At 36.5% G+C, this 72,089-nt stretch overlaps 1 protein-coding gene across 2 annotated transcripts; it reads right to left on the bottom strand.

Annotated features, from left to right (window-relative positions):
• Positions 1–28,906: 28,906 nt before the first annotated feature.
• PCDH18 (protocadherin 18) lies at positions 28,907–42,434 on the bottom strand. Of its 2 annotated transcripts, none has more exons than XM_044268088.1 (4): positions 39,421–42,434; positions 38,498–38,586; positions 38,245–38,408; positions 28,907–30,861 (listed from the first exon to the last, which is right to left on the bottom strand). In XM_044268088.1, the coding sequence occupies exons 1-4, from the start codon at positions 41,905–41,907 to the stop codon at positions 30,194–30,196; spliced, it is 3,408 nt and encodes a 1,135-aa protein (XP_044124023.1). In that variant the 5' UTR covers positions 41,908–42,434; the 3' UTR covers positions 28,907–30,193. The 2 variants fall into 2 exon arrangements, with proteins under 2 accessions (XP_044124023.1, XP_044124024.1); XM_044268089.1 differs by having other exon boundaries at positions 38,498–38,583.
• Between the last annotated feature and the right edge of the window lie 29,655 nt (positions 42,435–72,089).

Genomic DNA, 72,089 nt, shown 5'->3' with positions numbered 1-72,089 from the left:
TTCAGGCACATTTATTGATTTTTTTTTTAAGATTAGCTTATTTTACTGAATTCTGCAACTATATCCTGTAATATCCATCTGCAGCCCAGGTTTTATAGCACTAAGGATGTATTCCTTTTCCTTAGGAAAGCATGAATTGACTGAAAGAGATGGTCATCACCCTATGTCCAAAAATAGAGTACCACGTCCTGCTTCGGTGTGAACACCATTCCCAAGCCTGCCTGTTTATAATGCAAATGAAAAAATGACAAATACCGTCTTTGGATGACTACAAAGGGAGTGAACTTGAAATAAACTATAGAAAGACTGTTTATTTTTTTTCTGGGCTCTTGGTGGTAAATGTGATGTTGAGAAATGCAACATAAATACCGGAGGCCTTTCGAATTACTCCAGTAATTTGCAGTCGCTTAATAACTTAAGATACCTGAATTAATATTGATTAAAAACTTTGGCTTCTCCCCTGTGCTAAGTGTTCTGGGCCTTCACAGAACTTTCCAACATATACAAAAAGACATTCGCAGCTGAAACTTTGAAACATAGAAAAGAAGACCTTCAAAGTCTGATGAATTATATGCCAACCCAAGGCCCTTGTAGCAGCAGACTAGCTCGCACTTAGAGGGATAAATCAAAGCATTAATCGGTCTTGTCACTAAAGCAGGTGTTTTGACTGCCTTTATGGTTCATTTTCATGCAAAAGGGTTGTGGGATACAGAAATCACAAGGGATTGCAAATAAATGGGACTGACAGGACTGATGCCATCAGGCGAGGGGGCCGAAATCGGTCTGTCTTTTCATATTATGAAATATACCTAATAGCAGTGACTCCTTAAACCCTAAGTCTACAATAGTCTGTTTGTGAGATCAGAAGTTTTCTCCTTTTTTTTAAAAAACCTTTTCTTTCTTATTTTTCTTCTTTTATTTACTTTTTTTGATCTGCCAAAGGCATTTCCTTTCTTTTCATGATAAACCATGTCAGCCACCATAGCAGGTTTCAAATGTTAAAGAACCATGGCGCACTTGACTTGACAGAAGAATTTTTGTTTTTGAAAGAGTTTAAAACAAGATAAACAAACTGTGTGATGTTGTTGCAGTATGAAAGGAAAGGAGGTAAAGGAGCACATCATACATTCCCCTCTGGGTTCAAAATTCAGTAATAACAAAAATATTATTAAAAAGATCCAGCAATGTAAACAATTGTGAAGATATTGGCTTAGTACAAACTTTGTATCTGGTAAGTGCTTCTAAGTTTGGAAAAATAATTTAAAACTTAAAAAATTTATGTTTAATCTGACATCTTATAGATAGTTCTAATTTCTTATTTTGGAATTTTGTTAGATTTGTTATGTGAACAGTCATAGATGTAGTAAAAATTAAGGTGAAAAGATAAACGAAATTATTGTTGAAAATCCTCTAGTAGATTACATGATTTTTTTTTCCTATACAGTGCTATACTTTTGGATAAATTCCAAAATTACATGCCAACTAGTTAATAAGCAATTATTGAGTACTTATTTTTGTTCTAGAAATTATTTTAAGCACTTTATATGTTCAGTGCTTATAACTGTATATGGCAAATAACATTATTATCCCCATAAGGAAACATAAGCTCAAAGAGGATAAGTAATTTATTCCAGGTAATATAGCTACTAGTCTGGAATTCAAACATAGACCGAACACCAGAGCCCTTGTGCCCATCCATAGCATTTTCCTGCCGCTAAATAGGAACTTAATATATTCCTTGTTCTCACTATTATAATAAATATTTTGTATTGTTCACTAAGTATATAGGTTTATTTGCAATACAGATTTTTTTTTAAAGGAAAGCAAGCTAAGTAAGAAGTGAATTTCTTAAGTCCAATTATGTTTCCCCCATGACTTTACATACATCCTATAGTTCATAATATATAATAAAATCTTGCTGGAGAGTTCATACTATCTTTCCTAATAACAATTTTAAAGAAAATCTAATAATTTTCTCTTTTCCCAAAACCTTCTAGAACCAGTGGTTCAGGAACAGTTGGTAGCCTTGGATGACAAAATTTAAAGGTGGTTTGTAGAAAACATTACTTCAACTTGCAATCTGATATAAATCTTGGTTAGTCTCTTCTCAAGATAAGACTTCTAGAACTATAAATTTTCAAGGAAATGAGATTGGTTACATCATTTAGCAAGTACATTAGTGCCAAGCAGACAATCTTCATGAAAAATCTGTTCAAAGTCAGGAATTTTCATGCTGAATACAGATCTCCAGAGCAGGAGTGAAGTTGTTTGCCCAGTAAAAGTAAAGCCGTTTGTACAATGTTTCGTGACATTAATTTAAGAATACCTCATACCTATATCACCATGAAAGGGAGGTGGGATTTTTGACTAAGAGCAAATTCTTTCAGTGCTAGTATTTCCCTGGGTGATTCACCTTTCATCACAATCTCAGGTGGGTCAACCCCTTTGTATTCGAGTTGTAAACTCAGCATATACCATCATATAGCAACCACATTTTACTGGTTATATTTTGCCTCTTTTGGAAGAATTCTTAACATAAACATTCATGGATAGGTCTCAAAGGCCCTGTTCATGTTGAAGTCATATATTAATTAAAATTGAATACTGAATTACAATATTAGTTAAGAGCTTATGAATTTGTGCATTTTTCTGAGAACATGATCCTAAACTGCATATTTCCAGAGAACATATGTTTCAACAAAGCAAGAAAATCCAAATGCAGTAATTTTGTAAAACTGTGCTCTTACCCATTCATTCTGGGTTGTAAATGCATTATAACACCCATGAGGGCAATCTAACAGTGGTCCATGCAGAAGAAACTGCAGCTATTGTTAATAGTGATTTTTCTTCTTGCTGATGAATAAAAGCAGAGAGGCAGAGAGCTATGCTTTCTTTTTTTTTTTAACTGTGATAACATATACATAATATTGTACTATTTTAATGTGGGTTTATTTATTTATTTATTTATTTGACAGAGATCACAAGTAGGCAGAGAGGCAGGCAGAGAGAGAGAGAGAGAGAGGATAAGCAGGCTCCCGCTTAGCAGAGAACCCGATGCAGGGTTCGATCCCAGGACCCTGAGATCATGACCTGAGCAGAAGGTAGAGGCTCTAACCCACTGAGCCAGCCAGGGGCCCCACTATTTTAATCATTTTAAGTGCACAGTACATTCACATTCTTCTACAACCATCACCACCATCCATCTTCAAAACTTTTTCATCATCCCAAGAGATTATGATGTTTAAATAACACTTTGATTGCATTCCCAATTTTACATATGGAAAAAAATGAATTTTATTATTTTGATTAAGCCTATGACTTCCTAACGGATTTTTGTGTACATTTTCCCTCCAGATAAAAATGTATTCTTATGTATGAATTCCTTCTGAATTTGTGTTATAAGATGATTCAATCTGAACATTTATATCATTTAATTTTTTTAAAATTTGAGCCTGGCTTAAAATGATTTAATGCAATAAATAGATTCTTGGGGATAATGTTCTTAAGTTGGAAATATGACTATGGTTTTCAGAGATTTTAATCCTTTGGTTAAATATAAAGGTAAGAGTATATTAATCGGAAAAGCCTTAGAATTAAAATGAATAGTCCATTAATATTATGAAAAAGTTGTTATCCTAAAACTTTGTAAAGTTTATATTTTTTAATATCCATTCTAATTATGAGACTGACACGCTACCTACTGCGCTAACGAGGCACCTAATATCCAGTCTAATTAAATTACAGAACAGATCCTTATTTAAAAGCAAAAAAAAAGTTATTTTTTTTAAAGATTTTACTTATTTATTTGACACAGAGAGAGAGAGATCACAAGTAAGCAGAGCATCAGACAGAGAGAGAAGAGGAAGCAGGCTCCCCACTGAGCAGAAAGCCTGATGCATGGCTCCATCCAAGGACCCTGAGATCATGGCCTGAGCCAAAGGCAGAGGCTTAACCCACGAACCACCCAGGTGCCCACCCAAAAAAGTTTTCTTCACTAATAAAAATAATTATAGATAACACACAAAATGAATAAAATTGGAAAGAAAAGAAAAATACAGCTCATCCATGTCATCTAAAATTGTACTCACTTTTAGATGATGTTGTTACAATTTAAAAAAATAGTATGTGCTTTATAGAAACTATATCTTAACTTTCCTGTTAATCTCATATTTTAAGCCAAAAATTAGAATTAGTATTCATACATTTATGTTGAATTATTTTGAAGCACACTCTCAATACATGAATTGCTTTTGATCACTTATTTAAGAAATATTTCTTGAAACACGTGATGTGCCCTTGTACTGTAATTATTGCAAAAAACATTTCCACTCTCTTTATTGCTTATATAGCACAGGAAATATGGATATAAAGAGAAAGGATCAAGCATTAGTTTACAATTCATCGTAATGAATTGAAAGCAACCCTGAGGACTTTATGGAAACATATGTATTTCTAAATATGATTTGGAATGCTTTCACAGGATTACACGTAGACACTTTGCCCAATAAAGTTGGTCAGTCAGAGACAAGATTTGGAAGTGTCTTGTCTACAGTGTGTTCCAGAAAGTAGCTTTTAAGATAGAAGGCAGGATAGGGGACTGCTCTAATGCTTCAGCACTCATTTTTACAGATGGGCTTTCTGCAGTTACATTGACTTTCTAACTTTATTTTTATGTAAAGGCAAATTGATCAAGGCTGTAGAAACTGAGTTCCTAATTCTACAAATAACCTTGGTAAATGATGCATCTAGGTAAATTCAACTACAACTTGCACAAGTGTAGAAGAGATATACATTGATTTTTCTTCTACATGTAAGTATTCAGAAAGTAACACACATCTAATAAGAATATTAGTATGAGTAATGGTGAGTTAAAAAAACTAATCCATAATATCCATTCAGTTGGGCTCCTGAAACACATTTTCCAGCAACATTAATAGCCAATTTCAAACTAAAGATATCATATATTCTTAGCAGAACAACTTCTTTTGGGAGAGAAAGAATGATCAAGGGCAGTTTAGAAATGTATTTACAAATATTTGGCTCTCTTATGGGAAAATAAAAATTTTTTAACAAAAGCAGCATGTTTCTCAGAGGTATTAAAATACCTTAAGTAGATCACATTCACAGACACCTGCATCCCTCACTAACATATGGCCACCTCACTGCTGGTTATGGCTAAAGTACTAAGCCAGGAACGATTTAGAGGCTGTGTTGTGGGCTGAACAGACATTCCAAGTTCTAGCTTTTAAATTGGGTCCAATGATATCCATACATCGCAGTTTAATCAAAAACATTTAACAGATACAGCTACTAGCCTGTGAACTTGAACTTGACTTGAGTATTAGCTCTTGTCTGCTATCAAGACAAGTATTATCAGGTATTATCAAGTACTATCCTGTGTACTAAAAAGAGGAACCTCCAGATCCACAACTGTGTAAGGTTTTTTTCAGGGTAACTAACAAATTCAGTGGCTTAAATCCACAAAAATTTATTCTTTTATGTCCAGAATCAAGGTGTTAGCAAGTGGCACTCCCACCAAATGCCCCAGAGGAAAATTCATCCCTGCATCTTTCAGCTTCTGGTGATTCCTGGTATTCACTAGCATCTAGCCACAGAGCTCCAATCTCTGCCTCCATGTTCCCATGGCTTTCTTCTCTTCTCTGTGTCTTCTTTAATTCAGTCTCTTAAAGTGACACTTGTCGTTGGATTTAGAGTATACCCAAACAATCTGAGATGATCTCATGTCAAAATCCTTAACTCAATTACATCTGCAAAGATCCTTTAATAAGGTAACATTCTCATGGCCATTTTTTGGGGGGAGCCACAATTCAACCCAACACAACTACTATCACTGGTTATGTTGCTATATTGTGCTATTTATGAGTTTAGTGGTCATGTTATATTTTCTTTTGGAACGACTCCCTGCCTATTTCTCTAATACAGTGAGTGGTATGCAACAAACTGAACTATTTAATGATAACAATAATGGCTATAACAGTTAATATATATTGAATACCATTATGGGCAACACACTGCTTTTGACCTATTTACTCCTCGGATCAACTCCATATGTCAGTTTTACAGATCAAAAAACAAAGACCCAGAAATACAAAGTGATTTCTCCAGCTTATACAAGTGAAGGAGCTGGGGTTTGACCCCCAAGCAAGTTGACCTCAGAACCCTTACTTATACTCTGTATCCTTTCATGTAATATAATTTGAAGATTGTCCAGAAAAAGATATCTTAGCCCTCTGTAAGAAAATTTCCATGCTCATATTTCCAAAAGCCACGAAAGTGTAAGATTATACCTTTATTTAACTTTACCTTGAGGATTAGCCAGTATATTTCAATTATTGATAATGAATATATTAGAATCCAGAATTCAAGGGGTCATTTTATCACAGATAAAGAAAATTTTATAAAAGTAGCACCCTAAGTTAATAAATTTTACAGAGCAAATTAGGAATATGAGAAAAGGAAGTCAGTCTCTTGCCAGACTCATGAGCCAGTGTTCTTTCTCCTTATATTTGCTAAAGAAAAAAAAGATATATATCTACTCTACATATATAGAATAGATATATATATAAAATTACTTTATATAGTTAGGGGGAATGTAATAGATCATTTTTTGCCCCCCAAATTGGTGCACCAATGTGTATCTCATTCCATACCCTTAACTGTATGATGTGTCATTAATATTTCCCATCAAGAAGTGAAGTCTGTGTTACCTTCCACAAACCTAAATGAACCTTGCAATTATCTCAACCAGTGTGGCATGAGTGACGCTATGTGATTTTTGAGACTAAGTCCTAAAAGCCAATGGAGCTTCCTTAGCAGTCTCTCTCTCTCTTTCATTTTTCTTTCTCTCATCTCTCCTGAGTTATCTGCCCTTAGGGTACGTACACACACTGTATTGGAGGAAACCCCAGCCACATGTAGAGACTATGTGTGGCCATTAGGTTCACAGCCCTGGCCACCTTCAGCGAACAGCCCACATCAACTGTCAGACAGGTGAATGTGTGCACTTTTAGATAGTATGAGCCCCCAATCTTTGCATTTTCTCACCAAAGCCCCAGACAGACAAGCAACTCCTGCTGTGGTCTAAGTTTCTGAACCATGGAACCATGAGAAGTAATAAAGATAACTGTTTTACACTATGAGGTTTTGGGGTAATTTGTTACACAGCATTAGGCAATATAGAGGAATATGTTCTCATGCCCTTTTTCTATATTGCTTATTAATTTGCCTTTTCATTTTTTTTTGACTAGTTGAGTTTTCATATGCATAGTCTTTAATGTATTCAAGAAAAGCTTATTTAGCATCTCCTGTACAATAGGTCTGTGGTGGCCTCTGATGATATGGTGATCACGGAGACAGTCAAAATCCCTGTTAAGACAGAGGTTTCATTCTAATTTGGTAAGAATACAGTTCCTCTGCTACCCACCTACATCCAGAGACATAGGTCAGGCAAACAAGGAATGATTTCACTCTCTAGACTCAGTGCAAGTAGAGCCAATGACTTCTTTCACACCTACCCACCTGAGTAAAGGAGTTTTATGCATTTATTTACTTATTTTAATGGGGAGAAGTTTCTAAATGTCAACACAAGTTTAAACTGAGAGGTAATAATTAAATATAGAATATTGAGGAGGGACATATAAACTATCTTCACTGATTTCAAACTGTTCCTGTAGTATGGTAAGAGAATTAGGTTTAGTGCTAATATTAAGTAATTCATTTTGATTTTATTTTATAGCAAAGGACTGAACCCATGTTCTTTAGTGCTTTGTTAGGTTTGAATGAATGATAAAATCTTCATGTTGCATCTTGTTGAATAACAAATATTCTTATTTCTCTATAGGTTTCCATCGAATAAATTAAAGAGGTAATATCAATAAAAATCAGTCATTTCCTAAAACAAAGCACATAGATAGAGCTAAGTATGACTAAAGAAATATAGCTGCATTAGTTATCCATCGCTGCATCACAAATTACCACAGTTACTGTGGGGTCAGGAATCTAGAGCGGGCTTGCCTGAGTCCTCTGCTTCAGCTTCTCTACAAAGCTGCAAAGTGCCCACCAGAGATGGGGCCTTATTTAAGGCTCAAGTGAGGAAGGGCTGGTTTTTAAGCTTAGGTGGTTTTTGGCAAGATTTTGTTGTGTTCTGACCAATTGGGCACCTCAGCTCCCTTCTTGCTGCCAGCTAGAGAGCCCCATCATTTTCTTGACATGTGGTCTTATCTATTTGGCAGTTTACCTCACAGCAAAAACCAATAGAAAGTGTCTTCTAGCAAGATGGCAGCCACGATCTTAAGGAACATAAACGTGAAATAACATCCCATGATCTTTATCATATTCTACTGGTTAGCAACAGATTACAGAGCCCACTCAAGGAGAGGGGATCATGCAAAGGCAAGAACAACAGAAAGGGGAACTATCTTAGAGTCTGTCCACTCCAACAGTTTATGTGGTGACATAATGCAAATCTGAATAATTTCATTTGTTCTAGGTAATGAAAATATGACACTAAGTCCTAACTACTGCAACATCTTAATAATAATAATAAATAATAATACTGTCTCATATGTTGACACAGTCTCATTTCATTCTTGAGGTATTCATAATAGGTATAATTTCTGAAGAAGTGAACAGCACCAGCATGTTGCCTTACTTATCCAAAAGGCTATTAAGCAAAGAAGGCAGATTGATTAGCAAATGAGTACAGAAGACCAGAAAAATAGGACTGGGGACAATAAAGAGACAAGAGCAGGAATTATATAGTTTCTCTGTTGCTGGTCACACTTGCACGAGGTAAAACAGTGGAACAAGAATTCAGACTCTGGAGAATAGATCTCTGGAGAAGAGATCTAGTCCTCCGGGCATCATATTAGAGGAAGCACAAGGACTTCTAGCAGCTTGCTCAGGAGTGGCTGGCGTCCAAGTGAGTCAGGAGTGAGCTTGCGTCTGTGTGAATGACTGAACCAGTGGCTTCCAGCCCTAATCCATCCTCTCAGCACTTCATTAGAAACGGACCGTCTTAGCACTTAAGACTGTAGCTGGCTTCAGCTATCTACTGCAGTAGTTTTTAGTGCCCAGGTATTCTACAAGAGACAAATTCCCCCTTGTACACACTACTTCTTAATAGTCAGTCAACACACCAGATTCCAAAGGATGGCCTCTGTGTCTCCTCCCCCATCTACAACCCTTACCACCTCAACCCATGCTACCACTCAGTGTTGTAGCATAGTCACTGAGGCAAATGTGTCTGAGTTCATTTTGAAAAGCAGGTTATTAGCTCATATGTATAAGGTTCTGTGTGATCTATATTCTTCTACATAATGTTCTGCAGAAGAATATTTTAATTTTAGAAGTTTTTATCATTCTTCTATACATTTTTTTTAAAGATTTTCTTTATTTGACACAGAGATCACAAGTAGGCAGAGAGACAGGCAGAGAGAGAGGGAGGAAGCAGGCTCCCCTCTGAGCAGGGAGCCCGATGCAGGGCTCGATCCCAGAACCCTAAGATCATAACTTGAGCCAAAGGCAGAGGCTTTAAACACTGAGCCACCCAGGCATCCCTCTTTTATAACATTTTCATCACCCAAATATTATACTTCCCCTTTACATTCTATTCCTTATATCAGACTCAACTTCTTCTAAAACAAATGTTCTAATTTAACTGGAAAAATATATATCTTTATTTTTTCAGTTCTTTTATTTCATAGCTCTAGATAACACTTTTTTAAATACATTCTATTGAATGGGTTTACCTTATAGGTAAGAGTGTTTTATTATGAAATTGTATTAGTTTCTGGTGAATAGTACTCTTTTTAGTTGGTCCAGGAGATAGACTTCTTATTCCAAGTTCTGTCTGCAGCCAGTAATACTGGAACAAAGTTACAATATATTTCTTTTTTGTCTTTTCTAAAGGTTAATGGTCTAGTTTCTGAAATAACCATTTAGGAAATGTTAACTTTATGTTAATTCAAATTATTCTCCAAAAATTTGCCCTGAAATAACCTCTTGCCATTTTTATTCTATACCTGGAAGAAAATTAAAAAGTTAAAATTCCCACAGTGTAACTTGCAAATGGAAAGAAAATGCATTAAACATACATCATGAAACCGGCTAAAGAAATGTTTATGAGGTTTTTTTTGTTTTGTTTTTTGGGCTTTTTTTTTTTTTTTTTGCTCAAGTTACTTTGGCATGTAACTAGACTATTTCTTTTAACTGGAGAAAGTTAAAAATAACCACCAGTTTGCAGAGTCAACATAGCTGCCTTGGTATTTGTGCCAGAAAAGAGAAAAAATAAAAAAATTAAAATAACCCACTTAGAAAACAAAGAAATGTCCGGGTTAGGTCATATGGAGGCTGCAGATTGAGTGATGAAGTATAGCAACTTAGAAGTGCAAAACTGAGAGAACTGATGACCCAGGGCTGGTTTGGAGTATAAATTTGAGGCTTGTGTCCTTTGAAAATTCACTGAAAAGAGATAAATGGATAGTGATCTTTTCACAAAGTTTCAGGGATCTAGAATATCAAGACAAAATACTGCCTGAGGGGAAAAGGTTAAATTTTCCAGATGCCTAAGCATTAAAATATGAGAGTGGGGAGGCAAAGGTTTTAACAATAATTGCTAACTACCCTTTTCTGGACTGTTAGACAATTTGTATTCTTCAGACATTTCCTGGCCCATTCTAAAGGGTAAATTCATTAAGGTATACTCATTTTCTTTAAGCAAAAAACAGGAATATGCATACTATTTTGTTATTAGTTCCTTCCAAATATTGCTGCTTAAATAATGTGTAGTATTCTCTAAAAGCAATTAGCTTTGGTAAGCAACATTCTTTAAGTCTGTACTTTTCAAACTGTTCTAGTCTATGTCTCCCTTTTGAAACATAGACAAAAGTAATTAGAAGTAAAAACGATTCATCTTTTATAATGTTGTGAAATTTCTAATTAGAATAAATACTATGACTACTAACAAATAAAAGGAAATAAATGGTGGGATGAGTCTTTTATACCTATATGTGCTATATGCTATATTTTCCCAACTCCCCTATCTATCCCTGGTGCCCAGGATGAGAGTTACTGTGACCATACTATTTGGCTGGGTTTCTCATTTTAGGTAGACACATCAAAGCCACAGTGATAATTTCTGTTTTCTTCTATTTATATATCTATATGTCAAAATACCAGGCTGGATTCTGTGGAATGGACAGATAGTTAATGAGAAGCTGGAGCAAATCTCTGAGGTACATCAACATTCTGTTAGTGTGTAGAAAAGAAGAACTGAGGAAAAGGTACATATGGAAAGGGAGCACAGAGAGATTTCATGAAAGTTTTCTTAGAACGTTATGATTAGAAGATTGCAGTGACTTTCAAGTAAGTCCCCAAATTCTTTGATACCCTTTCCTTCAAGAGGTAGAACCCGATTCCCCTCATTTTAAGTATGGCTAGACTTAGTGATTCACTTCCAATGGCTGGCATAAAACCAAGAGATGTGTTGTGATTTAGGAGACCTGTATCATAAAGGTACTATGGATTCCTAGTCACTCACTCATTCTTCAGTCACTCACTTGAGGGTAGCCACCTGCCATATTATAAGAAAATGTTCACAGGGTAAGGATTGTGGCCTCCATCAAATAACCACACAAGTAAGCCATCTTAGAAGCAAATCACCTAGCCCTAATTAAGCTTTCAGATGACAGTGGCCCCTGCCAACTTCCTCCTGCAACCTTATGAGAGATACTGAGCCAGAACGACCATTTGTGCTGCTCCCAAATTCCTAACCCATGGAAACTATGAGATAACAAATGTCTGTAGCTCTGAGTCACTAAGTTTTGAGGTAAGTTGTTGCACATTATATATACTTAATACAAAGAACCAAGGGAAAAACAAGATTTAAGGAGAGATGGGATAGTGGGCAGTGTCAAATGTAGTACAAAGTCATATAAAAGGAGGACCAGAAAGCATCCACTGGCTTGATCAGCCTGGAGGCTATTCATAGCCTTGGTCAGAGCCGTTTGATGAAAAATGGGAATGGAAGGTAGAAGACTATCAAGAACTAAGAGTTTGAAAATGTGACCAGTGAGTCTACAGAAGGTATTCAAGAAATTTGGTTACAGAACATAGCAGGGGAGAGAAAGTGTGGCAATTGGAGTAGTGCATGTGTTCCAGAGGATTTAAGATGAAATACACAAAAGAGTATATTGATAATGTAGGATTTGACACGTGGAGAACAAAAATGTAGAGTCTGGAAAAATCAGGGGAAAAATATGGCAATATTCCTGGGAAAGGAATGTTGTAGAAAAATGGTGGTAACCCATCTGTTTACAATTATTCATTCTTAATATAAAGGGAATACAACTTATGGTTGCAGCTGGAGTAGATTTGCATGCAAAAAGTTGAAGTGTATCTATGCAATTGATTGCATTACCTCTGTAAAGTTGAAGTACATGTTAAAAAAAAAGAAAGGAAGGGGAGCCTGGGTGGCTCAGTCGTTAAGGGTCTGCCTTCAGCTCAGGTCATGATCCCAGGGTCCTGGGATTGAGCCCTGCATTGGGGTCCTACCTCAGTGAGAAGGAAGCCTGTTCTCCCTCTCCAACAGCCCCTGCTTGTGTGTCCCCTCTCTCACTGTGTCTCTCTGTCAAAGAGTTAATTAAAATCCTTAAAAATAATAATAAAAATAAATAAACAATTTTAAAAAATTTTCAAAGGGAGACTAGGAATTTTTAAATAGTGGCTTAATGACAGAAGTCTCTCCATTGTTTGCATAGCACCTCAAAATCAACAAAAGTAATCAGAGAAGTCGTAGTGTCAACTAGAGGGTGAAGTAGGCGACCCTGGCCTCCACCCTCCGACGAAAAACAATTAGACAATAATCCGCAAATGAAAACAGCTCTGAGAGAGCTCGGGAGTCCACTTCCGAAGCTTCAGCAACATAGCAAGCAGAGGAAAAAACCAAGAAGAGCTGCAGCCAACGGGTGGGAAGAGTGGTCTCAATTCGCCCACAGCCCCATCCCCCGGGCCAGCTCTGCTCAGAAGCAAGGGGACACTCCTGGCACAAGACACTTTCCCTAATTGGAAAAAGGAGGACCTGGTGAGCAACCAGCTTTCCCAGTCTTTCAGGGCACTGCACTAAATCCCAGTTCACTTTTACCCCACCCCGAGATGAGCAAAGCTGTCTAGAGACAGCTAGAAACAGGAAGCAGGGCAAGGACTGTCTGTATCAGCCCAGTAGCAGAATTCACAGTGGTTCTCACAGGCTTGCTTGGCAGGAGACCTCAGCAGCTTACCCTGCTGAGGACCTGAACAGCCTTTGCCAATGTTGCAGACCTCCCCCTCCCCTACCTTTCATCACTGAGGACCTTGTCAGGGATCCTAGCAGGCTGTTCCACACAGGACGCCAGTAGCTGTCGTCACAGAGGAAACCAGTGGCTGCCACAGCCACCCCAGACCCCTGCAGATTTCACAACTGAGATTTTTGCCCCAAAAGTTTTCTTTTGTTTGCAGACACCACCTGCCCTTGTCCCTTCCTGCTCCCTCTACCACCATCACCCTGGGGCTCCGAATCAACACCCGGAGCCGGCCCCAGCCTTTGTGACTGTGCATACAAGACACCGGCTCAGGGCCCACAGATCCCCGTTGCCATGTGTGCGCCCATGGCTACCATTTACAGCTGTGTGATTGTGTATTTATGCCCAAGGTCTCCTGAGCTGCTGTGGGCTTTGTTCTGGCCCTGCCTCCTGTCACTGGCCTTTGCAGCCATGTGCACACCCATGAGTAGTACCCACTGCAATATAAGCACCTGCCAACCACCCAGGCTCACAGAGCTGCTTGATGCCTGGAGATGGTCCCAGTTCCTATCACTATCCTGCACCAGCACATATGCCAACAGCTAGCCCCTGGAGCTCCACACTTGCATGCTGCTTACCCTGACTCCCAACACTGGCCCCCACTCATATCTGCACCTCCAGCTAGCTGATGATGCAAGTTCGCACTGACACCAAGGGCTCCCATGGCAGCTCTCACATCCCCAGCTGGTCACATCCCTGTTGCTGACCCCATCCCTTGCCACTGCCCTCGTGTCTGCAGTTGACCTTGCCACCACCACATGGGCACCTTCAGCCAGTCCCCATGGCCCAGTGTGTGCATACCATCAGCTCCAGCCACCACCGCTGCTTCTTCTGGCCGCTAGCCCTGAGGCACCACTGAATACACCAGCAGCCCTTGCAGCCAAGTTCATGCAGCTCCTGTGTCCCCCAAATAAATTCAATGCAAAGAGATTTTCCTCAAGATATATTTTAATAAAACCGTAAAAAATCAAAGATAAAGTGAAGATCTTGAAAGCAGCAAGAGAAAAGAAGAAAGCCATCTATAAAGGGAGCCCCGATAAGGCTGTTAGTGGTTTTTTGTTTTTGTTTTTGTTTTTGTTTTCAGCAGAAATCTTGTTCATCAAGAGAGCCTGGGTTAATATATACAAAGTACTGAAAGAAAAAACTGCCAACTATGAATGCTGTCCCTGGCAAAGCTGTCCTTTAGAAATGAAGAGATAAAGGTTTCCCCAGAGAAAGAAAAATTGAGGGCTTTCATCACCACTAGACCTGCCTTACAAGAAATGCTGAAAATAGCTTTTCAAGCTGAAATGAAGGGAGGCTAATTAGTAACGTAAAAACAAATGCATGTAAACATGTGGTAAAGATTATAGTCAAGTTCAGAATATTCCAATATTGTGTGTTAATCACTTAACTCTGGGATACAAAGGATAAAGGACAAATGTATTAAATATAGCTATAGATACAATATTGTTAATGGATACACAATATAAAAGCATGCAAACTGTATATCAAAGCATAAAATGTGGAGGGAAGGGAATGAAAGTGTACATCTTTTATATGAAATAATTTTAAGTTGCTATCAGCTTTAAATAAATGGCATTTCCATGTTTTCTATCAGCCTCATGGTAGCCAAAAATCTACAGGAGATACACAAAAGAGAAAGAGAAAGAGATTAAAGGATATCACTGTGGAAAGTCATCAAGTCACAAAAAAAGATAGTAAGAGAGGAAAGAAAGGAGCAAAGGAACTAGAAAATGGCTGCTAAACAATAAAGAAGATGGCATTAGTAAACCCTTACCTATTGATAATTACTATAATTGGCTGTCTATTGTAGAGAATAGTGATTAAAGATAATCATACTCTAGTGCATACCTGAACGTTGCAGAGAGTGAATCTTAAGTGTTCTTGTCTCAGAAAAGAAATGGTAATTATATATGGAATGGAGGTTTAATTAATGTTATGGTGGTAATCATTTTGCTATACATACTTGCCTTGTACAATGCCTTGTACACCTAAAACTTGTGCATTGTTATATGTCAACTGAAGCTCAAAAAAACTTATAAAAAGTAATAAGAAAGAAAAAAAAGACTCATGTTTTGATAAAACGTAAAGATATTGATAACCTCAAACCATAAATTATGAAGAGAGAATGACCATTTTTGCCAACGTCAGAAAGCCAGATAGAAACATGCCAAGATCCTCTAGTTGATTGAATAGTGGACCTCAAAACAATATGCCCACTTAGAACCCAGGTATGTGACCTTATTTGGAAAAGTCTTGAAGATGTAACTAAATTAATGGTTTCAGGAAAAGATCTAAATCCAAGAATAGATGTCCTTTTAAAGAAAGGGAAAAAGACAAGAGGGTGAAGGTCATCAAGGTTAAGACTGGAGTTATGCCAGATGCTTGGACCCACCAGAGCTGGAAGGGGCAAAGAAAGGTTTTCTTCCAGAGCCATCAGAGGAATCATGGCCCTGCTGACATTTTGGTTTCAGACTTCTGGCACAAAGTACTCTGAGATAATAAATCTCAGTTGTTTTAAGTCAACCAGTTTGTGGTAATTTATTATGGCAGTCTTAGGAAACCAATACAGATTCCCTCAGTCTTAGAATTCAGAAAAAGAAACAACACACATTCTCCAAATAATGGCCTACTTTGTGAACAATTGATCAATCAAACAATAGTTTAGAAACTTGGTTCAACAGCTAACCCTTAGGGGAACTGCTCTGGAAATAAAACTTCAGGATTCATACAAGACAGGCCTGAAAGGAAAGTCACAAATACAAACCATATTTGCAAAGAAGCCTTCTCAAGGGACCACCTTAAGAAAAAACAAAAACACCAACTGAAGTTCAGAAAGCTCAGGGATTTACCGTGAGAATTCAGAAGAAAATAAAATATGAACAGGCAAAGCATAGGAAGAAAGCCTAGGAACAAATACAGATCCACACATACACAAAACCATTGAGGAAGTGAATCCTCATTGGATTTAGCAACTAATGAATCAGATGCTGCTGAAAATACAGTAGCTGACATGGAGGATAGGATTGGGACAACAACAACAAAAACATAGATGAACGATAAAATGCAATAGTTTTTGTTTGTTTGTTTTTAAATAGAGAATAATGAATGATAGGAAAGAAAGGCAAACGGTATTTTGTTTTGCAAAGTTAGTGTCCCAAAAGAATACAAAGTAATTACTAGACAAGAAAGCAATACAACTAAGATAAAATAAAGCAACACTTTCCTAAATAAAATAAAAATAATACAAACTTTCCAAAATTATAAGATGTGAATATATAGACTAAGAAAAGACCCTTAAAACAAGAGAAATGGACACAGAACAATCATTATATAAACACTGACATACAGTCTAGTAGATTTTATTGCATTTTGAATAAACAGGAAAAAAAACCTTTTGGAATCCAAGCAAAAAGTATCAAGTCATCTCTAAAGGGAACAAACTTATTCTGGCTCCTTATTTCTTGTTGCATCATCTACCACTGGAAGCAGGAGAGCAGTGTGTGCAAAGCCTTGGAAGTAGGAGTGGATAATCTAAATATTCTGTCAATTTATTTAAACATCAAGGATGCTAGCAAAAGAACTAACAATGGACATTAAATTAATTTCCCTGAACAGCCAGGATAAAAACAATTGTGAATATGATTATACATAAAATGAAAATATTACATGCCTTGAACATGTAGGGATGATGTGCTTCAATTATAGTAGAAGGAAAACAATGGGAACTGTGGTGGAGAGAATGAATGTTTCATCTTCCATAAATATAAGTTAAATGATACCATTTAATGGTAAAAATAAAGCTACATGTGTATTTTAATGCATAAAAATCAACAAGATAGGGAAGTACGGGGAACAAAAAGAGAGAAAAAACTAAATAGAAACACTGAATAATACCTTTGCCCATAGTAGGAAGTTAATAGACATTGTCTAAAGAGGAGATCAAATTAAAGCAAACAAACCAAAAAAAAAAAAAAAAAAAGAAAAATGAAACTAATTAATATCAAAATCACAAAAAGAAATAATGAATAGGATAATCTAAACATAGAATTTGAAGAGCCACAGTTAAAACAGATGTCAAACCAAACTGTAAATCAACTACACTTTGAAGAATATTGAAGAATAACATTTTGGGGCACCTGGTTGTCTCGTTAGGTTAAGCATTTGCCTTTGGCTCAGGTGATGATCCAGGACCCTGGGACAGAGCACCAGGTTGGGTTCCTGGCTCAGCATGGAGCCTGCTTCTCCCTCTGCCCCCTGCTCATGCTCTCTCATTATCTCTCACTCTCTCAAATGCATAAAATCTTTAAAAAAAATTTTTTTTCATATTAGACTCCAAAGCACAATATTCTGTAATAGACATTCTTAACACAAAGGTATTTATATTGACTAAAAATTAATAAATGTGTAGAGACATACCAGCCAATTATCTATGCAACAAAAAAATCAAACTAAATTTGGAAAAGATTTAGAAAATAATGTCAATTCAAATTTACATTTCTAAACCTATGAGAAACACAGCTAACACAGTGCAGAGGAAACATATAAGAACATCATGCGATCAATTTTGAATGTTTTAAAAAAGATAAAACAATTGTAAGGAAAGAACTGAGAAACAAAAAAAAAATTAAGTTTAAGTGGTTAAATGTTAGAACCATTAAATAAAGCCTGTTGCTCTTTTTTGTGAATACAATTGACAACATACATTAAAAGAACTGTTTTCTAACCTTGTAAATGACAATAAAGAAATAACAACAAATATTGTAGAAATTAGTAGAATTCTAAACAACTAATCTTTTCAGATTTTTTCAAATTAGTTCAACATGAGTGAAATGGATGCTTTTCTTGGAAAATATAACCTATCAAAACTAACCAGAGAAAGTGGCTTTAGACAAATGCATATATGATTCACCATTCAAGAAATAAAGTTGTCAAATAGCTATTACCCAGATGGTTTTACAAGGCAATTCTTCCAAAACTTCAAGTAGTAAATAACTGCAATTAAGCTTCAATTATTCAGACCACATGAAAAAAAAGAAAAGAAAATTTCCTATCTCTTTTAGAAAGAGTGTATCACATTGATACCAAAATCCCAATGAAGATACACAAAAGTAAACCACAGAACTTTCAAATGTGTTAAAATAAAAACCTTTTAAAAATAAGTAGCAAAATTCAGCTGTTTATTTAATAAATAGTAAAGCAAGTGCAATTTATTCTTGGAATGTTCATGTGGTTAAATATTTGAGTAGTTATAAATATAAATCAACATACTTAGTAAGTCAAAAAAGACAGTCATACAAATCTCATTAGAGGTAAAAAATTTTTAGTAAAATCCAAAATCTATGTTGATTTAAAAATCATAATATTGTAGGGTAGGTTCTATCTGATGATGTTTATATGTATATACAATTATGCATATATAATATGCTAACTGAGGAAACATTAGAAGCATTCTCTCTAAAATAAAGCAACAAAATTGGTTATCAATATTTTGGTTATAAATTTTTATACAGGTATTAGACAATTATATTGGAGAACACTTTGCACGGTGAATTTAGAAACAAAATTGGTAAGGAGATTTTAAAGATATTAATACTTGAGAATAATGTATTTTGTCCCTTGGAAAATCTAAGAGGATCAATTAGGAACCCCTGGGTGGCTCAGTGGGTTAAAGCCTCTGCCTTCTGCTCAGGTCATGATCTTGGGGTCCTGGGATCGAGCCCCGCATCGGGCCCTCTGCTCAGCGGAGAGCCTGCTTCCCCTCTCTCTCTTCCTGCTTCTCTACATACTTGTGATCTCTGTCTGTTAAATAAATAAATCTTTTTTTAAAAAGGATCAATTAGAAGATTATAATATGTAATGATTGTCATATTATTATAAACAGTAAGACAAAGCAGTTATGGGTCTGAGTATAAAATTCACACAGGAATAAATGAGTTTCTCATGGACAATAACTAGGTAGAAGAGTAAAACATCAAAAAATAAAATATGAAACTTAACAAGAAACAAAATCTTGTTTGAAGAAAACTACTCATACCACTGGAAAACATAACAAAGACCTTAGCAGAAGGAAAGACACATTCTTTTGTTTTTCAAGATCTTATTTATTTATTTGTCAGAGAGAGAGAGAGAGAGAGAATGAAGGGAGGGAGGGACAGAGGGAGAAGCAGGTTCCCCCTGAGCAAGGACCCTGGGATCATGACCTGAGCCAAAGGCAGAGGCTTAACCAACTGTCTATTCCAAGACACATTCTTGGAATAGAATATGTGACATCATAAGAACATCAGTTTTCCCTGAAACTAATCTATAAATTTAACGTTACCTTAGTAAAAATACCAACAGAATATTTTTGGAAACTAGATAAATTGATTCCAAAGTTAAAATAGGAATAAAATTGTCAGAAATGTCCTAAAAATAGAGAGACAGAAAGAGAGAGATTATGTTTCTCTAGCTCTATCATTTTAAACTTATAATAATTAAAACAGCATGATACTGAATAGAAAGGCAATTTCTGTACTGTTAAGCACTACAAGCATTGATATTTTTATGTTATTGCTATTAGCTTTTCAAAATCTGAAACTAATCAATCACTCACCATCATATGATTCATTTTTATGAGTTTTTAGTCAAAAGATTGTTTAAATGAAAAACACAGTTGAGAGCTTGATAGGAAAAAAAAATATGTTATACAAATTGAAGGTGAACATTTATCAGCCACAGCTTTTTGCCTGAACTAGAATCAAATAAAATGAGGAAAGTGTGAAGAGTCAAAGAGAGATGTGATTAAATCAAATTTTCTTTTTGTAGAAGGGGGTGAGACTCAGGATACATCCTGAACAGTGGTTCACTTTTTGAAGGCATGTTAGCAGGAAGAGAAAATCAAAAAGCACTCAGAATGAAAATTAATTTAAGAAAAGGTGTTCTCTCATGGACTAAACAGGATTTTTCTGAGTTATATTCAAAACCACCATCAAAAATATGTGCGACTAGTGAATTTTGATATTTTCATTGAAATTCATAGAGTTAAATGTCAGTGGAGACTTTTTATCCTAAATAAACAGGAAGCATAAAAGTAAAAGAAATTATGTAGTTAAGAGATTGTTTCCATTGAAGGCCAGATATTCTGAAATCCATTGCATTATATGTTCCTTCATCTAGGACATTAGTTCAATGTATGGCATGTTTTTGCTTTTATCAGACTACATACATTATAGTAAAAATGAAGAATATGGAAGAGATTATGCTTTTGTTTGGTATTGCCAGTTGTTTATTTGCTTCTTTGTTGTCATAAAAGAGCTAATGCTGTGAATCCCAAACCTTCAACAATGACCGACTCAATAGGAGAGGAAGCATTCTGCAAACACTTTCCGGTGGTGAGTGGCATCATCATTAATTTCATGTGTATCCCTTAATCCTCTGTGGGCTGGTTGGACATGTAATGCATGGTGTAAACTCTAAACTGACAGTCTGAGTCTACCTCTCATTCTGACAGCTTCTCTGGCTGTTCCATTGTTATAATTTTGGAGTAACAATCTTTCTGCTTGCTGCTCAAAATCTTCATGTGGTAGTTTTGGATAAATCTTAGGTTTCTCTTATATTATAGCTGACATGAAATGTTTCAAATGTACTTTCAGAAAACTTGGTAAGAATTCTGTTAAATACTTTATATACACATACACAATATACTTTGGCAGAGAATATACCTACTTTTTCTCAATATTTGCTACCCTGATGATGCACACAGACTTTTGTGTGACGTGGGTTTCTGTCAAAACGAAATAAAATCATGAGTTTTTTTTTTTCCTAAATGTAGGAGGGCTCCTTAAAAGAAGTTTGATCTTTATTGTTCATGATGATTTCTTCCTCACTGCTGTCCTTGTCACAGCTAACGGTATAGGGATTAAGATGATTAGATCTAATAGACCCTCTCTACCCTAAGAGGCCTGAAGTTATAATGAGTAGCTAGGTCACGAAACTGTCACTGTCAGTGCAACATTGCATAGAGTATCCTGCTGGGGATGTTCTACAACTGACTTGTTGAATTAGAGAAGATGGTGATTGGATTCAGGGAGAAGTTTTCATATTCTTCTTAATTTTTGCTTCTGAGCCATATCTTTTAATTATGATTTTTTTCATTTTTATTGAAGTATAATTTACAAACAATAAAATCCACAGATGTTAAATGTACATTTAGATGTGTTTTGACAAATGTAATCTACTACGCCCACTCAGAATAGAGAACGTTTTCTCGACCATAAAGATTTCCGTTACTTTGCTTTGCAGGCAGTCTTCACCAGCTCCACTCTCCACCCTGCATAAACCTAACCAGGGGAGTAATTTTTTGATATCTATCAGAATTTAGAAAGAGATCATATTCATTTTGAAGAAAGGTTAATTCTATTAATAGCTTATATTCACTATCTCTTCCCCATCACACTCCCTGTCCTCACCCCCCAGCCACTAAGATCACGATGTAAATAGGGGCACCTGGGTGCCTCCGTAAGTTAAATGTCGGACTCTTGGTTTGGGCTTATGTCATGATTTCACGGGTTTTGAGATAGAACTCCGGTCTGCTTCCCTGTTCAGCATGGAGTCTCCTTGAGGATTCTTTCTCCCTCTCATGAAGAATGAGAAGGAGAAGATCCTCTCTCATTCACACACGTGCACTCTCTCCCTCTAAAATAAGTAAATCTTAAAAAAAAAAATAAAAAAGGATTACTGTGTGACATTTAAATTCTATTTTATTACTTTATTTTACTTATTCATAGATTGATTATCTTTAAAGGCCAAAAACTATACTAGTCTCTTGGGACACCAAAAAATAAATAAAATATAAAAACTACACTCCCGGGACGCCTGGGTGGCTCAGTTGGTTAAGAGCTGCCTTCGGCTCAGGTCATGGTCCCAGGGTCCTGGGATCGAGTCCCACATCGGGCTCCTTGCTCAGCAGGGAGCCTGCTTTACCCTCTGCCTCTGCCTGCCATTCTGTCTGCCTGTGCTTGCTCTCTCTCCCTCTCTCTCTCTGATAAATAAATAAAATCTTTAAAAACACACACACACACACACACACACACACACAAAAAAAAAAAAAAAAAAAAACTACACTCCCTCTGTCAAGGTGTTGAGATTTTAGGGCAGGAATTAAAGGAATAACCTGGAAATAACTGTAAAAATTATACAAATGACAAGTATTGTCATTCTGAGAGTGTAGAATTCCTAAAGATTGTGTGGCAGGGACTATACTGCCCACCAAAATACAGCTGACAGCATTTAGTAGCCTCCCTATATAGCCATATAACTATTTCAGCCAATGAGCTAACAGTGGAAGTGACACATGACATCTTCAGGCTTGGTCCCTAAGAACCTCTTCAGTTACTACTCCATGGCTATTTCCTTTGTGTCTAGCTGGAAAGGAGACCCTTCCCAAGGTAACCCTGGAAATGGTGGGTTAATGACGCTAGAGTCTCCATGAGACTTGTCCTCAAATGAATTTCACTTAAGACTGTTTTATAAGAAGAAAAAAACTTCTGATATATTTGAAAAGTTACTCATTTTGAGTTTATTTTTGTTAACTGTTAGCCTTCCCCAACTAAAAGTAACAACATAAGTGATAGTTTCTCGTTTTCATGTAAAATTATTTTTCCTGACAATCCATTAGGTAAAATCACAGATGAAGAAGAAACTTATTTAATTCCTCATATCTGCACCTGAGCTGATGAGCTATCCTATAGAAAATGACAAAAGGAAATGAATTGTTCCTGTTTTAAATTCTTCTGTGTTTTCCTCATCTAATTTAAAGTTCATTGTTGGTTTCAATTGAGGTGAATAATGTTATTATCAACACTGTAGTACAAGCATGAAGATCCAATTGCTCATTTGTCATGTAACTTATTTCAAATTATTCTGCCAGAAAGAGGTAGTTCTGGAACATCAAGTTTGAGATTTTGACTGCACCACCTGACCTAGAAAAAAACACCCAAGGAAAAGGGCAAAATATCCCAAAATATCTAAGTGGTCCTGAGAAAAGTGAAAAATACACAGATATATGCAGTCATATCTAGTGTCAGTTTTTCTTGATTTCCAGTTCCTGGTGCTGGCATAAAACCCTGGATTTTATTTTCTTTTATACTGTCTAAGTTCTTTGAGGCTTAACACTTAAGCGTGTTTGCATAATAACTCAGATCTTTATGGTAATAATGCAACATTTTTTTCAGCCTTTCTCCCTGGGTAGTATTTGGTTTCAGAAAAAAATGTGTATCAACCATACATTCAACAATTTATTGAGCATCTATGATGGGCCAGGTGCTGTTTTAGGGACTGAGATGTACATGCAAACAAAGCAGGGTCTCTGGTCATTTTACTCTCCTTTTCTTGCTTATTATACTGGATGGGAAGTATTTGCCTACAGGCTTTGCTCTTTATTTCTCCTCCCCAGTCCCCACACCCTTTAAGACTTGATTATTTTAGAGCAATTTTAGATTGGCAGCAAAAATGAGAGGAAAGAACAAAGCTTTCCTGCATATCCCATTAACCCATACAAAAAAACCTCCCCCATTAGCAACATCCCCACCAGAGTGGTACAGTTGTTGCAGTTGGTGAACCCACATTGATTCATCATAATTAACCAAAGTCCATTGTTTAAGTTACTCTTCACTCTCTGTGCTTTACATTCTAGGGATTTGGACAAATGTGTAATGACATATGTTCATCATTAGGTATCATACAGAGTATTCTCATTGTACTAAAAATTCTCTGTGCTCTGCCTGTTCATCCTTCTCCCCACCCCAGCCTGATCCGTGAGATCCATCTATCTTTTTATTTTCTCCATTATTTTGCCTTTTCCAGAATGTCTTGTATTTAGAATCATATAGTGGATAGCCTTTCCAGATTGCCTTCTTTCGCGTAGTAATATCATCTTAGATTCCTCCATGTCTTCCCTTGGCTTGGTAGCTCATTTCCTTTTAGCACGAAACACTATTTCATTACCTAGATGGGACCCAGTTACATTTATTCTTTCGCTGACTGAAAGACATCTTAGTTGCTTCCAAGAATCTACCACTATGAATAAAGCTACTAAAAAGATCGTCATGAAGATTTTTGGGTGGACATGTTTTTAAAGCCTTCGGTAAATACCAAGAAGCATGATTCCTGGATCATATGGCACAATTACACTTGTTTTTGTTCTTTTTAAAGCAACCTCTAAGTTGCCTTCCAAAGTGGCTGTACCATTTTGTATTTTCACCAGTAGTGTATGAAATGTTCTTGTATCTCCACTACCTTGCTAGCAGTTGGTATTGAATTTTGGCCATTCTAATAGGTGTATAGCAGTTTTTGTGTCCTCTTCTGTCTTTTTTACTCATCAGTGTATTTCAAACACCTAGAACAGTGTCTGATGCATAGTATGTGCACAATGAATGCTTGCTGAATGATTAAAGGAATGATTTATATGCTGTACCTCTGTTCAGTTGCCAGCCAAGGAGAAAGGGAGGGGAAAGGAAAGGGAGGAAATGCAGTGAAGAGCTCAGTTGTGGTGGTTGCTCCTTTGTAGACTTTTCCTACAATGACACTTTGTTTGTCATCAGATGATCTTTCCGTGTATTTGCCACCCTACCCCCAGCAATTACCAGAATTCTACAGAGTAAGTTCATGCAACCCACATGCACAGCCTCTGGGCATGAGTTTGCAGAAGAGATCCAAATCACGAGTCAGGGACTGGCAAAAATTTTTCTGGTTAAAATTCATAAAATATTCTTAATTGCATATTTTTGGATGTTGCATCTCAGGTAACAAGATTCACTGCAGGTTGTGTAGATTTTTGGGGCCCTAAAACTCTGGCTAACACAAAGATCTACATCTAAAAATGTCTACATTTTTTTCTGTCTAGAATATTGTGTGGTTAGTTCTTTTAAGCTGCAGATTGTACCTTTTAATAAAACAAGAATGTACCTGGCCTTTTAGAAAGCTTTCCTTCATTTAGATAAAAGCACTTTGAAATGTATTACAGTTTATCCTATCCGCCCCTCCCCTATTTTGGTAAGGAAGGAAACTGGAATCTTCTGCAAGCCAGCCAAAGAGAGGAAGGAGGAAGGATGCAGGTTCAGAGGCACACACACTTTGGTACCAGTTTGTCCATACCTGCACTCCTGGGCAGGGAGAGCTGTGGAAAGGAGAAACATCTTCTCCCAAAGTAGTGCTTTGTTCTGAAGGTTCTTTTAAAGATCGTGGGAGATAAGAATATAGAAGATACTAACATCTGAGATTTTGCCTTTCTCAATTTATTTCTAGGACTCTATGCTGTCAACAATTGCCTGAGTTATCTTTCTTTTCTGTGGCTATGGATCTTTCTTACTTTCACATTTATTTCCTCACAATTAACTTTGGCTTATATTAAGATTCCAAGCTTACCTTTCCTAGGCCAATCCTTAATACATAAAGAGAAGGGTTTTATATTTAGGGAAAAAAAAATCCTCAATAAGATAAGTCTTCTACACTAATGTCCCCCTAGGCACTGAAAAACATTTAATTTAAAACAGAACAACAGAAATGGCCCCTTCATTCTTAACTGTATAAATTTATCCTTCCATTAAACTATGAATTGGAGGAGCAAGGTTTATTGAGAATGAAAAGGTATTAGTTTCATATCTCAAAAATATGATCCTTATTGTATTAATAACAAAGAAAAGATGTGGAAAAATTGATAAAATCTAAGTGGTTATATAAAGAGCTATGTACATGTGAGAATTTCGAGAAGATTGCTATAAAATGTGGACAGTAGGGTCAATTATCAAGGAAGAATACCATAAAATAAATAAATTGAAAAGATAAAATCTGAAAAAGCAAACAAGAATTAGGAGCAACTTGCAGAAGTCATAAAAGGAAATAGAAAACTATTATTTTAAAGTGCCAGAGTAGGATGTTATTGCAATTTTAAAAGTCAAGAAGTATGTAAATTTTGGTAGCAATTTTTGTTATGCCAGCTCTTCATAAAATTTTTCTAACAGTTCCACAAGTTGTATAAGTTAGTGTATAATAAAAATCTAAATTAAAGAGAAGCATATACTATTACTTTCAGATCTGTTATACAGTGTCTACCTGATCTATTTATATTGGTTTAGAGTGTATTAAAGGTCCCATTATTCCTGGCAAACAGATTGTATATATTGATATGACTCCAGTTACACAGATGAAAACTGAGCCACAAGTCGGGCAATACAGGTTTTTCAATTGCAATCTAGTACTTCAGATATCATTTATTTCTTTCAAAAAAGTGACTTATTGTTTGTTCTGGGAACTAAACTGAATGAGATGAATCTTCAATGGCTCAAAGAGCTTAATTTATCAAATTAAAACTTTATGTAACCACATAAAATTATTTCTGTCCTTCACAGTTGGAGACATCCTAATACATTAAAAATGATTACAATCAGTAAGGCAACTCCTACTTTCATAATATATAAGACAGTTTCTATATTTAAGATAGCTTTATTTTATGAATTTAACTTGCAATTAAGGAAGTCAATATGCTGGGTCTTTTAAAAATTGTCTTTATTCTTTTTAAAACTCAACATAAATCTTGAAGACTTTTGTGTGGTTTGAATTTAATTTTACATGGCAATGCTTATTGCCCTTCAGAGTTCAGTGCGTTCCCAATTTTTGATGCTGTGATGATACATTCATGGTATATATTCAGTTAAAATAAGAACATCAAAACCTTTTCAATAGTTTGGCAAATTACCTGAACTGTGTGGGTCCAGTTCTGTGATTTCTTGGAGGACTGAGAGTTGTTATGTCAGGCAATACCTTTTTCACCCACAGTGTTTGAATTTTAATGTGTTAATAATTCAAACTCAGTTTTGAATATTTTCTGACATTAGCTGGTATCAAAGCAATGAAACAAGGATTCTAAAATTCTTTCACAAATGACACTTCTTCAATAACTCCAGTAAGAGTACCTTAACCGTTTTTTGTCTGAATAGTTATCTATTGGTAAGTGGTAAATTTGATAGATGTATGACAGAAGGAGAAAAATTTAAATAATTAATAAGTCATAAGTCTCATCTGCTAAATACTAAGAAAGTAAGAAATGATAAATGAATAACAATGTTAATAACCTATGAGATTCGAATAAAGCCATTTCTAATCATCCTATAAATAAACATTTAAAAGAAGATTTATTAAGCAACAGATTCAGTATTGAATTACATTTTTGGGAGATGATCCTATTAATTAATAGAAGATTATTACTGGGGTGCCTGGGTGGCTCAATCAGTTAAGCCTTTGACTTTGGCTCAGGCCATGATCTTGGTTGGGGTCTTGGGATCAAGCCCCAAGTCAGGCGTCAGGCTCCCTGCTCACTGGGGCATCCGCTTATCCCTCTCCCTCTGCCCTTCCCTCTGCTCCTGCCTTTGTCTCTCTCTTGATCACTGAAGAACATTTAAAGGAACTGAATGGGAACAAAGGGATTAAGAAATCAAAAAGAACCTCCTTCATTTAAGTGCTTTTCAGTTGTTTCAGTCTGAAGAGGGGCATGGTATCAAAGAAGAGAAAATGTAAACTTGATGAAAGGTTAAATTGCTATGATAGCACCAGAGAGTTGAGCTTTCACTGAGATTATAGTATCTGTGAAAGGAACAGGAGCGAAAAGTGAAAATCTTGCACCAATATTCCCTTTACCCTTGCATCTGGAAAGCCAGAGTAAGTGGAGAAGGCTGGAGTGGCAAGGAGTCCGAAACAGGGAAAATTTACTATACAGACAATACACAAAGGTTTTGTGTTTAATATAGTATTACATTTTATTTCCTTTGCATTATTTAAATGTTGATTTCCAGCTCTGCTTCCTAATTTCTAGTTGTGCTTTAAATTAAGAACAGCGAAACCATGAAAAATTTTTAATGATAATATGTAGTGAAAGGAAGTGAATTTGAAAAAAAAAATGTTTTTAAATGTGGTTAGCATTTGTGTATGTAATATACTGAAAAATAAATGAAAATTTCCCTTGTTAACTGAAATCCCTCCTATAAAGGAAAATGTGCCTTTCAGAAGACATAAAACATCTATTTGATGTGGTGCTCATTTGAGATTTAAAATATCTGAGTTCAGCCTTTTTTAGGCTATTTAACTTTCTTCATATTTCAATTCCCTGCTAGTAAACCAAGGAGAATGGTATTTTCACCTCTTAGAAACATTGTAAGTAATCTTTTTTTTTTGACCTAACTACCTAACTTAATACAAAATGTTCTGAGATTTTTTTTTTAAATTTGAAAAATGTTCAAGTGGTTACTATTTGATTATTCTTTTTTTTTCTTTACACTTCAAATGCATTTAAATTCTTCAGTCTACTGGGAATACCATAGACTTCTTTCATTCCCATTACAGGTCTCAAATTCATTCCTTTTCCATTGTGTTTTTCTTGTTTGCCAAGCCAGCTGAAAGCTGCCTCTGTATCACTCAAAATTCAACATTGAATTATTCTCTCTTGAAAGATATGCTTCATGCAAAGCTTTTGAACTTATATGTAGACCAGGACTCTGACTTATGCACAGTTCTTTAGCTTTACTTTAATTTTTCTTTTATTTTCATTGACAGCAAAATTTTTTGGAGAGTACAATCAAGATAGTGTATTCATAGAAATAACATTAATAGAAGCTTGGTCATAAATGAGAACAGTCATAATAATGATCTCCTTTACCAAAGCATTCCACACAGAGAGATAACAGCACAATAATTAAAGAATTTGTTGTTTGTCACACAACAAATACAACAGAACTGCAGTAACAAAAATCATAATTTTAAAAAACATTCTTATACTAAAAATAAAAGCAAAAATATGAGATCATGCACTGGAGACAAAAGCTAAAAGTGAATAGTTATAACAAAAACATCGCAAAAGATAAAAATGTTCAAGTTTTGTGAAGGAGAGAAGATTCAAATAGAACAGTTTCAGAATAAATCAGTTACATTTACTACCCTAGGAGGGACACTGACATAACAGTCTTCGTCCACTAATACCTTTCGCTGTTAGAATACATACTGTTAACCCATTTATAGGACAGATTCCATTTCCTTGGATCATGTCTACTGTTACAAGGACAGAATAAAATTCATCGTTTACCTTGATTACAAATAGACAATAATACTTAAGGAGAAATATTCTCAAGAAAAGGCCAGTGTGATGCTCCAGAATAGTAGGGCCCTGGGGGTTGGGAAGCATTGGCTCTAGCCCTATTTTCATCATTGTCTGTGAAAGACACTTCCCAGTCCTAAAATGAAATTTCACCTCATGTTTCAATTCTGCCATAATTGAACTATCAAAACTAGAAGAGAGCAGCGAAAATAATGATAATAATAAAATGGTTTAACATTTTTATTGATGCATAATTTTATTTTTTAAGTACTGTAAAAAGAAACTGGATCACTTAATGAAACTAAGAATCATATAATACTTTAGTGGGGTGGTTCCTACAGCACAGCAATTTCTTCCCCAACATAACTAATCTACACAGTGCCTTTATACTTTGTGGTTGACTATATATCCTATTTGAACAGTGGCTAGTTTCTACATGATTAGGAAAGACATGTTTGTCATGGGAGTAAAAAAATAAAATTTGTCTGTTAAATTACACATAAATATAAGGTACAAATGTATTTTTAAAATACAGATTAAAATAATCACACTTGCATTGTGTACATACGAAAATACAGTATTTAATATTCAATATACACAGACACATTTATGATAAATGCAACTATTCGGCAATGCCAGTTCTTTTCAGGGTCTTCTCTGTCCCCCATTTCCACACATATGGAAAGCAAAAACGCTTCGCTAAAACCTCCTAGCTCTGGCGGACATCTTGAAGCAGTTTGTTAATCTCAGCCACTAGCTCACTGGCATCCATGAGTTCGTGTTTCCCGTCGTTGAGGTGGTTGAGCACATTGTCAAAATCATCTTCTTCATAGTTTTCGGGGATCTCCTCCATGGCCGGCAGCCATTTGGAGGAAGGCTGCACACTGGAGTGAGTTCCAAGAGGGGGACCCGAGCTGTTGGTGGGGTTTTGAAAATGCGTACTGGCGGCCCAGGCGGCCACGCCTTGCGGGTAACCCGCAGTCTTGGCGGGCAGCGCCCCCTTGCGGCGCTCCAGAGAGTTGGACCGATCCACGTCACCGCACTCCGCGTAGGTGTCCAGGGAAGGGGGCAAGAGGCGCTGGAAGACGCTGCTCATTTCCGAGAGCAGAGAGGATGTGCTGGTATCCCCGGAGTCCTCGTCGTTCGGGGAGTCCTTCCCAAAGGTGGAGAAACTCTTCTTTTTCTCCCCAGAATCCGCGGGCTGAGTGTCGTCCTCAAGACTCTGATGCGGATGCTGCTGCTGCGGTTGTGCTGGGAACTCCTCCCCCGGAATGAACATGTTACTCCGATAGTCGGAGGACGGCGAGGGCAGCGGTGGCATCCAGCACTGGTCGGAGTGCCCCAGGACCCTGCACTCCTCCGTGCAAAGCCGCATAGCTACACCGAGGAAAACAACAGGGATTCATGATCATACTTAGCGTAACTCCAAATGATACAGAAGAAGGTAATTTCATTTTTTTAAAAAGTGAGACGAGACAGTTTTAAACAGCGAACACGATACTCACCGGTTATTTTATACACTAAATGGACTACACTTACGGATTTGAGTATCATTTTTATGGGCTTTTTTTTTTTTTTTCCTGTTTATCAAATAAGGAAAAGAGGGTTATGACTCACACACTTCTCAGGAATATTATTTAGGCTACTCATGTAATGAGAAAATGGATTTATAACTTCTACATGAGGATGACTGAAAAGGAGCAAAGGTATGGGTGATGGGATGTTTGCTGAACATAAATTCTTGAAAACCCAGGGCTGTAAAGTGAAATCCATAATTTTAGAATGCCACCAGATAATTTTTGAGTACTACCTATGAGTAGCTTTCTAGACATTGAGGTCTATCTGACCAACTTTACTTTTAATGGAGGTATTGGGAATATAATAAACCATCAGGTCATTAACCTTATTAATCTCTCTCCAACGTATTCTGGATTATTTGTTACTTAAAATAGCAATGCAAATTATCCTCAACTACCAGGCATCCCTAGTTAGTCTGTTACGAAAACTTTTTTTAGAGGTTTGAAATTCAAGTAGATGGAAAAGTCATTAAAAGCTGAACAGTACAAAAAAATCCATTGGTTATCTCTTTCAGTTGTTATAAGGCCCTATTGGAATGTGAGTGGCCACACTCACAGAAAATAATAGGTGATATTAGAGAAGCAGAAAATAAAGAGGAGAAAAATTTCTAAATTTGCCAAATATAACTAAACTACACAACAATGAAGAAATGCAAAAATGTAAAATATACTCCACAAACCATCTATCTCTTTCTCTGAAAATTAGGTCTCCTCAGTATCATGATTTTATTTTAGAGCCAGAGACAGAATGCAGAAAATACAAAGTAGTTATCTTACATTTGAATGACAACTGGATTGGTAACAACCATACCTATCTATTCAAGCCAATTCTCTAGATCTGACCACTTCGGAAAGATTTCTCTTCTTCCCAAATTATTATGAAAAAGGATGACTCTTGAACAATGTCAAATCCTTTATCAAGGGAAGCAAGTAGTCTATATAGTCCCCATTACCAGGTGAAGTGTCTGCATAGAATAAGCAATCACTGTATATTTTCTGATTATCAGGGAAATGCACATCAAAACCACAATGAGATATCACTTCAAATTGTCAGGATGGCTGTTATAAAAAATAATAAATGTTGGAAAGTATATGGAGAAATTAGAATACTTGTACACTGTTGCTAAGAATACAAATGGTGCAGCCACTATGGAAAACAATATGGAAGTTCCTCAAAAAACTAAAGATGTAACTACCATAGGATCCAGCAATCCCACTTCTGGGTATTTACCCAAAAGAAGTGAAATCAAGATCTCAACGAGATAATTAGCCCTTTCCTGTTCATGGCAGCAGCACTATTCACAATAGCCAGATGGGAAAACAACGTGAATGACCACCAACAAATGAATGGATAGAATAAATGTAGTATATGCATACAATGGAATATTATTTAGCCTTAAAGTAGGAGGAAAAGTCTACATTATGTGACAACATGGATGAATCTTGAGGACATTCTACTTGGTGAAGTAAGTCAAGACAAATACTGCATGATTCTATGTATATAAGATATCTAAAATGGACAAACTCATAGAATCCAAGAGTGGAATGGTGGTTACTAGTAGGTATGTGTGTGCACTAAGGGGTTGAGGAAATGGGGGACTGCTAATCAATGGGTATCAAGTTTTGGTTAAGCACGAAGAGTAAGTTGTGGAGATCTGCTACATAACATTGTACCTGTAGTTAATAATACTGTACTGTATAATTAAAATTTTATTAAGAGGGTAGATCACATGTTAAGAATTCTTATGCAGTAAAATAAATTTTTTTTAAAGATTTTATTTGTTTATTTAACAGATACAGATCACAAGCAGGCAGAGAGGCAGGCAGAAGGAGAGAGAGAGAGGAGGAAGCAGGCTCCCTGCTGAGAAGAGAGCCCAATGTGGGGCTCGATTCCAGAACTCTGGAATCATGGCCCGAGTAGAAGACAGAGGCTTAACCCACTGAGCCACACAGGTGCCCCTGGACCTCAGTTCTTAATAGAGAAGCGGCTTACCTGCAAAAATGACAGCAAGTATACTGGGTGAGAACAAAAGTCTGATTGGCAGGAAAGCTAAAAATAGAGAGTAGGGAAAATGCAGAGATAGAGTGAGTGCTAACTGGGGGGTAAGACAAAGGGCAAATACTGAGAATCCTTGTGTACTTTTGCTGTGAAGAAAGGCTAAGTTTAAATAAGGATGGATGATTTAAGAATAAAAGCATGTTGGGGCACCTGGGTGGCTCAGTGGGTTAAAGCCTCTGCCTTCAGCTCAGGTCCTGGTCTCAGGGTCCTGGAATCTAGCCCAGAGTCCAGCTCTCTGCTGAGCGGGGAGCCTGCTTCCTCCTCTCTCTCTGCCTGCCTCTTTGTCTACTTGTGATCTCTGTCTAGCAAATAAATAAATAAATAAATAATCTTTAAAAAAAAAAAAAATAAAAGCATGTTTAGATGTACTGACTTCATGCATTATTACTGCTTGGAAAAACTCACCAATTATCGCTCATCATTTAATGTGGACAAAAACCAAAAAGAGTTGAAAGTAATTAGAATGCCTTAATAGCCATGAGGTTTTCTCAGCAGTAAAATAATTCTCAAAGTGGTAAAGAAATTTTTTTCCCTGATTCCCCGGGTCTCTGAAAATGGAAAGGAGATCTGTCTATCTTGTCTTAGATACATCCTGTTAGAAGGGAAATAGATCTGATGACACCTTTCATTTGTTTTCCAGCCTTTAACTCTGTGGGAAGGACTTAATTGTTTGATTGATTGTCTGATTGATTTTGTTTTCTTTTAATATTTAATGACGGGGGGTAGAAAAATTACATAGGCTTCTAGGAATCCTGCATATGATCAACTTTCTAAAGACCTGAATATAATGAGCATATAACCAAAAATACAACCTGGATGATTAAAATGGTAGTCCCTGTCCAAAAGTAATTTAATTACAGGAATTTTTAAAACAGGGAATGCTATTTAACAACTTTGCAGCAAATAAGTGAAACTTTTATTATAAAATAATAAATTAACATACCATTTTTCAAATTCATAAAGTAGGTAAAATTGATGAATCAAAGCTAATGGAGAGAAGGTTGGGGAAAATTAATAGAGATAGGAGCAGTGGTACAGAATAGGGTATTTCTGTTTCATTGATATGTTCAACCTTTTCCCTGGAGACTCAACTATTTAAAACATGCTCAGTATACACATAATTCAGTGCCACAGAGGTTTCATACCACATCCAGTAAGTTAGAACTTATTGGCAAGGGGTGCATGTGGCTAATCTTTCTGTCTCTTCAGGTGGCTAAATTTCCTCTGGGGAGGGGAGGGAGGTAAGGAAGCAGAGAACTCCATAGGACTATCAATTCTGTGACTGTACTATATCTTATACATCAAACCTAACGTAAGAAGAAGAGATAAAAACCCTGGGTCTAACTCCTATCAAGCCATTAGTGATTTGAGTAGCCAATCGGTTACATCTTCAGAGCCTGCCATAGGCAAAGTCATTATGATAGCTCCCTGTCCTCAAATGGTTTCCGATCCAGTTCTGAGTCAAGTGTAACAAGTGATGCCCCAAATGCCCAGTTAGAGTGCCAGGCTGTATGATGCTGAGGGCATGGCAAGAAAGGGAAAAAAGGGGGAAAGTGGAGGTTGCAGTAGTTAAAGGAAGACAAACTTGAAACAAATTTTGAGAGCTGACGAGGTCTCCGACATGGTGAAGAGAAACTAATTTTTTTAGGAAGAAAGGCAACATGAGCAAAGGACTGGTGTGTTATGTGAAGAGATGGTTGTGCCCATTGCAAAAGATTAAAAAAAAAGAAGAAGAAGAAGAAGAAAGGAAGGAAGAAAGAAAGAAAGAAGCAAAATGGAGAGTTAATAAGCTAGGAGTGGGTTTTATTGGCCTTGCAATGCCAAGGGAAGTAGTTTTATTAGGTGTTGCTGGGCAACAAAAGTCAATTATTGACTTTGAACCAAAAAGAATGTAAATTAAAACATTCTGAAAAAGTTGTTCAAGCTGCATAAAAGAAATATTTAATGAACTCAGGAGGTGCTAGAGAGTGAATGTCGGCTTCTGTGCTGGTACAGTAAACCAGCCATGGAAGAAAGGCCAGATCAGGGATACCAGCCATGACAATGGACAGAACATGGATTTAAAGAGAGATGTTTGAGTTAAGTAATCATAGATGGCAGATGAATAAAAAGTGGAATGAGCCTAATAAAGGAGTATCACAAGAAACAAAATCAAAAGCCTTTATAAATCATTCTGGTGCAGCTGATAGATTGGGAAAATGGAAATTTTGCAGGAATATTTGTAGCACTGTAGTTCAAAGTTGAATGAGTAAGGAAGAAAGTATGTTGACAAACATGAGCTAACAGACAAAAATGCTTGCTGATTTTACTGCTCAGAATGCAGGATATTTCTGTGGGAATTAATAGAATGGATGACCAGAAATGACCTTGTTGGCAGGCAATGCAACATAACATAATCTATATTTGATCACAGTTCAGTGCAGAAAAATAGTTGGAATAAGACACTTAAGTCCTAAAAATATACATGCTTTTGAAAACTGCACTGATTCTGTTAATGGCATTCAGATGTGGACTTGCATTTTTTTTTTTTTTTCCTACTTGGGCTATTTCCTGGGAATATAAGTTTACACAGCACAAGTTTTAAACCCTAACATGCTGGCGGAAGCTGCCAGAATGAGTAATAAACCAGAAAATGTTGAAGTACAATGATGGTCATAATTAAAGGACGGTTATCTCTGTATAAATACTCAATATGCTTATTTCTTTCCATACTAGCCAGACATGAATAAAGTTTAAAATACTTTATAAATCACTGGTAATATCCCAGTGCTCTATGCCACCAGAATGCTTTCTCCACATGGATGCAAGTGGCCAGTAAGAAAGAAATGTATTATAAAACAACACCATGTACCAGCAATATAGCTCTCCTGCTAGACACCTAGATTAAGTATAACTATGTAAATGTGGAATTTTTAAAGGGCTATTTATATATTAAGTTGGGTTGTTACTGATAATATAAAAGTGAACCTCCAACTTTGAAAAGAAATGATAACTTATAAGGAGTTTAAAGCTATTCACTAAATAAAGCTTACTATTACCTAGACTTTATATCTACCCATTATTTCCTCAATGGCTTTATTTACATTTTTTTTATCTTATTTTTTTAATACAAGCATTAGGTGACTCTCCTGCCACGAACATATCTGTTGTTGGTAGCTTTGAAAGAGTGAAAGAGAAATCTTGTCTTTGTTTAAAACCGGTTAGCTGTTTACAACTACACAATTTCAGAATTAAAAAGGATTTTAGGCACCATTTAGGCCCCCAGATGGAAAGGTTGTCTAAATAGGGAAAGTTGTTTTCCTTTTAACTATGCCAATAAATTAAAATTTCAATGAATAGCCTTCATACAATTTAAAAAATAACTTACAATATAACACTAATGTTATGGCCATTATATTACTTTTCTGTTCTATGAAATAATGTCATTTAGAAAATGACATTATTCAAAATTAGGGATCAATATTCAACATTAGAGTTCCATCAATATCACTAGCCAGATGGTTCTTTCATTTCATTGCAAGTTTTCTGAGGCTGTGTATATCCCACTAGATTTTCAGAGATTTATTTCCTTCCTTTAAACAGGGAATCTAGGGATAAAACAAAGAAGCAAAGACACTACTGTGCAAATATTGGTTCTTGTGTACACTGTAGCCCTCAATGCTAGTAGAAGTCCTTGCCATACATTCACCCTGCCAGAGACACACTGTCTCGTGTTGTCCTATCATAATGAAATAGGCAGCATTCAATCATTTCACAGATGGTAGTTGAGAAGTAAGAATATGAGAACAAATACATTACTGAACTTATTTTTTAAAACGACTGTTGCTTCATATTGCTCTTCCTAAGCTAGTGTTTATGTGTGCGGGGACTTGTTCAATCCCCACCTCCACCATGTACGAACAGCCGATTTAGGACACGTTGTTTTAACCTTTTTAAGCTTCAGTTCTCAAACCTAAACAAAACAAACAAACAAATAAAACAAGAACACTACTCTTACTTCCACCCCACTACGAATTCCTGTGTCTGTCGAAGTGTTCGGAGATAGAATGCAGGTACCAATGTCCTCCTGGGGCCTGCGTAAGTGCTGGGACATTGCTGGTTACTACTGGTGGCAACTACCACCACCACCACTAGAACTTTCCATGCGGTGAAAACCTGCATTTCTGTGGCTCTCTGAAGCGGTCTCATGACTATTTCCTAAACTCTCCTACTTATCTATATTTAGAAAACGGATGTTTGATGGAACTCAGATGGGGCATAGTTCTGCCTGCCTTTCATTTATCAAATGGCGGTCGTTTGATCAACATTCCCTGGAATGTAGAAACATAAGTAGCCAAAGCAACATTTATGTGTTCCTAAGAGTTGCTTCAATATTACAGTCTCTAGAACCAGGGTTGCTACAATGAGGTAGTCAGGATTTACCCAGTTGGTTCAGGGTTTCTACTACGCAACTTAGAGAGGAGGGACTCTAAGGAAAATGTGGCTCATAACTTGCTAGGATCTCCTCCATGTAGCTCTGGACTTACAAATTCCCCTCTTAAACTCCTGTTCCTTTTCCACTATAGTGCAGATAGAAAATGAAGGTGTGGCAAAAATATTCTGTTTACCACCTACAAAGATGCATTCTTTGTCCTATTTTTAGTGATAGAAGTGGACCATTTTCTAGTGTATTTTAATCTCTGATTCTGCGAGTAGGTTTCCATCACAGGAAATTTGTGTCCTCCAAATTATAGTCCGGTTCACCACGAGGCACCAAAACAGGCTGTTTGAATAACAACAACCACCCAGTAATTTCATAAAGAGTTGCTCAAGAGTGTCCTGCGGTAGTCCTGGATGGGACAGGAAGAGGAACGAAGTGGTGTGGTTTTCTGCCCTCCTCTCCCCACTCTTTCCTTCTTGTCCTGCTGGGCTCTCCTGCTTACTCCATCTCTACCAACTGCTTCATATGAATTTTAAGAAAATGATTCTGAAGGGTGCCAGGTCGTGTTCATTGCTAATAGTGTACAAGTGACAGACACTTCAGTGCAAAGGACAAAGAAAATTAGAAGCATGGGAGAAACTTTTCACTTCATTTGTGTAGCAGATCTGAAAATAAGGATTTATCATCTGTCCCTACCCTCTTACCTGCTGGAATTCTTCCATCTGTAAGAAACAGGTCGCTGAATCCTTCACCCAGCAGCCTATCTATTGGTGAATCTCGCCCCAAATCGTAATCACTGTCTCCTGCTTCACTGTCACCACGGCCACTGTCTTTCAAGCTAAATTTGTCCATGTCTTGGAGGGCATATCTAGAAAGATGAATCAGAGAAAGTGTGGTTTTTACTCTTCAGCATTCATGTTAGTGGGACTCAACAGGGAGCAGGAGGATAAGTCATACCTATAGCTCCTGGAATATTTGTTTCCTCGAAAACTTGGCCTTGGCTGATACTGCCCCTGGTGAAGCATTGAAAGAAGCTGGGAGACCTGCTGGAAACCAAAGAGACAGAACTGATTTCTGGAAACAAAGCCCCAAAGACTCGCAAGCTTTAAGCAAGGAAAAACAGTTGCTCACTATCTCATCCTAATTAATTGAACATGTTACCTCTGTTTTAAAGATTTACACATGCTGGAATGTGGCCGACTACGTAGGCAGCCACCACACATAACTGACTCCATCCCAGAGAGACTTGAATGATCTCATACACTGACTTTTTCCTTTGGAAAGAGAACTCCTTGATAAATAACAGATTGATTTCCTTTATTTTATTTTATTTTTTTAGTTCAGATTCAAGTGAGCAGTTATAAAAATACGTGGAAAATGTTGTAAAATACAACATTCGAACACATGCAGCTAAAATAGTCTAAAAAATTCTAAAAGTTGAGCAAATGTGATATGCATTCAGATGGCATTGTGGAGGCCTCAGTTTTGGGTTTTTTGTGGGTTTTTAAAAATTCTTTTGCTTTTTGGGGGAGTGTTAGTAGGACTCACAATTATGAGAATAAAACAGGCCCTTTTATTTTTGGCTTCCAGTATCTCAATCTGGGAAGCAAGGGTATTCTAATTAGATAGTCATTTGAGAGCTCCACGTTTATTTTTCAATATTATACATATACATAATACATGCAAGCAAATTCTTTAAGAAAAACAAAACAGCCCACTAAGGTATGTATACTTGCTACATACACATAATGCAACTTGTACCCTCTTTAATTCAAATATCGTTTAATTCTTCAGAGAAACATTTAAGAACTAACAGATACACAACTTCTGAACACTAACAGCTGACTTGACCAGTGAACTGGTGTAGGGTATGATCTTACCTCAACAGCAGGAGTGGCATGGGTGAGTTCTAATGAGAAATTCTCTGGCACGTGGTTGGATGAAATTGTCACCAAACTGTTGAGGGACTGGTGACTGTGGTGACTCTGCCGGCTGCCCATCTGCCCTCTTTCCAAAGTCGGAGACGAAGATGGAGACGACCTGTGATGAGATCTGATGGGCAGAGTGCCATTCATGGTTGGCACCAAGGTAATGTCCCCTTTGTGAATCTGCCTGGAAGGCCGTTTAGGGTGGTGCTGGTAAGTGGATTCTGCTACCCTGCAGTTGTAGGATCTAGTGTCCTTCTTTTCTCGGTTACACCTCGTGGCAAACAGCACCATAATAACCAACAACACTGCACAAATTGCTCCTAAGGAAATAATTATAATCATGGAGACATCCAAAGATGCCTGGCTTACTGAGGTCATGGCTGTACTTGTCACTGACTCTGCATATTCAAAAATCACACACTTCAGGAGGACTTTGGTATGCAGCTGAGGATTGCCTTTGTCCTGGATGATAACCGAGAGCTCCCATTCTGTGTAGGAAACAGATTCCATGCTCACATTGGTATGGATGTCACATGATCGTGGATCCATTAAAAAGATATTCTCCTCATTCCCTGCTAGGATGGAGCAACTGAGTTCAGCATTCACACCAGAGTCTCTGTCAATTGCCCTTATTCTTGTGACATGAAAGCCGCTTTCAGCCCCTTTGGGTATGGAGATTTCTGCAGTATTATTGCGCAGCGCAGGCCCTATAACCACAGGGACATTGTCATTTTCATCAATGATGGTGAGCACAACTGTGGTATTGCTTGCGAGTTGCTTTGGACTTCCTCCATCTCTTGCTTCCACCACAAAAGTGATCTGACTCACTTCCTCATGATCAAAGATTCTGAGGGCATAGATGGCTCCATTCGATGGGTCAATGGTTACATATGTAGTTATGGAACTTCCCAGGATAAAACTCTCCAAAATTGTGTACGTAACTTGCCCGTTTTCTCCAAGGTCAGGATCTGTGGCTGTAACAGTGGTGATATAGGCCCCTGGCGAGTTATTCTCTGAGATTGCAAATTCATAGCGACTTCTCTGGAAGTGGGGTGGATTGTCATTTATATCATTGATCTGAACAGTAAAATGTTTTACTGTAGAAAGACTGGGTGTCCCCTTGTCCTCGGCGATTATGGTCAAACTGTATTCAGATCTCTTTTCTCTATCCAGTGTGGCATTCGTCAAGATTAAATAATTGTTTTCGTAAGTCTTCTGAAGTTTAAAGTGACCATGTCCATGAAGCTTACAAACTATTTCTCCATTCAGCCCAGAATCCTTGTCCTGAACCCCGACCAAAGCCACAAACGTGTCAATAGGATCCCCTTCAAAGATATAAGATATTTCTTCTTTTCCGGGGGACATGAGGTTTATGTTAATTTCAGGCTTATTGTCATTAACATCCACAACCTTAATTATAATTTTGCAATGAGCTGGGATTGAATTTGGACCCAAATCTTGAGCCTGAACATCAATCTCATAGGATTTGGTGATTTCATAGTCCACTTGCTTGAAAAGAGTCAAATGTCCTCTTTCTGAATCGATTTTAAAAGTCTCTATAATTTTGGGAGACACATGACTGCTGAAGGAATATACAATCTTCCCATTAGCGCCCTCGTCTGGATCAGTGGCATTCAGATCAAGGAGCAAAGTGCCAACGGGGGAGTTTTCTAAGAGTTGTATTATATAAGACTGCTGCTCAAAAGCAGGGCTGTTGTCATTGGAGTCCGAAATGCTTATTTTTAGTATGGATGAGCCGGACCTCTGAGGCACCCCCATGTCTGAGGCAGTGAGCTGAAGCTCATAGCTTGACTTCAGCTCCCGATCCAGCTCTCTCACCACTATGAGTTCTGCATACTTGGCGCCATCAGTCCTGGTCCGGACCTCAATATTAAAGAAATCATTGGCAGAGAGAGAGTATGTGTGGAGGGAATTTTCCCCCACATCTGGATCAAATGCACTGTCCAAGGGGATCCGAGTCCCGACTGCTGCACTCTCAGATATTTCAATAGGTATGACAGATCTTGAAAACTGGGGAGAATTGTCATTAATATCCAGCACTTCGACTTCAATATGGAAAAGCTGCAGATGCTCCGTGGGTAGAGTGATCACATCAAACTCTATGGAACAGTTCAAGTTTTTCTGGCATAGTTGTTCACGGTCGATTTTAGCCCCTATGCTGATTTCTCCATTATCCTCATTGACCACAAGGAGAGGAGAATTTCCCCTTTGCATGGCTCGAAAACGAACAGTGGAAGGATTCGGTAGCTTAACTAAAACATCAGCCACATCCTCTGATAGTCTTGCAATTACTGATCCAACCCTCTGCTCCTCATAAATCCTGTATTTCAGATTCTTGCCCAGTACATCGTAGCTGAAAGATAGCATCAGGAGTGCAAAACCAAATCTAAAGTGCATTTTAGCATTCATTTGGCACATCGGTCAGTTTAAGGAGATTCCTCACACCGACCAAGTTAAAACGGCAAAGCAATTCCCCCAACTTCCTTTGGCAACTTAAAGCTACGCTACATTTGGTACTTGAAAGTTGAAAGCGTCTCTTAATAATACAGCACAGCAATTAACGGCTCGCAAACTTTTGTTTCATACACACCGTGTCACGACTTCCAGCTACTAGCGGGCGTGGAGTGCGATCCTTGCGTTTGTTTGGCCGGCTGTCCTCTCTGCAGGCAGACGAGTGTCACCTCCGCGTTTCCCCCCTCGTGTAGTCGGAATCCATCTAGTGCAAGGTGCCGGCAGTCTGCAGTGAATCCTTCTCGAGCGATTCTTGCTCCCTTCCTCTGCGCGGCTGCAGACTAAACACCCGTGATTGCTGACTCCAGTCTAAAATCTGTACAACTTCACTTCAACTCAGACAAAGCTCTCTTGCCCGGCGTGTGTTGAATCGCTTCCAGCCAATCAGCGTCCTTCCAAATCAAAAGCTCATGGAGTCCCCAAAGCGAGGGCGGTCGAGAGTGGCGGGCGGAGAGGGAGAGAGACCAGCGAGGAGGAAGGCGGGGGCTGGGGGCGCGGCGGGAAGAGCGGGGAGGAGGGCCGGTGGGGGCTGGGGGCGGAGGATGGGAGCCGCTCCTTCCACGGCTCCTCCCTTGCTCCTCCGGCCTCCCCCCTCCTCCTTTCAATCCACTGCATTCACTTTCTCTGAGCGTGCCACGACAAAGGGAGACAAATTACAGAAGAAAAACTTTAAATCAACTTCTGGTCGCCTTTATTTATATGGCATTTTAAATCGTTCTGGTTTTCTTAATTGCCCTTTCTTCTTCCACAAACATGTAATCATCCTGCCTTTCATAGTCTTTTTAAGTGCTGGTTTAACTTAAAATACCTCTAAGTGCGTTTTGTTGGTGAAGGAATTTAATAAAATTTGAAAACTTGCTTCTAATTATGCTTCTCAGGCCGCCTCCTTCCCCTCCCCCTCTGTAAATACTTGGGTCTTTCTTCCTGTGAGCACAAGCAGATTTTCTTGGGGCTCTGTTTGAAAGAACAGAACAAGTAAGGAGGTTTCATTTTCTGTTTTTCTTTCATCTTTATTCTTTGAAGATAAGAAAGGGGCTGTTTTCCACTCTTGATTTCTCTTAATTAGCAAGATTGAAAGGAGCACCTTAGGATTCTAAACTAATTACCAATAGAGTTTTACCATATAGCATTTCTTTCTTGGAGTTCCGGCGAAATTGGCTATGATATTTCTTTGTCTTGTACTTCAAAAAATCCTATTTACCTTGAGCAAAAGATATTTCATGCTTTAGCGTGCCAGTTTCTACCAAAAGGCATTATCCATACATAGTGAGTCTTCACAATGAATACTGGGGGGACGTGGACTCAATAGTTTACAAGTCAAATTTTTATAATATATGTATTATTTATGAAAGCACTTTTCAGATATGTATTTTAAGAACCCAAAGCTTGTTTACATTGAAGAATAAAATGCCTGAGCTGAAAATTGCATTTTGTGTGCATCAAAATGCTAGGAAATATCGTGGGAGGCTTGTGCTCTATCCAGGTCACAGAAACTGATATGGTATTCTTATTTGAAAATATGATTATTTATGATGTTCTTTCTGCTCTGCAATTCCTTTTAAGTTTATCATCATGGCTCTGTTGCTTTTTTTTTTTCTTGTACCTCTTGCATTATTCCTCAGCTGTCTTCATCCACTTGCAGATTTGCTGTTTCACATAATCTCACTGTCACTTTTTTCCATTTATTTTCTCCCACACTCGATTTTGCCCCCCAGAAACATATAAAAAAGGTAATTTTCTGATTTTTCCACTTTGCTTACTCTCAGCAGAGCTCAGCTAAAGTCACGAAGAAGGTTCCTTCCAAGAAAGAAAGCAGAAGAGTCTCAGCGTGAACTCTCCTTCTTTTTAGGCATTCAAAAGCATTTTATAAGCCATTGTCTTTTTTCCCCCTCCAGAAACCAGGGCTGTGTGGCAAATTGTGCAGAATAGAAATGCCTATAATGAATGTATTTAGCACTGGGTCACGCTGATGAACATTCTGCCCCCATGAATAATACTGTTTTACAAGGTTGTAGCCCTTTCAAATTGCTGATCCCCAAACCCTATAGGCAAACCAGGGAAACTACCACAAGCAACTGGGACTTTAGAAATCCATAGCCATCTGGCCTAGATCTCGAACAATCTGAGCCAATAATTATATCAATTCAGGCTTTAGCAAACCCCTTTGCAAACACCAAAAGAGCAAAGAAAGGAATTAGTAACTATACCAAGTTGGGGTGAGAATTCAGAGGTAATCTAATTCCAGGAGTTCTAGGAGAGTCTCCCTTGAGAGAGAGATTTGATAAGTCTACCCTCAAAATCTGTAAGAGCAATGGACTTGATTACCTTAACATAGAGGGCATTTTCCCCTCCCCCTTAAAAAGTGAAAATAAATTTTAAAATCTTTCTTTTATTCCTGACAAAGACTTAATCATTGTCAAAATAGCTTCAGACTACCTTACTGAAATATTTAGAATAGGCTGTAAATATATCCTCATAAAGAGTGTGTTTCTATGAATAAGTGTTTAAATAATTTGGAATTTTTCATGGAGAATAGCTTGTTTTCACTTGTGGTATCATCCTTATCAAATACCTTTTCATGTTCAGCTTGTCAATTCCTCCCTGAGAAATTATATGTACCTACCTGATACTGCACTGGGCTTTTGATTTCTCCTTGTGTGCACTACTCTGTTTTTCAAACTTGTTTGCTCAAAAAGTACAAAGAAGAAAATAAATTTTCCTTTGCATGTTTGATTAGCTTCAGCAGTTCAAAATGTCCTTATTTGGTAGTGCTGCAAAGAAAATTCCTGCCCCTACCCCAACCACACACACACAAAACTCTCTCTTATATAATTTGCTATGTGTGAAATGGTTTATGTCTGTTAATTGTCATCTAATGGTGATTTCATCGAACTTTCTTGGTCTTCGAGAATTTTACAAAGTCATGAATCAGTAGTCATGAAAAAGTTTAGACATTCTAAAATTACTTTCAGGTATCCAGTGAAGGAGTACTGAATGCTCCTTAAAGTCCATCTACCTTTGGTACCGCAGCCTTTGTTGACAAAAAAAAGAGATGGCTGCGCCTCTTGAGGCATTCTGAGTGATGTTAAGTAGGAGAGCAATGTGCTCCTGACCTCCTAAATGAAAATCTTGTTTTTTTCCATCCTGTAGTGTATATTTTATCTACAAAGCTCCTCTTACCACTTGAGCCTAAGCTGGCTGAAAATTGCTAAACTAGAGAAAAGATACTCATTGACATTTGCAATACATCCTGTCACCTCTAATAACAGTTTTATTATGCCATTTATTTTGATTACTTTTGTTTTAAAGAAAATCAAGCCTTATAATTCTAAATCTTCAATGTTTTCCTTACTGCTGAAGAGGGACGGGAATGAAAGTCTCAACTACAAAGCTGAAATGTCTTGTCACTACGTGAGTAGTGTCCTATTTGATACTGAAATAGAAAATTAAAATCATTAAAATATCTTATAAGCAGATGCAGTGTTCTTAAAAAAATTCTTAGTTATTTGTATGTTATTAGAGCATATGAAATGCAAAAAAACTAGGGAGATGGATAAAAATTCACTTCTGTCTGACCATATCATATCTTTCCCATCATCAAAAGAATAATAAGAATCTCACAATCTCCTTGTAGATTGAGATAACATTACAGTCTTTACTCATAGCATTTGCTTGGAAATGCTTTGTAGTAGGAATTCCTGGTCCTGTCTGATACCACATGTCTTGAACAAACCTAAAAATTTACTCTACTACGTATCTTGGGAAATTAGATAAGATCAAAGGTTTTATCAGACATAAGCTGGTAGAATTAAGGAATCCCAGTACTTTGGAACTGTTTAGGATAAAGAATTTTACTTTTATATGAGCCCAATATATGTGTGAATGCAGGTACCACCATTTGGTAGCTGTATAATCTTGAACAAATTATTTAGCTTTCTTGAGTCTGTCGAAACCTCTGGGAATAATAATAACATGCCATAAAGAATTCTTGTAAGAATTAAATGATTGGAGCTTCCCACAGAGGCTGGCCAAGAGTAAATATACAACCAAGATTAGTTTCTTTTTCATAGACTATGTGGGTCTGTTTTCTTCCTAACATGCACTGAAGAGAAAAAGAAAAGTGGATTATATTCACAGTCCTTGTTGCTTTTTAAACTTTTGGTTTAGATGCTTATATAATTTTATGCTGGAAAGATGAAGCTCTCTCCATTTTTGATTTATGAATGTCACCTTTGAAACATAATCAACAAAACTAATAGTACTGATCTATGATGTTTTTGAAAACTTGCTGGCTCACTGAAGAAAATTTTGAAAGATCCAGCAAATACACTAAAGTGTTTCTCCAGATTCTTACTATAGAAACATATCCAATAATGCAGTTGAAAGAAGTCTATCGGGTGTTTAATTATCTCTCTTATTTGGTAGCTGCATCTAGTATTTGCCTATTCTCAAATAGTTTGAAATGAACGGGTTTTTGTTTGTCTGTTTGTTTTAAATCACATCATACTGTACTGGGAAGGCAAAAGAATATAATTTGATATGGTATCTTGGCAATGACAAGGAAAGATAAAACTTATCAAACAAGATTTTCATTTAGAAAGCACCATTAGATCTTCTATCAATCATATTACACCTCGTTATGTTGGTTTCCTTGTATTCCATCTTAATCTATTCACTAGTATACTAATAAAAAATCACTGAACAATATAACCTCTTTATTGGAACAAAGTTATCAACATAAGATCAAGGGTTAGGAAATGAGAATGGGCCCTATACTTACATTAGACTTGTAGAATTGAAAGGGACTCTGTGGAATTCTGATCAAAACTGAATGGATTAAATGCCTATAGGAGGGTCACACATCTGGAGGCATAGCTCTGCAAGCGCCAAGAGCAAGCCATCGGCAGAGGGCCGGGAAGAGTGGGAGTCCATGAAATGCAGTGACAGGTGCTAGGTCAATTTTGTCTGGTATGCAATCAGTACTTGGGCTGTCCTGCCAAAGGTAGGACACTAAGTTCCAGCAAGTGACTTAGGGTCTGGCAACAGGTCATCAACTAAGTCTGGATGTGAGCCATGTAGGTGAGCTACTGCTTTTTCTCGGACGTTAAGCCTTCTCAGGCAGACAGGTTGTAGAATTAGAGACTAAAATGAGAGAATAAGACAGGCACCCAAGATCCAGTGTTCTGAAACGGGCACATACTGGGAGCCTAGTCAAAATATGGGACCAGATCAGAAAGTTAAAGGAGATGGCAGCAGGTTGATTTTAAAATTAATCGTGTGAGCTGTTACAGTCTCTTAAATTCCTTTTCCACAGGGCAGAATCCTGAGGCAGAAAACTAAGCTTATAAATTGTGTTCCAAAAATTCTGCTGCTGATGTGAGGGACTTTGCAGGGGTGGGTTAAGCCCTTAAGTGAGCTGATTCTCAGTTCTTAGTTTAAAGCATTGCCAACAGGGTAGTATAGAGCAGCAGCATGGGTACTATCCCGAAGTTTGTTAAAAATGCGGAATCTCAGACAGCACCCCAGACCTACTCAAATAGATTCTGCATATTAATAAGATCCTCTGCTGATTCCTATGCACATTAAAGTTTGAGACACATTGTTACAAGAGCAATTTATTGTCCGAAGTGGTAGAAATCCTGAAACACAAGACAGTACTCCCATCTTATGTGCTGTAAGATTTTGCTGCTCTAGGGAGTTTAAGCAATTGGCATATGGTGAAGATTACCACAGAAAAGGCCAGGTTTAAATACCATTTATTTAAAAATATAAGTGGAAATGATATAAGAAAACTTATTTATCTGGCTAAATTCATAAAGAAGGAAAATTAAGCTTTCCTCTACATCCATTGTTCTATATCACTTAATACCCTGTCCTCAACCATTTAGGCAAGATAATTTGTGTTAGAGAGGGAAATATACTCAGAAGAAGAGAATTGTTCTTATTTCTTTTTGAAGAGTTATTCCTGAAGGTAAAAGTATTTCCAGTGTCATTACATACATGTACATTTGTATATGTATGTGCCTCGGTATCTCTGGTTGTGTGTTTTTGCATCAAGCAAGTATATATGAATGACAAGTTTACCTTATGTTATCTTCATGCCAGTATTCCTTCACCCTTCAGTGGCGTGGGAAAGCAAGTCTTGGTACACCGTTTATTTATCCTTAAATAGTTCTAGCTCAGGATTAAGAAAAGAGGGGCACCTGGGTGGCTCAGTGGGTTAAAGTCTCTGCCTTCGACTCAGGTCATGATCCCAGGGTCCTGGGATTGAGCCCCACATGGGCACTCTGCTCAGCAGGGAGCCTGCTTCCTCCTCTCTCTCTGCTTGCCTCTCTGCCTACTCGTGATCTCTGTCTGTCAAATAAATAAATAAAATCTTTAAAAAAAAAAAGAAAAAAAATGAAATTGCAGGGGACAAAAAGTTTCTTTCCAATGCTTCCATTTCATGTACAATACTTCTGGACACCTCCCATAAATATCTAATATACCCAACTTGTTTTTCAACTAGGAGCATCCCATTATCCATAGTCTGGTGTCTACTCTTAAGATAAAATTTCTGAAAGTAAAAAGGAGAACTAATATGACTTAGAACTCTAAGCATCCGTTTAAGTGATGCAAATCAAATGAATGTCATTTTGGATATATAGATTAGATTCAAACTTTTTGAAAGGAGGCTTTAATATTGTATATTAAGCTTAAATAAATGTCTATTGAATACTAGCTTCCATTATGTGCAAAAAGGTACTATAAGTAAATTCAACTTGGTTAAGTGTGACTTCGGTGTCTAATTATTTATTTACTTAGCAGTTGTGGGAAAGTATTTAGTTTCCTGTTACCATCCACAAGCTGAGCCACTTTCAGTGAGAAGCAATCTAGGATTTATAGTGCATGAGGAGCAATGTTAATCACATTGTGGGAGACTTAATCTTACAAGGAAAAGAGAAGTTTCCAGGTATTCTCTCAAACAGCAACTTCTATCAAGAATATTTAAAATTTTACAAAATGAAAGAAACACTTGATTTATAGATTGAGAACATAGATATCTGCCTAGCTGTACAGCTGCTCTCTGAAATGTGTGTACTTCCTACTCTTTTACAAAACTAGGACGAAAACGAACAGTTTGCACAAACTTTCTAAATAATAAACATCTGAATGTATATTAATTATACTACAGAAAAGTGTTTCAGTTGTAATAAAACTGAGGAGTGCTGTAAGGCCTTCTTTGAAAATACTGCCTATTTTCCATAAGGCACATAGTGGGCTACCTTTTGTGACAACATGGTGCCTCTTTATTATCATCTAATATTTATTTTTAATTTAGATCATTTAATTTAGCTATAATAAACTAATCAATTATGACCAATATTCTCTATTTACAGGAATTTAATTTCCAAAGAATATTCTCCTCTTAAACAATAAAGCATCTTAAAAGATATCAACTCCAAAATGTAATTAAGAGGACAAATTTTGAGAGTTTATATTGAGGTTGAATTTCTCATAGTAAATACCATCTGAAATAGTAACATTTCACATAGCGGTTAAATGTCAAGGTCTTGGAACACAATAAAAGTAAAGGCAGTAGTTATTTAACACCATTATGTGTCAACTGCTTTCTTTATATTTCCTTATATATATAATTTTCACTATGATCTCAATAATGAAATGTTTATAATTGCTAGAAACATGTGATACAAGTTACTAGAACCTTAAGTGTCAACAAGGAGTTTATCATCTCAAGACACAAAGATAAGAGATTTCTGACACAGAATAAGTAAGCCACTCAGCAATACCATCATGAATCAGGTTCTTCCCATCCTTCTGCCCCTTTCTCTTCAGTGTGCTGCCTTATCCTCCTTTCATGGGTTCCTTCACCTTCCCAAGATGGTTGTTACTATTCCAGGAAATATCTCCCCAATCAGCTGAATAGAGTTACAAAAGGGCAACATTTCCTTCACAGATCTTCTTTCATTAAGAAAAAGAGCATAGACCTAGATGGTATTATGTTAGTTGAAGTATGTCAGACTGAGAAAGACAAATACCATAGGATTCCACTCTAAAGCAGAATCTTAAAAAAAAGAAGAAGAAGAAGAAACAAACAAAAAGCAGAATCAGACCTATAAATACAGAAAACCAGTGGATGGTTGGGCAATATGTGGGAAGGGGAGGGGGAATGAATAAGTCACTGGGATGAAAGGCTCAGCATACGGACTATACTCAATGATACTGAAACAGTGATGGAGTGGAACGGATGGTAGCTCTGCTTGTGGTGAACACAGCATAGACTTACCAAATCATCAAGTTGTACACCTGAAACTAATGTACCATTGTGTGTCAAGGATACTCAAATTAATAATAATAATAATAATGAGAAGGAAAAAAAAATATGTTCTAGGAGCCTTCTACTAATACCCTTTTAATGCTTATTGTCAGATTTGTGTCACATGACCACTCCTTAACCTCCAGCAAGGAAGAGCAGAATTGCTGTGATTGGCCTAGATTAATAAAGTTTTACGATTGGGTTATAAGAATAGCTCCTTCATGTCACACAAAATGCTAAAATATTGTGGCTCAGTTAACAAAGTACTGTGGAGAGCAAAGGAAGTGTTTCCTGCCACAGTAATCCTAGGACAATTTTGTGATAAAGAAACCAAGACTCACAAGTTTAAGTAAATTTTCACACAGCTTATATATAGCTGATGTTGAATTATATATCTATATCTGCCTCCAAAATCTTCCTGTACACTAATAAATACCCTTTTGGTTTTTTTGTTTTATTTTTGTCTTTTGTTTCTTTTTTTTTTTGGTATTAAATGAGAAAACCTGTCCCATTTTAGAATTCTTTCTTTTTTCAAAACTATGGAGCTATGGGAAAACACATCAGTACACATCAAGGTGAATTACCTCATGGAAAAATACTGTCATCCATGCAACAACAAAAAAATGATCACTGTCCTTTGGATATTATCCTTGAAAATTATTAATGCTACAAGGTTAATTAAACTGATTCTTAGGTGGGGGTGGGGGAAAACAGAGAAAGCAAAGGTAGAGGTGATATTTTTCTGACTCTGAAAATCTCAGATCCCTTAGGACATTTTCACCTACCAGGTGATATTTCTTGAAGACCAAGCTCGGCTAGAAGGAAACACAGTTGAATTAGCTGTAGATTAAAAGGTGCAAATAGAAAGTCTGGGAAACTGAGAAAAGGAGAGTAGAGATTCAGATTCACATGTATGCTATAATCAGAAACATTCCAGTGTTTGAGCAAAAGCTAACCAGGGGACTGACACAAGGGAGTAGCATAATGCAGTACAAGAGATACTGACCTGAAATCAAAGAAATCCACTTCCCCCTCAACAGCTCTTTCATGTTACATCATTGTCATACCGTCACCAGTCTTCCCAGGATACGTCTCCACGTTTTTGTTTTGTTTGCTTTTTTTTTTTTTTTTTTTTTTTGGGTAAAGTAATGAATCCTATATTTGGGAGGAAGACATAAAAAGTGCACCTGGATATCCTGCTTACATTGAGTACTCAAGAGAATATTATTTATTTTGACAAACTTTTCTAGAAACTCTGCTTTCCGTTGTGAGGCTAAATGAAAGACACTAACATTCCTGGCAAAGAAAGTACCATAATTTAAGGCAAGCAAATGTGCTTTATGTTTCTCTGCCCAAAGTATTGAATTTAGCAATCCAAATAAACAACAATAAAAAAATATTTCTTTCAATTTTAAGAAGCATATATGGTGTGCACATCAATTCTGTACATCCAGTTTCTGAATTTCTAACATTAACTTAATGAAATAATAAAATAATAATTTCTTTCTTCACAAGCCCCAATATGAACTTTCTTAGACAAAAATGGCTGTACATTTCTTTTTAATGGATTCTTCTAGTAACAGGAATATAGAAAAACAAATCTCATCTCCCCCCATATTTATCCAGTGTGGTTTACCAAAGCACAATTAAATGGTTTGAAAGTGATTTTCCTGTATAGAGTTAAACTTATAGATATTCCTGATGTGCAAAAAAAGTAAACATATTTGAGCTTTTCCACAAATAATCAGCGACTACAACATTTGCTGTGGTTCTTTCTGTTTTGCTGTTAACTCTCCGATGTTTTAAATTCAAGAGGTTTCTGCTGGAATTGGATTATGATTATTATGCAGGAGCATATCCCAGTATAAACAGCTTGCTTGGCATTTACATATTGCTCCCACATGCTTCCATATCTGACTTCTCAGTAAGTCAGAAGCACATATTTTATTGTTATGGAAAGAGCACAGTTTTTTTTTTTTTATTTACTATAGAATCTTGGGTTTTTACAAGCAGAATAATCTAGCACCATAGAGTTTATAGAGCTGAAACCTGAACTGATAATAACAATATAAACGTACAGAGCATGCAAATATTTCAGTCTAAAAATCTGTATTGTTAATGCAAGATCAACAAAGGTTATCCACAATGAATGCAGACATTCCAGTCTCACTAACTGCTTTTATAGTAATGAGGGTCAACCGACAGTGAGAATCTAAGCAGCTTTTGTTGAACCTCCATAGAGACTTTGAGCCCCTCTCTTCCGGCAATATAAACATGACACATCTCCCGGACCTGCGGTCACTGTCAAAACAAACCCTATGTCCCTACTACTAGAAATAAGTCCACTTTTTTCCTACAAAGAATAGAATACCACCATTTCTGCTAAGCAGGTATATACATCTTCAAATGTGAAAGTCACTAATGCATAATAGAGTTTCTTACTATTTCATGCTGTTCTGCTCTCCTCATGGAGAATTTTCCATATGGAAAATACTGCCATACAAGCCTTCAGATGCCCAGTAAGTGAGAGTCCCTTCTAATTTTGCCTGCCTCCATTCTGATCATTTATTTTTCTAAGTCAGGGCATGCTGCCTTCCTTCCTAGTCTTAGATATCTAACCACCACCACAACAAAAAATTACTAAATGATCAGTGAGCGACAACAGTTCTAACTCAATAAAAACAGAGCATTTGGGCTAAGGCTATTCAAAAGGTCACGCGTTTTTATTTTTGCTAAGAAATGAATATTTATAACAATTCTACATCCTAACCTTTTCCTCTTTTGATTTTTCTGTAGGGACAAAAATGGCTCCTTTTCTTAATGTCATCAAAAACCACGTGGTCTCATAACTCTGTTGCAGAATAAACAGCCTAGGGGGAGGGGCAAGAGGAAAAGGCAGGCATGGCTTATCCGAAGAATATGCATCATGTACTGACCATCAGTCAGTCTTTCCATGTAAGTCATTAACTGTTTTGGGTGCAAATGTTTCTCTGTAAAGAATCAGATGTTCCTTTTCCTTCCCTTCCTCCAGCATGGTAAAACCAGGGCCATAAAGTCATTGCAAAAGACAGCAAACAACTTTGTTATTGTAATGGGGCTTTTTTTTTTTTTTTTTTTTTAACAATAGGTCTAGCAGGTGGCATGTGGCTATGGCTGGGTCTATCTCCATCTCCAGGGTGCCAAGATGTCCCTCAAAGTTTCTGTGGGAGGAATTTGTTGGTGGGATTTGGATTGTAAAGGCACGCGAGCATCTGCTGCCTCCCTGGTCTCATTACCATTCACACAATTAACTCCTGTGGCTCTCTGCTCAGCAGCCAGAACCAAGGACTCAATTTTACTGCTTCTCTGACAATGCTCATTATCATTCATCTGAACTTAAGAGTTCTCAGGCTTTGAGCTCCCTGGAAAGTTTTCTCAGGAAAACAGATCGCACACAGGAAAGCATTAGGAATGGAGAGTGAAGGAGCAGAGAAATGGCTAAGGACCAAAGAAACACCTGAAAGGAACTGAGGTTCTGGAATGCAGAATCTTATTCCAGTTCTTAACAGCATGTCACATCTTTCAAGACTGTATCGTATTTCAAAGGCCTCTGTTTGATCTCCTAATATTTTCAGTTAAGGAACTACGATTAGTTAACAACAGTTGTGTCAACTGTTCTCACTGATCCCAGTTCCAATTTTGCAGCCTGTAGAAGCTTTGGTCAAGACTAAGAGTCTCCAGAAGGGTTTTGAGTAATTTTCGGAGGAGTGTCATGAAATGCAAGGAGGGAAGGACTCACAAAAGATATGACAAAATCAGGCATGCCCATATTTTTAGAGCCTCACTCAATCTGATTAACCAGTGTTAAGTCGCATAATTATCAGGAATGCTACCTGAAAATTAAAAACCGCACTGTCTCTTTAACCACTTGTCTCACAATAAATATTCATAAACTGCAGTTATTAACAAGTTTATGTTGGGCCAGATCGAGGTGATAATGTATGAATTTTTTTTTAGCATAAATAGCAGAAATCTGTCACTATTGACATGTAGACTACAAAGAGGTTAAAAGAAAATCTCCTTCCTTGTTACTAAATAAGTGATATAAAACTGCACCTTCTCTTAAAGATAAAAACTTAATTTTGAAGAAAAAACATTAAAACAATCTGGCTCAAATGGAATAAGGCTCCTTTGTTTGAAACAACAAAAGAAAGATTAGGCTGTTAAAAGTGAGGGAAGCTGTGCTATGTGGTAAAAGCTGTGAAGCTTTATTTGTACTTTTATGAACAAATTAGGTTGTGAGAGAGAAAGTTTACACGGTGGTCTTTCTGCAATAAGTAAAACTTTATTCCAGTGACTACAATTAGGAAGAATCATAGTATGTGTGATATCACTAAAAAAATTTTGCATTTACTGAGCTTTGTATTGTCTTAGAAATGGGAAACCATCTTATTGATCCTGATTATATTGCTTTTCCTTTAAACATCACAAGTCAAAACATACAATTTCATCTCTCTGTGTGTATATAATTTATTTGGCTTTAGGAGGAATAAAGACATTTTCTTTAAGATTATAAATTTATTATTATAAATTTAAGTCACCAAACTCGATATGCCATTTTATATTGTCTCCAAATGCCATTTTCTCAAGTAAAACATGGGAGAAAATAAATGTTTAGGGTGTGATATAATTCAAACTCATCATCCTGTGAATGGAGAAACAACAAACAAACCAACCCTCACATTAAGTATTATAATGCTTATTGTTTGTTATAATTCAATTCATGTTTGGGGGATAGGTAATATATAATGGAATCTGCAGAAAATGCATTGCTGCAGGCTGCTTAGACAAAACAAAAGTGAGTTTCTGAATCCTTTTATCTTGTCCTGCAATAAGTGATAACGCTCCACAAAGAAACTTTATGTACCTAGAATTTCTTCACAGCTTAGAATGAAATGCCTGAAGTTATTTGTGTATGCTAGGGGTCTAGTGTAAATTGCTGGTACTTAAGAGAGTCCACACAGGCTCTCACGGTCAGGCTGTAGACTCAGATCCTGACTCTATTCTGTAGAAGCATGGTTCCAGATTATTTTGAAACTTGCATCTATGGGAATGAAATTTACGTTATTTGTTTCTCAAATTCTGGTACCCATATAAAATGTTGTTTGGTCCACAACATTTATATCTCTCTCATTCCATTACAACTTTTGTATCTCTTGTTCTACATTCCCCACTATTTGAACTCTGCCCTTAGACCGCCCAGAGTCTGCCCCAGTGTATCTGGAACCAATCTTGTCGTGAGTCAGGACAGATGCATGAATGTTGGTGTCCATCAGTAACTGTTGCTTTCTTGAGTCTGCCCCTAAGCCTGGTCCCTGGCTTTAACTAAACTTCTTTCTTATACTTGATGTGCCCTCTGCATTTATTGTCCATATTCTAAAGTTGACCTTTGGATGTTCCTTAGTTTTGATAGTTTTTTGTTGTTGTTGTTAAAGATTTTATTTATTTATTTGACAGAGAGAGATCACAAGTAGGCAGAGAGGCAGGCAGAGAGAGAGAGGGAAGCAGGCTCCCTGCTGAGCAGAGAGCCCGATGTGGGGCTCGATCCCAGGACCCTGAGATCACGACCTGAGCTGAAGGCAGAGGCTTAACCCACTGAGCCACCCAGGTACCCAGGTACCCCTAGTTTTGATAGTTTTATTCTTGTGCCATTCCAAATCCAAATTACTTATTCCGGCTCTAGAATTTTTGTCCATTGTCTTTTTATCAGCTGGTCCAATTCTGTGATGCTGACATTCCTTTGGGAATATTCCCTGGAATCTTCATCTTTTGCACCACCTGCCTATGAAAGTGCTAACAATCTCACGTGATGCTGCCAAGTGCTCATAGAACGGCCGTTTGTGGTCCACTGCCAGACCCACTGATATTCTCCCCACTGCACTGGATCTCCGTGCTCTGGATGAGACTCCTAGAAGTTGCTGTGCTCCAGTCAGAGATTCTGGATATAGATCCTCTCCCCTCCTGATCTTGTGCTATGTGCTGACCAAGTCTTAGTCGTCATGCTTACCTATGTTCATAACATACATGAGATTTTTGTCATAATTTTATTTGTTAATGCATTACACAAATGGGAATTTTATAAAAACTGAACAATGCCAACTACTTATATTCTATTTTAGGTATTGCAGAAGTTGATACTATTGTTAAGAATAATGGAACACAAGTATGTATTAATTCAAAATTAGATCTTCAAAAGCAACAAATTTATGCCTTATCTTTGTGAATCGTATTAGTGAATTTCAGGTATCATTTTCTTATTGTGACTAAAATAAAACAAACATAAGCCAGGGTATATCAAATAAGTCAATTTTAGTAGTTGGTTAAATTATTATGCTAAAGAAAATAAGAATCAGGTGTCACCATTATAACAAAAATACCATATTTTCTCTAAGGATTTTAATATGAGCATAAACATACACATGTAGATATGTGTGTATACACATATATTTTTAATTTACTTTATAGAATTTTCATATATCAGTATAACTCTTAGAGTAAATATAATGACATACAGCCACATACTAAAATATAATTAAAATAATAGAGCGTACTTTCTCTCCAGAGCTATAAGTATGACAACATCCAAATGGTTTACTAAAATGTTTTCTAAAAAAGCATATGCTCCCAGGCACATGAGTTAAATCCCTAAACAGACACAATGCATAATGAAGCAGCTGGTATCACCTCTCACAAATTAAAAATATACAAATTTTAAAAGTTTCATAATAAGAATTAGAAGTAACCAAATTTTCAAACTCTAGCATATATGCAAATATCAACAAACGTTACCTTATTCTTTATGTGTGAAAAAATCATTTTCCTTATAAAAAACAAAACATTAACATTTACTTGGGAAAAAAAAAATCTGTGTATGTCACCAACAAAATTGATGTGCTGAATTTCATTTTTACGTGGAATATCTACCTTATACTCATGTTGCTAATCAATGTTGAAATGTCATATTCACATTTTGCCTTTGAGTGCCCTTTTCAAGCCATCATGTTATTAAGATATTGTTTGACTGTTTTGCCCTTACAAAAGTCCCCTTAAATCATGGAATAAGGTTGTTGAGCAAATGTAAAATAAGTCAACCATGGATTGTATGGCATATGGGCAATTTCCATTAAAGACATTTGTATGTGGATAAAAGCAAAACTCTATATAATGGGATATCTGGGTATAAATGGATTTGGAGTGTAACTATTATAAATGCTACACTAGTCAAATTCCTTGAGTAAGCTGAATATTATTCCTAAAGTTTGTATTCTGTATCTTAAAGAGGTAGTTTAAATATTAGCCTTAACTCTTAAAAAAAAAAATCACAATATAGAGGTGTTTTATATTTTACTCTTCAAAATAGTATTTTACTTTAGCTATTTTTAATTATAAATAGAAATTGAATCAATGAGATTTTTGATGAATGGTTGTTTTATAGAATGGATGATATTGATTCACACACCTTCTATTCAGGGTCATGACAATTTTCCTTATTAACTTACTAACTTATTTTCTTATTAACTTCTTTCCTTATTAACTTATCCTTGAGTGGATTCTCAACTGCTCGTGTATGATCCTCAGAGAGGGCATTCGGTGAGAGGTTCTCTCCTTGGTTGATACTAGAATCACCCGAGGAGCTTTACAAACTACTGATGCCTGGATGTCCCCCTCAGAGATCTGACTTAATTGGTTTGCCTGGTTTCCTCAGTATTTTTGAGAAATTTCCCAGCTAAGAGTAATATGCAGTCAAAGTTGAGAACTATTTTATTTTACTTTTTCTAATAACAGCAACATGACTATAACAAAGATTATGTCTGTGTTGTGCATGAAATATTGAAACAAGTAAACTTATTTGTGATTTGATGGCAAAATTTATGTTACTTATCTCACTTGAGATTTGAGTACGGCAATGGAGGAAGCACACAAAGGATGCTGGTCTTGGGAAGGAAAGAGGGGAAGAGGCATGAGCATCTTTGGGAGCAGAAATGAAAAGCGAGTAGGTGTGTAATGCAGGGCGACAGTTATGCAGAGGTAAAGCATTTCTCTCGAACTTTTCTACCTTATAATCCTCTGTCTTCTTATGATTCACTTAAGAATACAAATTAGGTATTAATGATAGTATATTGGAAAGAGAAAAACAACAAAACACCAGTATAAAAGGACAGGTATTTGTTGTCCTGTTTAAAAAAAAAAAAAAAAAAGGCTAAATTGGAAACAGATCTGGTTTTAGTGATTTCCTAGAAATGAGTCTCTTTTTTAACTGAGGAGGAGTCAGTACTCACAGATTCATAGCTGATGTCACACATTTCCACTCAAGCCTTCTAGCAGTATGAAAATCAGATCCTTGAATCTGGCTTAAAAGTCACCTTCACTCTCCCTGAAAAATGAACTGTCAATTCAGAGGCAATCCTGGAGAGGAATGGTGATAGATGTGTTGCAATACAAATGTTACACTTTAAATAATTTAAAATGTTATGAAATGGGGACAAATAAAGTCTCTCTGAGACAAATTGGTAAGCCACATATCCCTATCAAACATGTGCAAACAAGTGCAGTGGTTTTCTGAGGAAACTGAATTAGGCAGTCTGTGTGAGGGAGATGGAATATCCAGCTAGGCCAGGTGAACGGGGCGGGGCGGGGGAGATAGGGTTGCAGAGGGTCAAGTTTTAAAGAGTTAAAGAGATTTCTTTTTTCCCATCACTATGGGGAAGTGCCTGGAAGACTATTTAATGTGTGCCAAGTTACTTGAGTAATGTGAAATTGATACTTCACTGTAGAGTTCAAGTACTAAAATTATTAAACATTAATTTTTCTCTTAAATGATGTATTATGGACGACAAATGATAGAAAAGGGAAAGGGCAAGTGTTAAAAAAAGAAAAAAAATGATGAGCACAATAAAAGTAGAGGCATGGTTTGAAAAAACTAGAGACAAAAGTCTGAGTAGGGAAGACTTCTGATAGACACTATGCTGAAGGTGGTCTAAGTTACCACAGGCTTTTCCACTGATTGGAGATATGACCTTCAGGAAAATTAAATGCGAAGCGATCTTACTTTCTTTCTGTCCTAATTTCTTTCACAGTATGCATTACAATTATTCGATTAGATCAATCTAATTGGTCAGCCAATTGTTAGCACTTTGTTTTCTGGCCAATAGTTATCTTTCTTTATTAAATGAAGTAATTGGGGCACCTGGGTGGCTCAGTGGGTTAAGCCTCTGCCTTCGGCTCAGGTTATGATCCCAGGGTCCTGGGATGGAGCCCCACGTCGTCGTCGGGCTCTCTGCTCAGCAGGGAGCCTGCTTCCCCCTCTCTCTCTGCCTGCCTCTCTGCCTACTTGTGATCTCTGTCTGTCAAATAAATAAATAAAATCTTAAAAAAAAATGAAGTAATTACCTACCTTAAAATGATTATTATAAAAATCAAGTCATTAAATGACAAGAATACAAATAAATTATTTGGGCAAAGCTATTTATTGTAGCACTATTATAATCACACACAAAATCAATTTAAAGTAGAACACAGATATCTACCAATAGTGGGCTGTTTGAGTAAACTGTGAAAAAAATCCATCTTATGTAAGACTACCTAGCTGGAACTAGTAGCCATTCTATGAAGAGATCATCAGGTTATCGAGAAAATTAGACTATGTTGCAGGTCATTTCAGAAGTATAATCCACACAATTTTAGAAAGCTTAGTGATGAAGGATGGAGAGAAGAAGGTGAAGGTGAGAAGGATATCAGCCGAATTTCTTTGCATTCATCCTTTTTATTTATTAAACTTTAAAATCACATAAACATGTTATTATTATAAAACATAAATTTTAAAAATATTTTAAAATAAAAATAACATGAAAAAGATGACATAAATATATATTTAATATTTCCAAAATTATATAATTCATACATATATTTCTTATTTATTTAATTTAATTTATTTATTTGAGAGAGGGAGTTCACAAGCAGGGTGGAGGGGCAGAAGGAGAGGGAGAAACAGACTCCCTGCTCAGCAGGGAAGCCTCACATGGGGCTTAATCAGAGGACCCTGCGATCATGACCTGCGCCAAAGGCAGATGCTTAACCCACTGAACCACTAGGTGCCCCACATTTCCTATTTCTTATCACCGAAAAGACCCAGAATCACTGACCAATCCAATAGGGATGAATTCCTTTAGGGTCTGATTGTGATCTTTCATTAATGTTTTTCTACTGAAATAATCTAGTCTTCCTTGGAGGAATGGTTACTTCTTGGCCTGAGGTAGGAAATGTGTAGGATGAGCCTGGCCATCTTGTCATAACAGAAAATAAAAGTGTCAGCAAAGCCCTGAAGGATAATGTCTTTACCATTTAGGAGCAAACTGGAATAGATACCCACTAGCCAAAGATGGAATCAGTTGAGCATTATTAAGGATAATAATTTTGATGTATTGAAATACATGAAAAAAATGCTTAAACCTAAGGATTCATAATGAAGACAAAAAAATTTATTGGTCACCTTTTAAATATGCTAAGGAACCAAATAGCTTATACCTTAGAGGAAACAATTGGGATTTTTTCCTCCTTTTTCTAAATAACCTCTAATTCTTATTAATCAGGGTTGATATGGGGACTGTTTTAAGGAGCTATTCCATCTGATAAGAGAAGATAAAGACATTATAGTCTGTTACAGTTTGTTAAAACTATAATACCATCATTTTTCAATCTCTAATGAAGTAAGGGATCTAGGCAATAATGATCAATGACCAATAATAGTACAAAGAGACAACCAGAGCCATTATGTCCTTCCTGATGGGAATATATACCACCACCTAGAAAAAAGACCTGCCAAAAACACCTAAAAGGATTCAATCCTGTGGATTACCAATTTACAGGAAATACAGGAAAGACACTAAAGAGACTGTCGGGATGCAATCAACAAATCCCACGATGTGGGAAACCATAGGAAAGAGAACCTGGATCTTCAATGAAAAATGTGGTAAAATTAAAGAGACGAGGTGGTAAACTTCATGTTGAAAGACATTTCAATTAATCACAAAATTTGGCCTTTCTTTTTATTCACATATCAAAAAAACAGATTAAACTTAAAAAAAAAAGAAAGAAAACAATTGGAAAATTTTCATAATAAGCATTTTTTTAACGGGATAATGGCATTGTGGCTAGGTTTGATTAAAGAATCCTCATGAAAAAAAATTAATTCAGTAAAAAGCATCACATCAACCCTTAGTTTTTTTTTTTTTTTTGATAAGCATCCTAAAAGATAATTTCTATAGTTAATTAAATGTGTGGTAATAATTTTATATTAAAAAAACTAATTGCACAATTAGCACAAAAATCACTCATTTCTTTCAGATGCCACTTAAGCTTGCAGATTATTATTGTTGGTTTAATCAATAAATCAATATGGCAATATGCAGTGCCAGTAATTCAGAATTTGTTCCAAGCAATGTGGCTTTCTGGCAACTGTCCTTCCTGAATCTGACATACAATCTGAAAGTACTAGGAATTTATAATCTCTTATTGATTTATATGCCAACAAGTAATTTTTAAAGTGTTGGTACCAGTATTTGTGTTTTGGTTAGTAGAAGTGCAAACATTTAATACTGTGTAATTAATAGGTGAGAAATAGATCCCCGAGTAATTAGAATACAAGAAAGGAAAATGGTAAATGATCAAAGAAACATATTCATTAACAATTAAGCTCATTCTTTAAGCTGTTCTTTTAATTACCCAAGGTCATGAGTTTATTTAAGATCTGTTCATGTTATTTCCAAGTATTTATATTTTTTCACAAATACCTATATGAATATGCTTATACAAATTTATAAATGTACGTGTGTACATGAGTTCGTAGCAATATGTGTGTGAGACAGAGAGAGAGGAGAAGCACTTCACAATGGTGAACAGCATAAATACTAAGAAGTTAGATTTTCCCGGGATTCATTCCAGTTCTGGCCCTCAACTAGTCATGTAGGCTTGACCAACTTACTGATACTCATTGATTCTCAACAATCTCATTTTAAGATTGGGGCACTAAAATCCCAGCCTCAAAATTTTACAGTGACTATTAGAGAAGGTAATGAATTTATAGCATTAGCACAGTTTCTGTGACCTAGACCGTACTCAGCAAGTGATGAACTAGGTAAACTAGGATGAGTAATTTACTCATTTATTATGAGTAATGAATTATTAGAGAACATAGTATAGAGAGAGACTATGAATACAGGGAGGAAAGGGTTAAATTCAGAAGAGACTCTTCTCAGTATTGTTACTTTCTGTGCTTGAGTTATCTTTATGGAGCCTGAAAATTTCTGTTTCAAGCCACCTAGTTCTGAAGGAAGAGTCTAAAATTTTGTGACTCTCCCCATCCCCAACTAACAGTAACTACTTAATGACGAAATTTGTTCTTTAGGTTTGTCATAAACCAGGACCCTCAGATTAGAACTGCCTCAAATATTTCCATTAGAATATACGTGCTATGCAACAAAGTGTCTCTGAGAACAGAAAGATCAATATTCAGTCCTATATGTCATATGTCATAAGATAAACAAGATTTTTGAAATATAGACATTCTATTTTCAAATGATTTCAAAATATTTTAAAATGGTGTCAAAATTACTGTTATTATTTTATTTCCCTTCAGCAAATTTGATTGATTATAATGCAAATTCCAAACTTAATGATAAAAACATCTCTGAAAATCTTACTCTTTCCTTAAAAAAATATATTAGATTAAAGCAATGTTTCATAATTGTAGTCTTTTTGCATCACCTATAAGTTTTTATCTTATCTGAGCACTATGTTAATTTCACAAAATTAAATTTTCGTCAAACTGACTAAATATTTTTACTTAAAAATTTTAAGAAATAAAACTTATATTAGTCTGAAGAGTGGTAAAAGAAAATAAATGGAAAACCTAATCATTTGCCAGATGAAAAAGTGTATCCAATGAAAAGAATCCATAATTTTAAAATAAAAGTAAGATAATGATTAAATCAATAGCCCTTCATTATGGACTTTTATAAGACCTTGTATATTTCCACACTTTAGTTACCCTTCTAGCTTCTCTTATCATACTTCCCCTCACTATCTTCTGAAGGACACTAAATATCATTCAATCCGTTGTACTCTTTTCTGAGTCCTCATCACAGGGCCTTTACTTATCATTACCTTGACCCAGATAATTTTTCCTCTTCTCTATAGCTAGTTAATGATGGTTTATTCTTTACACTTTAGTCAGAGCCTAAAGTCTTTTCTGACCTCTTCGATCAAGTCAAATCACCCTATTACAGCTTCCCATTCTATTCTAGCTCTTGCCAAAATAGTGATTATTTTTGGTTTTGTGACTATTTGACTAATCTCTGTCCTATTACCTTCAAAATTTTAGGAGGTCTGTGACTGTGAATGGCTTTGCATCTCATTTTGTCTCTAGCAAGTAGTACCATGCCCAACCCACAATACAGAATTTTATTTTGTTAAATAAATGTATTTCTACCATATTTTTGAAGACATAGGGAAGAAAAATTATACATATTCAAAAAATAACCACCCCCTTTACTTTTCTTAGTATTTTTTTCACTCCTAACCATTTTGGATTTGATAATCAGCCAAATGGCAATTAGATATGACTTTTGAGATATGGCTATATTTTTCCAACAAAAGGCTGTGTTTGCTGTCTCAGGTAAGAGAGGGATTGTTCAAGCTGGTCTGTTATTCAGCATTTTGATTTTCAGTATTCTTGAGTCTGCCAAATCCTCCCAGGCAGTGCCATTTCAATATGAGTGAACCATCATTTTCAGTAGACCTCTAATTTTGACATAAAAGATTGTACATGCAACACATAAATCACATAATCATTGTCATAAAAATCAAAGTTCCTCCATGGACCCACCTGAAATCATATACTTCTTTAATGGTCACTATTGGACTAAAGGGTAGTTGTCAAAGTCATATTACTTTATATTCATGAGAATTTCATGGTGTACAAGTATTTTCACATGTTATATGTTCTGATTGTTCCACAAGTACTAAAAGTTGGGAAGAGCAAATACCCATATTCCCATTTAATAATGTGATGCCTTAGTGAAATGGATGAGATCTTACTGATATTTTATGGTAGGTGGTCTGGTTTTAGGAATTATAACTATCAGAGTTAGAAGCGACTGGTTAGTAAAGTGGAATAGTTATTAATGAAAGTCAGGGAACTTTGAAGTTGGCATTGGGAAGACCTCCTTAGAGACAAAAAATTCATGTGGTAGTGGAAGGAGTTTGGTTACAAAAGAATCCAAAGTTCAGTATACCAAAGTTTTCAGTGAATGATAGAGAGTGATTGAAGTATTTGTAGATAGAAACAAAGAAGAGAGACAATAATATAATAATTTATAATATAATCAAATGAAGTAAGCTTCAAAGAGCAAAAGGTTTCTCAGAAAAAGGATATTAGTGGTGAGGAAGTATCAGTAGGATCTAAGAGAATATTGAGATTACATCCTATTCAAATGACATGAGACACAGGAAAATTATGATTCTAGCGAGTGTCATGGGATTTGTAATAAAATCAACAATTTTAAGGGAAAAGCCAGTATGAGTTATGCCAAGAGGGTTCAGGCAGGGATTATCCAATGAGATATATGAGGCTATTTCCCTGTGAGCTGGGAAAGGACTAGAATAAAGAGGGCGACAGAAAGAAAAAAAACAACTTCTAGCAGTTGGAAAGAATGGAAGAATGTGTGAAGGATGAGGACACCCACAACATAAAGTGATGAGATTGAGAAAGAGCTGGTTTGGAAGATGTACATTGCATCATGGAGGGAGAAGGACATTGCTGACTTAGTAGGAGTTTGTAGGTTTTGCAGAATAGTCTTCAAATCTGTGAGAAAGAAAAATCCAGATATTTGGAGATAGCACATGTGTAAATACATTGGTGTATCATTTCTGTGACCATGAAGGTGATAGGATGGTAACAAATGGGTGAGAACCTCTGTTATTTATGTATTTATGTATTTATTTATTTGCATTTTCACATCTATTGAGATTCTGAAGTACAATCAACAAAACCCTGTATAACATGTTCAATTTTGTAATTATATATTTGAATTCAGGGAATAAAAAAAATTGCCAAATGTTAAGTTTCTATGAAATAAATTGTTTTCCATAGAAGATTCCAGAAGATAGCAGAAAGTAATGGAATTCAACAAAATTTGCTCTCTAATACCATCACTGAAAGGAGAAAGTAGAAGAAGGGAAAAAATTTTAAAAAAGTAATTCTGGGATGAAGACAGGAAAAAAAATTAAGAAATAGGATAAACAATGATCGCTCAGGTTAAATGGTCATTTTACTACTTTTCTTCCTCTGACTTCATCACGGAATGCATAGAGACTGGATGGTTTGAAATAAACTGGGAACACACTTGATTTCTCTCAATATGTGTTCAAGGCTCAGGACCAGACTTTTGAAGATATAAAATAAACAAGTCTCCATAAGCATTCACTATATAGCGAAGGGAGAGGAGATGTGCGTAAAAGAGAAACCCAAACCAGGAGTGCTGAATTGAGCCGTAGCTGGGAAATGAGGCTGTAGGCACATAGAGGTTTATTTTTTTTTCCTATCACAGACTAATGGATCAGGTTGCATATAAATTGGGCCAGGAGGATTGTGCAGAATATGTATAGTTGGAGATGGAGCAGAAGGGAATCAGCAGACCCCAGGAGTATTAAGAGGGGAGACAATTTCCAGGGAAGGTGCCTTTTGTGGAGGATAAAATTGTCTATTCAGGTCAAAGAGAAAATATGGAAGGTCTGAAAACCTTGTGAAGGTCCAGTTAAAAGACATTTGCTTTAGTTTGGTTATAAACTCCCTTGCAGATCCACTGAAAGCTTTTACTTCTCAAGTACATGTACCCATTCATGGGACATTTTGCACAGTTTCAGGATTTCACAGGAGGCCTTGAGCCATTGATAGGTTCTGATTGTAGGCAACGGGAACTAAGTGAGAATATGAAAGTAAGATGATAAAATGCGAACAACTCTGTATTCCATGTGAATCCCATCATCACCAATTAGAACTCTGAGTACAACGTGGACTTAAAATTCTGATGGTACTGCCTAGATGTGGAAGGATTAAAACCCTTCTCTGAAAAGGGCTCTACAACTCTCAGGGTGGATGCTGTCAGGTAAACATCACCTATGTGAGCATATATCCTTGATAGTGTGTATATAGAAATAGCCCCCAACCCCTGAGAAGTGTAATGCTTGAAACAAAAGAATTTATCTATTTTGGAAGCTGAGAAAAACGACTGGGTTTTGTTCCTCCCATGTTATTTGCATAAAGGGATTTTTATCACTCAGACACTTCTTGAATTAGAAAACAGCTTTCACAGATTTTTACCCTTTGAAAATGACAATATCTAATCTCTTTGCTTTCATAAGCCAGGCCTGCATTGCCAAATACCTCAAAAGGGGAATAGTAAACTATTTTTCACAGATCCTCCATAATAGATGAGATATGAAATGAATTTCATGGAAGTTGAGCACCCTGGAGGTTATTAGTTTGCCATAATAGATAACATTATTCTGGCATCATATCATTATCATTATTATTTTCTTGTGCAACCATCCTAAAACATTTGAAAAATTTATCAATTTTATCATTTATGGATCTTAATAAAGGATGTGTCCTTTTCTTAAAGCCATTAAGCTATGAAAGACATTTATATTTTATTTTAAGCTATATGTACATGCACTGAATATTTAACACATCAACTTAAAGTATATTGGGAAGCTAATTTACCAATAGTTACTTACAACAAGATACAATTTTCTTAGAGGACAACATGTATTCAATTAAGACACTAAATCACTGATACGTAAAATTGTTTAATAATATATACCTGTGGTATCAAGGGTTTAAAAAATGAGTAGAACTTTAAAGTCAAATGTAATAATAAATAATAGTGACCATTTTCTAAGTATTATGCTGTAGTGCCACTAACATGTATGTTTTATTGTCAATATGCATATATGCATTTTTCTTCCCCCAGCTCTAAGAGAAGACTGTATATGCATATTCTCTTAAAGGTTCAATTTTGAAATTCTCTTAAGCATTTTTGAGTAAGCTTCAGTCAGTTTTTAAAAGCTAGGAATATAGGACCTCATCTTTTATTGACAATTTTCTCCCCCAAAGACACTAGAAATCAGTATTAAAATGTTAATAAAACACAACTGTACACGCTTGTTAAAATTAATAGAACTATGCACATAAAAAGGCAAAAGTAGTATCAATTAAATTTCAATAAATCTGCCTTTAGAAAATACTGTGCATAAGGAAAGGACTAATGTAAAACTTTTCATGTATTTTATTTAAAAAATAGATAGTAATATTCTTTATAATTGACAGTATAACCATGGACTTAAAACACTTTTCTCATTTAAAAATCAACTTTCCTAGAGAGTACCATTAGAAAAACCTCAAAGTTCTCTATTGTTCTATAATATTTTTTATTCTTTTTTAAAACGTTATTAATCTCACTACAAAAACAAAACCCCCAGCACATTAAAAATTAAACAAATACCTCTTCTTAGGTTTCTGGTAGGAGATGTCAAAGAGTTTTTTTGATGTATGCACTACATTTTCTTGTTTTTATCATTTAAAAGATTGATGGTTATTTGTCTGTTTAGCTAGCAGATGGGAAGTGATTTTGTGATGTTCTATATTCATCACGGAGTGACTGCTCATTCCTATTTTCCTTCCATTTCACAGGAAACCAAAAGAAAAATAACTTCCATTATATTGGTGCTAGTTTCATTACTGTGCTATTGTTAGAACTTTTACACTAATCTTTGATATGAGTCCAAGCTGTAGGTAACCCCTAAAATAAAATGCATAGCTGGGATTGGGAGGGAGACAAACCATAAGTGACTCTTAATCTCACAAAACAAACTGAGGGTTGATGGGAGAAGGGGGGTGGGGTTATGGACATTGGGGAGGGTATGTGCTATGGTGAGTGTTGTGAAGTGTGTAAACCTGGCGATTCACAGACCTGTACCCCTGGGGATAAAAATATATGTTTATAAAAAATAAAAAATTAAAAAAAAATGCATAGCCTCGTACGGTATCCAGTGGTCTGGTTGTGTGATCCTATGCTCTTACTCCAGAGAAACGGCTACACACAACACCTGCCCTTGCAGACCCAATCTTCCCTCTCAGAACTTTTAATTGCCTGCCTTTTCTGCTAATCTATTGTTCCTGCAGCTAGCCACTTTTCTTGTCTCTGAGTTTTTAGATAAGATCTTATTCTCTAATGACCAATGGCTAAACCAAGACCAAAGAGCCATCGCTCTGATGGATCCAAGGAGTGTTTTTCCTTTCAAAAGAAAAATAATGAGTTCTCTCTCTTTCTCCAAACATGTCATAAAAAGGATGTGCATGATACAGGCCTCTCAATCTGATGTGAGATGTTCACAAACTTGCCATGTCCCTCCCTAACTATGGAGAGTGAGACAGAGAACTATCAGCATTTGAACAGCTAAATATCCATTTCCCCCAAATCAACTGGGAATAGCATGAGATTTCTTCCCAATTCACAAATAGATATGAGAGTCTGATTTTCTCCATCTCATGTGTTTCTTGCCTTGAGCTCCAGGAGACCATTCTCCTACAATTCTCTCCTCCCCAGTCCACAGGATAACCTATCCCAACTTTAAGTGAAGAAGGTCCTATTCCTTTCCAAAAAAGTATCTCATGAAACATTATAATTACTTAGGCAAATTCATGTCCTTTATTTAAAGGAAGAAAAAGTCTTCACAATGTGTATAAGTATGATCTACAAAGGAAGATCCCATATTAAAGTGTGCCATTTTTCAGGTTTGTCTGTTGCATCATTCTTTTTAAGGAACATGCATTTCAAATTAGTTGAGACTACACTACCTTTGATCCTGGAAGTAACCTTTACTATCAGTTGCAGAAAAACCATTATTTAATGGTGTTCTTTTTTTGCTCCATGTTTTGGAAAATATTTTCTACTTACGTTGTTAATAAATATATTGCTAAATCCCAGCAGGTTCTGTTTAGCTCTTCTTTTTTCTTTTTAAATATTTTATTTATTTGAGAGTGGAGGGGCGAGTGGGAGTGGGGGTGGCAGGGACAGAGGGAAGAAAGAGAAGTAGACCCCCTTCTGAGCAAGGAGCCTGATGCAGAGCTGGATCCCAGGACCCTGAGATCATGACCTGAGCCAAAGGCAGACGCTTAACAGACTGAGCCTCCCAGGCGCTCCTCTGTTCAGCTATTTTTAAAATAACATATTCAATAGCTTTTATTTGAATTTAATTTGAGTCTATATGAAGAGACATGTTTTGAGTATGTGATCTTACAATGGAATAAATCACAATATACCCGTTTTTCATTAGCTCAACATTCATTCCTATATAAAGATAACACTTAGAAAAATATGTTTATCCTCCATCTTGTAACTTTACATGAATTACATAACTTGTTCCTTATCCAAACTTTAGGAAGTAAGTACTATTGTTCATGTCCCTTTTAGTGTTCAAGGGAATGAGGTGGAGTTCTATTAAGTCACTTGCTGTATTTGCATCTGAATCCAGAGCTCTTGCTCTTACCATACCCAGATTCACTTTAGCTCATGCCCATTTTAACTGAGGCTCTTTCTACTTTCTCTGAGACACCTGAGCATATGGTTATGAGTCACAGTTTTAGTGGTGCCAACTAACTCTTGTCACCCATCCCACTGTCATCTTCCTTGCCCATGAGGTTTGAAATAGATAGATCCCACCAAAAGATTTCTTGCCAAAATATAAGGATATAGAAGAATTATCAATTACTGGATAGCCAAAAAACTGACAGAGAGTCCACTGCAGGATAGAAATAAGATTTTGAATTATTAATTTTTTTTCAAATTCCCAGAGTATGTACATCAGTAAGATTTAATAGAGGCCTTCTGAATTTTTGTCCCTTATTCCTGAAGGAGACCTCATTGATCTTTCATCTACTTGTCACTGCAGACTTCAAAAATTATACATAACTGTGAGTTTGCAAAATACCTAGGTTTTAAAACTTATTATCTTCCTCCCCATTACAACTTCTGAAAAGCAGTATCATATTTCCAAGGGTGAGTTACATCAAAAAGCAGTTATTTATAGAGGCCATCCCTCATGCCATTCTTATAAATTACAGCTTCCAGAGAAAGTAAAAACTTTTATCCCTTGTGGTTTAGGGAACTACTCTCTGTGTATTCCTGAATATTTTTATCTTATCCCTTTCAGAATACTTGTAATTTGTTGTTGTTGTTCTTGTTTTATACAGTACCTCCTCCATCATCAATAGGATATGTATCTCTTTATTATCTTAACCCTGGGTTTCTCAACCTCAGCCCAGTGACATATTGAACAGGATAATTCTTTATCACAGGAGCTTTTCCTAAGTATTATAGGATGTTTACCAGTATCTCTAGCCTCTACCCTCTGGATGTTAATAGCAATTCTTTTTTTCCTTACACTTGTTCTGACAACTAAGCAGGTTTCCACATATTGCCAAATGTCCACTGGGAGGACACTTCATGCTCCTATCCTAGGTTGTACATTTCCATCTTAGAACATGAAAAAAAAAAAAACTTTCTAAGTTTCTTACATGAATACAGACTCATCTACATAGTTTCCAGCTTCAAAGTTTATGTAAGGGGAAGGTAATATATTAAGATACAGAGACACTGAGTGGCAGTTATATAATCTATCACGAACTTTGGATCCAGAATCTGCCTCTAGTACTTGGTAATTATATGAAATCTCTTACCATAGTGTCCTCATCTATAAACCTGAGATAATGACCCTGTGCTGATTATTTTTTTCTGTCCCTCCAGATTGTCTCTGCCCTTGTCTTCCCTGCTGGGGAGGCTGACCTCCCAGGACTGATCCCATTTTTCAAAAGAGGAATCTCAGATTCTATGACCTTAATAAGCAATTGGCCTGAGATTATAAAGTTTATGTATAAATGATGGAGGCTTCACAACTAGGCCCACTGTCTAAAATTAAACCATTGCACATAAAACTAATGCAATACTTAGTTCCTATTTTAGCAATTCTACTGATTAGAAGAGTTTTATAGCCTGTATTTAATGTTTGCTATGCCTTTAGAGCTATACTTAGTCTTGCATAGACTTTCTGTTATGTAATTCTCAAAAATTTTTCTATAAAGATTGTCATCACCCCCCTGTAACAGATGAAGAAACTCAAGTCACCAGACTTTTTGTATGCCATTCTACCCCTTGAACATTATTATCTCAATTTCTGTTTAATTTGTTTCCTCCCAACAGTGGGATCTCAGCATAGACATCACTTCATCTGAGAGGACTCTTATGGCTACCACGTCACCTAAAGCCAGTCTCTTTTATTCCTACTTGTTTCCTGTGTAGCACTTACGTGTAATTTCTAATTATTTTACCTCTATATTTGTTTATTTGGCATTTACCTGCCTCTCGATTAGAGGATATAGCTGTCTTGTTCACCTTTGTCTCTCTAATGCCCAACACATCAATAGACATCAGTTTGCCTAACAAGTGTCGAACAAATAAATAAGGAGTTGGAAGTCTAAGAAATGGTAGAGTTCGGAATTGAACTCAGACATTTCTAAATTAAAAGCAAAACTTTAAATCACTATGACTGTCTCTTTTTGGAGTCCAGGTGATCTCTAATCCTGAGAACAGCCTGAGCATACAAGGTTCTTTCACAG

The sequence above is a fragment of the Neovison vison genome, chromosome 11 (assembly GCF_020171115.1).
Source record: "Neovison vison isolate M4711 chromosome 11, ASM_NN_V1, whole genome shotgun sequence".
NCBI classification, from domain to species: Eukaryota; Metazoa; Chordata; class Mammalia; order Carnivora; family Mustelidae; genus Neogale; species Neogale vison.
This window is presented reverse-complemented; position numbering and strand designations above follow the sequence as displayed.

Bases quoted from the DNA above. Each gene is read 5' to 3' on its own strand.
- PCDH18 (XM_044268088.1), bottom strand. From the start codon at position 41,907: ATGTGCCAAATGAATGCTAAAATGCACTTTAGATTTGGTTTTGCACTC. The intron at 38,587-39,420 runs GTAAGATCATAC...TTTGGTTTCCAG, and splicing joins ATGCCACTCCTGCTGTTGAG to CAGGTCTCCCAGCTTCTTTC. The intron at 30,862-38,244 runs GTAAGAGGGTAG...TCCTCGGTGTAG, and splicing joins AGATGGAAGAATTCCAGCAG to CTATGCGGCTTTGCACGGAG.